At 35.6% G+C, this 72089-nt stretch overlaps 2 protein-coding genes across 10 annotated transcripts; one reads left to right on the plus strand and one right to left on the minus strand.

The window, feature by feature from the left end:
• Positions 1-8901: 8901 nt before the first annotated feature.
• Positions 8902-13023, plus strand: LOC141668247 (glucose-1-phosphate adenylyltransferase large subunit 1-like). 6 transcript variants are annotated; one of them, XR_012552976.1, is made up of 15 exons: positions 8902-9042; positions 9290-9553; positions 9733-9864; positions 10017-10187; positions 10487-10579; positions 10731-10814; positions 10898-10953; positions 11177-11270; positions 11423-11608; positions 11680-11760; positions 11879-11965; positions 12040-12144; positions 12255-12376; positions 12450-12510; positions 12624-12768. XR_012552976.1 is itself a non-coding variant. In XM_074475037.1 (15 exons), exons 2-15 carry the CDS (start codon positions 9320-9322, stop codon positions 12718-12720), a joined length of 1617 nt encoding a protein of 538 aa, XP_074331138.1. In that variant the 5' UTR covers positions 8902-9042; positions 9290-9319; the 3' UTR covers positions 12721-13023. The 6 variants fall into 6 exon arrangements, 5 of the variants coding, with proteins under 5 accessions (XP_074331138.1, XP_074331151.1, XP_074331160.1 ...); XM_074475037.1 differs by having other exon boundaries at positions 12255-12361; positions 12450-12539; positions 12624-13023; XM_074475050.1 differs by having other exon boundaries at positions 12255-12361; positions 12624-13023.
• Positions 13024-13403: 380 nt separating this feature from the next.
• Positions 13404-19579, minus strand: LOC141668270 (uncharacterized). Of its 4 annotated transcripts, XM_074475091.1 has the most exons (7): positions 17735-17799; positions 17332-17415; positions 17116-17149; positions 15440-16138; positions 14888-15352; positions 14637-14662; positions 13404-14415 (listed from the first exon to the last, which is right to left on the minus strand). In XM_074475091.1, exons 4-7 carry the CDS (start codon positions 16071-16073, stop codon positions 13717-13719), a joined length of 1824 nt encoding a protein of 607 aa, XP_074331192.1. In that variant the 5' UTR covers positions 16074-16138; positions 17116-17149; positions 17332-17415; positions 17735-17799; the 3' UTR covers positions 13404-13716. The 4 variants fall into 4 exon arrangements, with proteins under 4 accessions (XP_074331192.1, XP_074331200.1, XP_074331186.1 ...); XM_074475099.1 differs by lacking the exons at positions 17116-17149; positions 17735-17799 and adding an exon at positions 19461-19579; XM_074475085.1 differs by lacking the exon at positions 17116-17149.
• Positions 19580-72089: the final 52510 nt, after the last annotated feature.

Here is a 72089-nt window from a genome sequence, read left to right on the forward strand (position 1 = left end):
ACTTACTTCCCGAACGTTGGGTAAGTAATCAATTCATTTACCAAAACTGCAACCGTGTTGCGAATATAAAATACACCACAGAGCCGGATCCCTCAGGTTTTGAGCGAGTATTTAAATCCCCTTAAAAAGGAAGATCTTAAATATAAAAATGAGTTTTGGGATCCGCTCTAAGTTTTAAAAATCATTTTTGAAGACTCGAAAACACTTTAAAGAGTGTTTGGAGTAAAGCTGATTTAATGAAGTAAATCAGTCCCCAGAATATTTAGAAAATATCTGAATATTATTATTTAAATAATATTCCCATAAAGAATAATCTTTATCAAAATAATTGAAGTAGAAGTATTAAAACTTATACTTGAAACGAGTATTAAATAACCAAAGATATACTTATATGAAAGTACTATCTTTATTTGAATAATCGAAAATAAGTTTGATTATTAACACCTTATTCTTTAATAAAATAAAGAATATATCTCAGCAAATAATCGGAGTCATAGATCCTCAAATGAATATTCAAATAATATTCATTAAATAATATAAACTGAGTCATAAGCCCTCGAATGAATATTCAAATAATATTCAATAAATAATATAAAAGAGTTATACGCCCTCGAATGAATATTCAAAATAATATTCATTTAATATAAAGGAGTCATAAGCCTTCGAATAATATTCGAAATAATATTCAATAATAAAATAAAGTTAAAGTTATCGAATAAACCTTATTCGATTAATATATAACCATATATATATAAGAATATATATATTATCCTCGGGAACATCGACTCCCGGTTTAGAAATATGTTTTCACCTTTGGGTCCCTATACTAAGGGTATATGCAAATTACCGCTATCCTCTAGCATAGGTATTATCAACTGAATCAACAGATATATATGGAAAGAATACGAAACAGGCATGCATATATATACCATAGCAGCATGCTTCAATATATTACAACATTTGCTAATTAACCAACATGCATCTATCGCAAGATAATGCATATACATATATACATCACAACAACAGTTATAACGGGTAGAAAACTTGCCTGAGCGACTGGGGGTTACGAATGGCTCGGGACGAGTCTGGTAACCTATAAGCAACAAGTAAGTTGGAATTAAACCAAAGTCACTTGTAAATCTATACTCTAGCCAACTCAGACTCTAACGCTCGTTTTGCGCTTACTGATTCTCTTAAGTCACTCGAGTACCCTCGGCTCCACCATTTTTAATAATTTAACCTTTACAAGTTTTAAGGCGATTCCTTCGCGAGTGTCTTACCCACTGCCTAACACACTTACCATAAATGTTTCATACATTAATTAACCCTTTTTGGTCTTTAACCTATGTTTCAAAGTAAGGCGAGGGAAAACGTTTCGTTCGCGAAATGCCGTTACTTGAAACGGTCGTTTCTCCTAAACCGTGCATCGGAATCGAACGAACTACATATCAAAACGAAGCTCGTAACACGAGCTATCTAGACATGGCAATGGTCATAATCTAGCAGGGGGTTCTCGGGTCCTAATGTTATGCACAAAAACAGTCTAAAGAAAATCGGACGTTACGACGGCTATGTTTACGCGATTTCCCAATTTAAAACCATTCAAAACCAAACCAATTCAACCTCAAATCCAACATACAACCAACATCCATCCTTATCACATCATAACAACCCCAACCAATTTAATTTTAACATTCATACTTATGCCTAAACTTGAATTTAACTATACTACATTCTTTTAACCAAAACAACAAGATTTACCATTCCATTTCAATACCATTTCAATCCCAAACTCTAAATCACAAACATTAAGCTACAATATCACCCTACTAATCAAAATCATCTTATAATACATAGGAATCTAGGGTTTGGAGATGATATACCTTCCTTGAAGTGGTGGGAGGAGCTAGGAAGCCTTAAGAAGCTTTGAGAAGTCTTAGGAATGCTTGGATCTTCAAGGAAAACAAGAAAAAATTCAAGTTAAAAACTTGAAAACACTATTCATTGTCTTCTTCTTTGATTAAATGAAGAAGATTGAGAAGGAATTGATGGCTTAAACTCATGATATAGCCCTAACTAAGCATAAAGATGATTAGGGAATTAACTCACCAATTTAGGAGGCTTGGATCTTGAGTTTTGAATTTCTTGCCCTTTTATAATAGTAAAAGCCGAGAGCATGAAGAACAATGCCTTGGTTTCTTTTTGATTTTGATGAAAAATGATTTGCTTGGCTTGGTTGGTTTGATTTTTGTGTTTGTTTTAGTAAATTACCTAGTTGCCCTTGATTTTGTGTGGTTAAAAAGCCACCACATCTCCTTCCTTCCCATGTCATGCTTGTGTCATCCTCATGATGTCATCCTCCCCTCCTTGTCCTCTTCTCATTGGTTGGGTGACATCATCCTCTCTAATCCCTTTGATTAACTTCCTAATTGTTTGCCTAATGACCGCTGATCTGTTATACGATTCGCTTGACCTTCGTTTTCGTTTATCGTTTGAAGGATCATACCCGGGATCTTATTACTTAGGTTCCCTTAACCTTTCTCAATACATTATTTTCCTTTTTATGATCCTCTCTTATAATCCTTTAATTTAAATCCTTCGTATCCTGTTACCTTATACTCAATTCTCTCTGTATCTAGTGTATTTCCGGGAAAAATCAAAGTGTTCGGAATTGGATTCTGACGATCTTTACATACACTCATATATCATATAGAGTATTGATAAAATCTCAGAATATCCATAACAGAACCCCTACATAGTGTGGCATGAAAAGTTTCCTCATTCAGCTAAAACACTATTCACAAGGGTTACAAAAAGTTCAAAAAAAAAAATTGGGGTTATTACAGATGATATTACTATTAGGCTAAACGTAGATGTGTAAGTATTTAAAAAAATACTAAAATTAGTGTAAAATACCACAATATTAACATTTTTTATTAAGTAACATATCTTCCTTAAAAAATTAAGATTGTTAAATATACCTCTACATCAAATATTTGATACACACGTCCTAATGCTAACTCTAGTTGAAGTTTTCACTGCTCAACATATGTTAAAATTCTGAAAATTTGATACATTTTAAATTTTATTATAACGTTGATGATCACATCAATAATTCTGTATAGTTTTCTACAGGTGTACAAACTTGATATTAATGTATTCAAGGCTTTACAAAAAGAGCAGCATGACTCATGTTGAAGGTTGCTTAAATATTACACTATAGATCTTCACACAAATTATTCTCAGCATAACATAACAGAGTCAGAACTTCTTGATGAAATTTGTAGACGTGTGCGCTAATTTCTTCTGGCCGTTTTTCTTGGAGAAAGTGAGCAACACCTTCCATAATCACTAATTCCTGCATAAATGGTACATCTCTTCTCATGCCTCCTTTATGTATATATTCCTTAACACCTGCTGTATTATATATTATGTCCAGATTTCGTATTATAAGTTCTGTCCAGGTCTGCAAAAATGAACTTCATGGGCACCTTCACTTGCACACCAGTCCAAGTAACTGGATAATGCTAATAAGATTAAAGGGAACCACTCTTTTTATTAGGCCTGAGAATATAATAAGATTTTATTAAGATTTTATTAAGTCACACATACATCTTGACTTTTGCAAGTAACCGGATACATCTAAGTAAATTTGTATTGTTTTGCGTTTATTACCAAAATATACATCTACTTACAACAAAAATCATTAAGCAAATATACAACTAATGGGCTAGATGAATGATCACAAACTACCAGTCTGATCGAAAACATTGCAGCCTTAAATTTTTTTACACTTTTTGACTTGATAAATTCTGGAAAAAGAACTCCACCAACCTTTTGATCTCGTTTCTTCCGTCTATTCCCATATCTCTCCTAAATCCACTCATCTTATACCCTACATAAGAAGAATCTCAGTTGAAAGTAAAGTAGGTGATCACATCTGCTGCCAAACTATAATTTATGGTATTAGCTCTTCTAATCACCTCATAATGGTCCTGTAGCATTTTCACCAAGAGAAATATCTATGAATATTTAAAGGCTTAGCTATACTATACAGTAGAAGAAGAAAAAGAATAATCAAAGTTGAACTTCAGAACTGACATGACAGGATCAAATATTTCTTCCTTTGCGATTATCATATCATTCTAAGCAAACAAAAAAACAAAATCCCAACTTGCATAACCATGACCTGACAATATTTTTTCTGATTATCATATTTGAGTTGGATGCAACAAAAGAAAAGGAATGTACCTTAACATCAGTAAATACAGTTGAATGAATATAAAATCGCTTTTGACCAAATCGCTTCCCACCAGCTAACAAAGTGGCACCTTCCTTTTCGCCATGATCAATGTAAGAAAGTATTCTATTAAACTGTTTCTTCTCAACCTGCACCAACAGTAATATATAACATGGTTTCTGATAAACCGCACAACTAATTTTTAAATTCCAAATCAATGCTTTTGTTAGATACATATCATAGTTAAAAGACATTTATAATTCCATGAACATACTTGAGGTCCTTATCAATACTTTTGTTAGATACATATCATAGTTAAAAGATATTTATAATTCCATGGACATAATAATGGATATACTTGAGGTCCTTGTTGGGAATCTACACCAAATGGATTCAATTTCTTCATAAAATCATCATAAATATCTTTCTGGGGAAAGACACGGAAACCACCCACACAAATTTCTCCCTGGAATTACACAAACAATATATGTTCATACATGTCCTTCTGTATGAATTCGGTGATAAAATTGAGATGGGCAATATAAAAGAATCTACTTGCCTTACTATACAGACTTCTTAGAAGAGCTAGATCCACTACTTTATCAAGCTCTGCATCACCGAATATTATGACGGGAGACTTGTCCCTAGTTCAAGTGAGACTTATTTTAAATTGCTCATTGCTGCAGCCTGCATTACTAAACACCCTACCTCTGTCGATCCTGTGTAACGTGCCTATTGAACGTACCAAATTTTTTAGTCTAATGAAACATACAAATATATTTATAAGAATCGAGATATTTTTTTCTTAAGTAGAGCTTGCAAAAACCTTATCAATGTCCATACGAGAACTAATAGAAGTACCAGCTACGGGCACCAACAATGGAATGTCGACTTGTATAACAATTCTTTCTCTATAAATTCCTTGGCAAAATTCTAATAAATTTTTTATATTTATTTGTTACCTTCACAGCTGCAACTCCAATCACCGGGCCTTCCGCTCCGCTGAACGCATTATTGAACAATCCAGTCTGTAACAGTCCACTTTCCATAGGTAACAATCCAAAATCCGAGTGAAGTGCCGAAGTCTGGTAACATGAAGTCATGTTCTTAAAATAGGGAAAGAGATATTATAATTAGAATAATCTAAGTCTCTTTTATTAGAAAGAATCACAATAAAATTGGGAAAACAGACCTCTCATGGTATTAAAATAGAATTTAAACCCCTATTTTTAATACAATCTAAATGGCACAAAAAATGCATATATACTGCTATTAACACTCCACCTTATGTATGAGCTAAAAAATATATAACAAAAACTAATCACTAATAATATTCAGAAAAAAAAATTTCTAATATGCCCATACAAAATCACCTAGCTATATCACGATTCTCGTGGAATTCTGAATCTTTGACCCACAGGAGGTCTCTTGGGAAGATATTCATATCAGAGAGAGTAGCAGTTTCCATATCAATAATTTTGGTACCCTTGTGAAGTATCTGATTTTCCTTGACAATCTGCAAACATCAAGTTACAATGAAAAATATAGTAGAAGATATAATTAACTCATATTATCCACCGTTGATGTTTAGTATCCTCAATGGACAACATAATTAAAACTAAAATAGCCAACTCTGCAAGCACCAGCCTTAATCACAACATTTTGTTGTGTGCTCCTCACTTTATTGTGTGCTCCTCACTTAGTTGTGTGCTCCTCCAAGGCCCCAACAAAGTAGCTAACATGGTTACAAATTTCTGCAATGAGCTTTCCTGCCTGCATGTATTCACTTTGTTATCTGAGTTTCCAAGTAAACAATACTCACGCTTGAGAAAATTGAGAGCCCGTATGAAGCATAAATTGAAAAGTATTATAGATGCAAGCAATGCTGCAACTCCTATCCAATACCAGTAGGCATGTGAGAAGAACCCTCGTGATTTCAAGATCATGGCTCATAGTAGTTTTGTTGTGTTAGAAAGAATCTTTGACGAAAATATTACATCAATAACTTATTATCTGAATTGATGAAAACACAAACAGAAACACATGCACATGCTTAAGTCTTAAATACTCAATACGCCCATGATTTCACTGATGATCGGGAAATTCATTCTCTTCAATTGCATTCATCTGATACATCACAGGCGATATCCAGTAAGCCCATATCTACCAATGTTTTATAGTAAATATTGCGCCTAAGCATCCCTAAAAAAAGAATATTCTCATAACCATTATCAAGTTCTAAGAATACATGAAGTTTGATTAATCTAATCTACATACAAAAAATATACACAAACCATAGCAAAAAAAATCATATTTAACATACTAACCTCAACTGGATATGAAGTATATGTATTAGCTGTTGACAACATAAGTTTTAGTGTAATCTAAATAACCTTGAGATATTAGTGAACAACCCATCAGATTATAGAAATATACTAAAACTTTCAACTTAATTGCATCTTTTATATAAAATTATAGATAGATCATAGAGATCAACAAATTTTGTATAGAACGTTTATCAAACACGTGTTACCTGCATAATCAAAGTTGAATAAATTCAAAAATTAGTGTATAATAAATTATAAACATGTAAGATAATACAAAATACAATCTAACTCAAGGCCTACGGCGATATTATCCGGAGAATGTAATTCATTCAGATAAGTCACCTTTATTGACCTATTAAACCTCTGGAAACCCGTCATAAAAAAAACCTCTGAATATTATCCAATTTAAGCCTATAATACAAAATAGTATCAAATATTATCAATATTTGGTTTTGACATGTTGAATTTTTCGATCAATGATCTAAAATAAAGTCAAAAAGTTATGAATATATTAAGAGATTATCCCCTCTTCTCTGAGGGTTCAAGCCTTAACTAATGAATTTATCTAAGAGTGTCCTCTAAATAGTAAATGCATCAAAAGAGAAAAAACAAATAATATATTCTGACATATAAATATGTACCTTTATGTTGTCGTAACATTACTAAACAATCAATACGTAAAATAGAACACTCCAATGTCATTCCCAGATACAATTTATTTTTTCCCTGAAAAAGATAAAAAGCTCTTATTGTGTGTATACCTGATAATCAGATTCAAAATAATCCTAATATGAATAGATGAGCAATAGTATTTGGAATCGGGCTACACTCGATGAGCGATCATAACATTCGGGATAAAAAATATAGGGCATACCTTATTTTGAGAACAATTTGAAATCGTTGGCGCAATATACACAATATTTTTTGTAAGATCATCCTCATTTTTATATCCTATAAATTCAAACAATCAGACATTAATCACATCTATATATATAAACACTTAAATAAAAAGCGAAATTCAAAAGAGTAAGAATGGGTATAATGAATGATACAATAGAGAATGATTCAAGAATTAGGGTTATCAAAATTTTTAATTTAAACTCGTGTTAGACGTGATATAAGAATGAATATATTAGGGTTCATCGGAGAGAAGAGGTCAGAGGTCAGAGGAGGAGAGCAAATGAATGATTTTTTTATTTGAAATTTTGTTTGTTAGCTTCGGATGCAGATGATTGATCGGTATAACAAAGAAAGAAGAAGAAGATAATGATTATAAAGTAAAGTAATAATGATTTTTGAATTTGAATTACTATAAGCATGATTTGTGGATCTACAATTGATTTGATATAATAACAAATCTATTTTAATAATATGTTTGATCTTTTTAATATTGATAATTGATTTTTTAATAATTTTAAATACCATTTAAGATGTGGATAGTCCATGAATTTATATAAATTTGTATAGGAAATAGTATGTTTAAGAATATGGGTCGACCCACTGATCAGGTCAAATTTCAAAAATATGGGTTAAAATATTTACAAAAATGTCAGTCTTAGTACAAATTTTTGGGTCTTTTCACTAGTGCTCATTAAGATATAATAGATTACTACATCTTTCCCAAAATACATGTTCTTTTTACTTTTTTCACGTCATTTAAAATATAAAAAAATCATAATTCCGCATATTAATTTTTAATTTTTTTTTATTAAATTGAAGTTTAATATTTATATTTCATTCAAAAATAAATTAATTTTTCGTCAAACTATCATTTTTGTTCACATTAAAATACATGGAAAAAAATCTATATTTTGGGACCGCGTAGTATTAAACCTTTGGATTTCCCGCCTCCCGGTCCCGTTAAATGCTTAAAATATAAGGACAAAAAGAGCAGTAAATGAACTGGAACTCCAATTGCTCGAGTTCGTTCTCAATTAAATTCAATCCAGTCGTTCAATAATAAAAGATCATTAAATTCATTAGTTATTTTTCCTTCTCTACCAACTGATGAATTACTTGGACAAGACTAAGTACAAAATAAAAAAGAAATTATTGGGGACAGGTGTGCGGTTGCAGAAACAGTGTGAGATGAATTATTTAGGTTAGGCCAGATATCCAAATGCGGAATGACAAAACAAACAAACCAAATCTTAAATTATCTTGTCTCAACCTATGTCCTTAATCGGTCTAGTTCCTAATTAGTACCCTCTGTTACCTCTGCTTTTTATATATATTTTTTGACTTTTTTACGCACAATTCTAATTACTTTGACCATACCGATAAAATAATATTTTTCAATTATTTTTGTTAATTAAAATTTTAATTATATATTTTTATTCATAAAAAAAAAATTGAAAAATCCCCATTGCAATTTTGAAAGTGCTGTGATGTTTATATACACTGCAATCTAGTACACAAACACATTGTTACAAGTTGAAACATAAAAACCTAGCTTTCAACCACCTTCATCATCAGGTTTTCTTTGATCACATTTCATCTTAATTTAGCATTTTTCTATTTTACATTTTCTAGAACTATTAATTTGCAGTTCTTTTACTTAAAGTTTTCATCTTTTTAATCTGGGTACTTTAGATTATCATTAAATAGATATACATACAAGGTAAAGAATTTATAGAATAATGGTATCAAGTACATGTAATGTTGTCTTTGCTTTATGCTTCCTAATGGTAGTATTAGTAGTATCACCTTTCTGTGATTTCAGGTGTAATATATACTGTGCGTCTAGTCTACAATGGATTCTTGGTGTGTATCAATGAAGTCAAGTACCCAATTTTCTAAAGTAAGAAGTGGTTTTGTAAGTAATGGTGATGAGGGGTTTTGGGGGAAGAGGATCAAAGGAGGTGTTAACAACACTGATTTGAATTATCTTTTCTCCAAAAGATCGAAAATTGTGAGAAGGGTGAGAATGATCAAACCAGGGGCTGCTTTCTCTGTAGTGACATCAGGAAATGGCAAAGAGACACTTGTGAGTATTTTATTTACATTAGAATTGGAAGTTAGGATTAAGAAGCACTCTATTAGACCTGAATTTATTGTTTATTAATACCTGTTTAACCATTTTTGGTTTTATGTATGATTTCTTTGCTTAATAGAGCGTAGTTTCTTTTTTAAAGATGACTTGAAAGTGTTTGATTTGTATATTAGACAATGGAAGACTTGCAAGTTCCAAGAATTGAGAGAAAAAGTGCTAGCTCGAACAATGTTGCTGCTATCATAGTAGGTGGGGGTGCTGGGACTAAACTGTTTCCGCTTACACGTAGATCAGCTATACCTGCTGTAAGTATACAATTTTGATGGTACAAGCTCTTATGAAGTTTCTCTATTGTGTTGAGTTTGGACTTCGTTAATCTGATTCACTGGTAACTTTTGATCTTACAATCAACTAAACCAAATCTTATTTTTTTGAATTATTCTTCTACTATGTTTAGGTTCCCGTTGGAGGATGCTATAGGCTTATAGACATTCCTATGAGCAATTGCATTAACAGCAGAATAAACAAGCTTTTGGTCTTAACTCAGTTCAACTCTGCTTCTTTAAATCGTCACCTTGCTCGTACATATTTTGGAAATGGTGTCAACTTTGGGGATGGCTTTGTTGAGGTAATATCTTCAAGTCCTATTGTCAATAAAAGGCATAGGCACAAGTATACTCAAATCGATTTCAATAGGTCATCTTATTAGGTTTTAAATAGATAAAAGATATAGGGTACACTGTTTAGATATGTATATCTCAGTTAGTCAGTTACATTTTTTACCTAGAAAGTAGAATCTATGAGATAATTAGCTAGTTGAACACATAATTATAATAAGAACGTTTAATTGTACAAGGATAACAAGCATGGTATATTCTGTCATTATTTATCTCAGTTCTCCATCTATTTAATAAACTTGTGATCCAGGTGTTGGCTGCCACTCAAACACCAGGAGAAGCAGGCATGAATTGGTTTCAAGGAACTGCAGACGCAGTGAGGCAGTTTATGTGGGTATTTGAGGCAAGTGTCAACAAAGTATTATTAGATACTACTAAAGCAATTGCCTAAAAAAACAATTAATAACTAATGACTTTTCATATGATTTTATAACCATTTGCCATTTTCTACAGTCCTTATAATTATGGGTTACAAGTTTTGTTTTCATTTCTAGGATGCGAAGAACAAGGACATTGAAAATATTCTGATTCTATCAGGGGATCAACTTTACCGGATGGATTATATGGACCTTGTGCAGGTGTATACAATTTTCTTTTGACAACACAGAGGAAAGTGGCAAAAATTATTCAAAGGTGCTAATTTTTCTTTACAAATGAACAGAATCACATGGACAGAAATGCTGATGTCACAGTTTCCTGTGTACCTGTGGGAGGCAGGTTCGTAGTATCAACTTTCATACATTAACATCTGCCTTCTATCATGTTCTCTTCTAGTTCTTTTTTTCTCCTAGTCGGCATAATAGTAGTCATAGACTTCTTTAATCCACAGCTCTTTCTTTTATAATATAGGATAATGGACTAATAAACAAGTTTAAAGCCTTCCTGTCTTCAACATACACCCCTTCTGTTTCGTTCATCTTAATTAACTTGTATTTTACAGCCGGGTGTCAGAATATGGATTAATGAAGATCAACAAAAGAGGGCAAGTTATCGAATTTGCTGAAAAACCTAGTGGGGCTAATCTAAAATCAATGGTAAGCCATTACATGATTCCATGATGCTTGCTTTTAAAAAAACTTCAACTGATTATCCGACAGACTAAAGTTGAACGCGACATAACCCTTATACTGGTTTTGCTATCAATGTAACTATGTTATTACTTAAAATGTTTGTACTTTCATTCCAGCAAATAGATACTACTTTACTAGGAGTGTCTCCAGAAGAATCAACAAAGTCTCAATATATTGCTTCAATGGGTGTCTATGTCTTCAAGAAAGATGTTTTGTTAAATCTACTGCACTGCAGATATCCTAAATCCAATGACTTTGGATCCGAAATCATTCCATCAGCTGTTATGGATCACAATGTGCAAGTAAGTACACACAACCTTCTTCATGTCTTTACAGATCAATGCTGAATGATAACTTATATTTATCCTGGCAGGCATATTTGTTCAGAGACTATTGGGAGGACATTGGAACGATAAAATCTTTTTACGATGCTAACCTGGCCCTAACAGATGAGGTTCATTTATAAATACGGAATATGTTTATGTATAGCTTAAATTGATTCATTGAACAAAATCAGTACATCTTTAATACGGTTATTCCAACTCCATATTGCTATTCGATGACTGCTGCAGATACCAAAATTCGAATTTTATGATCCAGAGACACCATTCTTCACTTCCCCTCGGTTCTTACCACCAACAAAATTTGAAAGAAGTTTGGTAAGTTATAATTAGGAAGGATCCTGGTTTTAGGTTAAATATATTGATTCTTATTTCTAAGTTCCACTTTTCAGATCAAGGATGCAATCATATCGCATGGGTGTTTTCTGCAAGAATGTAGTGTTGTTCACTCAATTGTGGGTGAACGCTCACGTTTGGACTCTGGTGTTGAGCTGAAGGTGAGCTCTGTATACATTACAAACCAAGTCCCCTTGATAATTATGTATGGTTTCTTTACTTTGGACTTGAATTTAAGTATTCTGTTTTATTACATTGCACTTTCCAATAGGATACATTGATGATGGGGGCAGACTACTATCAGACAGAGTCCGAGATCGCGTCTCTGCTGGCGGAGGGGAAAGTTCCCATTGGGATTGGTCAAAACTCGAAAATCAGGTAATAAAACAGAAGGTATGTCGTTTTTTTTAGTTCACTTCGTATCAGAACATTACAGCTCGACATCATTCTTGTAATTTCTTTGAAGCAAATGTATTATTGACAAGAATGCAAAAATTGGGAAGGACGTCATTATTATGAATAAAAATGTAAGCTTCTCATGCCAAAAGAGACTCTGGTAAACTTTGCAATATTTTTTACTTGTGTGTGTATGTATATGTCCCTAAATGTATGCATCATTCTATTTTTTTTCCCTAACTAGGGTGTTCAAGAAGCAGACAGACCCGACGATGGATTTTACATTCGCTCAGGGATTACTATCGTCATGGAAAAGGCTACAATCAGTGATGGCACAGTAATATAAACGGACAAGTGAAACCTACAGGCTACAGCATAGCATAGTTTCGAGATACTTCTTTGAGTATCTTAAGATTTTTTTTTGGAAGAACTAGAAGGAAGAAGGCAGCTTATGCTCCCGTGTGAAACAAGAAGTTGCGGTACCAGGCAAGATGAGACTGTAAAAGTTCAATAATTAAACACGAAGCCCACTTTCTAATTTTCTTTTCAAGTAATCTCCCTATGTAAATTACAATAAAAACTGGGGATATGGCATGTACTGAACTTTTCAATGTAGTAAATATATGATCCCTTCACTTGTTGCATGTTCACTGATCAACATAAGTTCAAACCTCATGCTCCTGTGAATGACTGAAGATTAAACTGTGTGATAAAATAGCTGAAACTATAGTTTGTGAGGAGATGTTTACGTCACCAAAATGCTCGAGTTCAGTAGGAGACCATTACAAAATCACTTACAAATACCTAACCGACGTAAAGCAGCAAATACTATTCTTAACACAATTCCCTTCCTGCACAATATGAAGTCAGTACAGAAGAGATAAGACTTGGCTATGCACCATACAATTTAATTCACCACTCGTTAGAACTGGATTCACTACAGAAGAAATAAAAAATTATGTACTTGTGATCTAGAGAACTCAGAACTATCTTAGTTTCATGCCTCTTTTACCAATCTGGAACGCAGAAATATAGACAATATTATACAACCATAAAGTTAAAATTTCATGAAACATGACTACTAAAGCAACAACCCGGGGAACCCTATTTTACACATCATTTATTTATATACATGACTCTAGAAGTCAGTTCCGCAATGACAACAAGGAAAGCAAACACTCAAACTTACTAATGTACATAAAGGCCTAATGATTGAAAAATCAACCATTTGGCCATTTCTTCTCTAGTCGACTATCATGACCATCATAAGAACTCGGACACGCAAAACCATTCTTCCTAAGCATGTATATCTTCTTGGACGGGCTCTGCATATCCTATTACTTCCACACTGTATATGAACCCTTGTCCCAGTAATGACATTTTAAGTCAGTCCATCCCTTCCCTAAGAGGGCCATAGCAGCTATGCTCGAAAATGGCGGCTTCTCTAAGTCCTGTAGACTTCCCTTCGAGCATTGTGGGTCACAATTTCCAACTGGTTCAGACCTATTCTTTGGAGTTTCCGCTGGGGATTTTTGCCACCTCTTAATCCAAGTATATAACCACTTTTTGTCATCATTTCCATCCACATTATCATTTGAACTAGAAGCAACACCTCTTAGTGGAATTGTTTTCTGGTTAGGAATGATTAGTTTCTTACCAGTAGATACAGGCACTGGCTCTGATTTAGAACTTTCACCTCTTGTACCTCCGCTGACATATTGGTTCGCTTTTTTCTGAGTTGTGGCTTCATCCAACCTCCAGCTCTTTGTACCAACAGAATGTTGACATGGATCACTTATATTAAGACGCGCAAGCCATTTGCTATTTGAATCTGGCAACTGATTCAGGTCCAAACTTCGAGTTTGCGATGTGCTTGGCTCTGCGTTGTCCTCTACACTTGCTTCACCTGGCTCAGCATGTAGCGGTATGTTCATATCTGGTATCTCAGGGATGGGATGTTTCCGAGGTTGAATTTGTTCTCCAAGTGTTCCAATGGCACCATCAAGTTGTGGTAAATCTGTGTCTGCATTGATATTCTGCAAATTTGATATAATTATTATGTCTCCATATCTATAGGTTTACTAATTAGTGCTGCATATTTATACACTTTTGTAGTTAGCAAAACATTAATGTAATATTAACACAATTTTACTTTTACATTGAACGCCAGTATCCCCGATGTACAATTTAAAAGACACAAATATAAAAAAAATTAGCATAATGGACAAATTATTTACTAGGTCAAAAGTCAGGGTACCTTTTTTGAAGAGGAAGACTCTACACCTGCAACAATAAGAAAGGAGAAACAAATTAAATAAAGATCCCAAAAAGTTCCAGATTACTTGGCAAAACTATAAAGAACTTAACCTCACTATATCTGGTTACTAGAGAAGTACTGATACATATTATGACTAAGGAAGCACTTCAATTTATTATTGAAACCTAGATATCTATCCTGTAACAGGGGTGTATGTGTGTGGATAAGGAAGATTCGAAAATTTGTCGTACCAGGTACATGTTTCTTGTTATTTATGTTCATATCCATTGTGTGAGTTGCAGCTGATTTATTCTTTGAAACAACTTCAGTAGCACTCACATTATAAACCTCATCTTTTCCTTCACTATCTGATGACAACACCTGAATTTGTATTCCTTGCATACCATGACCAATCAGCTGCGGGACACAGTAACTTTTAATGGGCACGTTTTCTTGTGCTCGGGTTGGAACTCTTGAATTCCTCATATGCTTCTCTTCCTTCCGCAAATCTGTATCAATAGTTTTCATGACTGGAAAATTACGATTTACCGGACATCCAGGGAATCCACCTACATTCTCTGCAGAAGTATATATACCCGTAGTATTTGCCTGATGAGCACAAGCTGAAAACACATTGGTACTAGAGAAATTACTCATTTTCTTATATTGTTCTTCACGAAAAGCTGGTGGATAATTGTGTCTCATAGAGAGATTATCTGCAAGAAAAGATAAGTCGTTATCCAACGTCAAGTGGAATATTGAATAAATTTCAGATATTAAGCATTTATTTATATTATTGGTACCAGATAAAACTCCAGAACCATCACAGCACTTTTCATGCTCCAAAACTTTCATGATGTTAGTATCTGATGATTTTCTTTTGGATGACGCTATTGATGCTACATGATTGTTGTTTTCTTCTTCACTGCATAGGTAGGATGGTGCTGTAGGAATCCTTACATTTTCACATCTTCCTTCTTCAAGATCACTTATTTTGGGTGGAGCATAAGATGATTTGCAGTTAACCTTTTGAGACTTTACCAGCTCTCTAGCGCATTGTGAAACCCTTTTATGTAGAGTACTATAATCAATATATGAAGCTTCAGGCACTGGAGGAGCTAATGAAAGTGGCGAGGGTACATGTTCAACATTTGGAGCAAGTTGACTTTCTCTCTGACTTTTTGATCTCCTTCTCTTCTTACCCAATATTCCAAAATCTATGGCAGTAAGCTTCGTACGTTTTTTGACAGCTCCAGATATATGAGATGTGACATCCTTACCCTTTTGCAAATGCCATTGGTTTGTTCTGTGATCATTTCCGTGGTCTCCAAGAAGAGTAGATGACTGATTCTGCTTTTCAAGTGCTGACCAATGTGACACCAATTGAGTTTGACAAGGATGCAATGGCTGCTTGCCTTTATCAACACGGCTGGACATGATGATATTGATATAGGATTTATTGTATATGTGTAGATAGTCTGGTTTTAGATGCTTGAAGTTCACTGCATTAGAGAATAGAGTATCAACAATCCCTACTCCAACATAAATGCCATAACCAACAAGCCTTACGATTGGATAAATGATTGTTGCCTCTAATTCATCCTATGCGTATTAGTTATCCTAAGCTGGAATGCAGAGATTAACATAAGGCAACACTATTTATTCTCCTAAGCTGGAATGCAGAGATTAACATGATAACAACCTTACCAGCAGGAAATGTTAATTGAAGCCAATATATTTTAGGGAATTTATCTTATATAGATAAATTTCAGATATTCATAATATTTAGCAAAAAGAAGAACCTTAAACATCTATTACAAGGTATTGTCGATTTGTCGGGATCCAGAAAGCAAAATTTTAAGAGAAAAAGGTTAACTGCAACCTAAAAATTAATGACAACCAATATTAATGTATGTGTTATTAAATATTAATAACAAAAATTAATAAAAAAAATAGCAATGAGATAAATACATGGCAAATAGTATTTGTGATGGAGAAGAAAGGAAACAAATTTTCTACTTCTTCTCTATTTCTAAATCAATCTCAAATCAATCAGCTTTAATGGGCCACAGATAACTCAATAACTTTTTTCTTGAGATCAGTTGCCAGTTGTGTGAGCCTTGAAGATTTGCTTACAGAATAGTGTTCCTCTAAATTTGTTATACACACACTAGTGCGGGGTTCAAGGAATTCAAGCAACACCTACTTAAGGTATCTTAAAGAAACACAATCACTGGTTACACAAGAAACAAGAACTAGTTTCTAGTTGTGTTATAAGAAATCACTGGTTCAGGAACTAACGTCTATATTAACAAAACCAGTTTCCTCTAACACCTTAAGGTTTTAGATGAGCTGGTTACTTAACATGGTATAAAACTTAGGCTAGCGGGAGGATTATGGTTCGTTTTCTGAATAAAAACAAACAGATTATTATCATTCTAAGTCACAATTCATGTAAGCATAAAGGGAATAGTCCTACCTCAATCTGCTCATTAAATCTTTAGCCAAGCAACCTTAAAAGTCATGAAAACAACGAAATTAAATGAAAAAACTAATTGTTAGAGAAAACAACCTTGAAAAAATATTTTCACACTCTTCTATATTACTACCTTTTACAAACAACTCAAAGACTTTGGGTGAAAAAAGACTACATAACAGAATTATATGAAAATACTGAGAGATTAGTAATATATACCTTAAAAAGAGCCAGGGGGCGGGGGCGGACATAAGCTATGGCTTTGAGTCGCCTTGGTTCCTCTCACCCCAAAGATCTTGCTCTCTGCATATCATAGCTTAATTTTGAAACTCAATTGTTGTAAAACTAATAGTTTATTATACTTCAACTGTTTATACAAGTCCTGCACAGAGCCTAAACAGAAGAGTCAGTAATCATTCAAATGTAAAGGGATTTGCCTTGCCCAGAGCCAAGAAGTTAACCTACTAATATCAATCTTTAGCCCAACTAAGGCGATGTTTAAAAATGACCCTAAGAATCAAACAACTTTAACATATGCTCATATTGTTCAAGAGAAAACAACCATGGAATAGTACTAGCAAAGTAACTTAAATAATATGAGTATGATAGAACACAATATAACCTAGATGGCTTTTGCTTTGCTTCCTTTGGTTCGAGGCAGAGAAAATCAAAGAAAATATGTTTTCCTTGCTATCAAGTAAACTCACCATTCTAAGGATACAGATATATATAGAGAGGAAAGGAAATGGGATAAGGATCAAAGGAGGTGCAACATTTTTAAATATAACAGGTGTAACTCGGCTAGATTGCATGCAGGATAGGTGATTAAATATATTCTCTCCAACTTTTTAAAATTACAAAGGTCGTCCATGTGGGGTATAGGTTGTATCTAGAAATTAATATCATAATTAATTTTTTTATTTACTGTAGTTATTATCCACTTAACTGTAAAATTATTATCCAGGTTACTTTTCCAGTGTATTGAGAATTTTGAGAAATTATATGCCTAACAGGCCAAAACTCAACTCACGTGATTGACTGCACTCTGATTCTTCAAGTTTTTCCAAGTTATGGTGACAGACTGATATTTTGTCTCCAGTCTCAGTTATTTTTAGGTCTTAATCCACGTGAGTGCTTCTGTAAATTAGTAACTATTATAATCCAGATTTTTTTCAAGCCAGTCTCCGCTAAGAATTGATGTTTTGTCTCGTTGATATTAGGTCCTCAAAACACTACTGATAAATTGTTATTAAAATGTAATGATAGGTATAAGTATTAAATTTTAGACATTTTTTTGCTTTACTTTTACTGTAGTTATTATCCAGTTATGTTCCCGATGCACTACTAGTATTGATAAGCCCCAGAAGTTTTTTAAAAAATTATAAGGTCTAAAGGGGCGACCAAAAATTCACGTGACTGCACCTGAATTGTAGTATTATAATTCACAATTTTCCACTATCTCTCACTGTTCCTTTCTAGTTTCTATTACATGATAAAATAATTATATAATTGATAGTTATTAACCTCTAATTTTCTTTTTTAAAATTTTAACAAAAGAAAAATAACAAGAATAAAAAAATGTATTGTATTATAATTATTATTTTTTAGATTCTTTTATGTAGTCTAAAACATGTATAAAATTTTATGTAATACTTGTGATATTAATATTTTTCATAAAAATTATAATTTAGATTTTGAATCCCATCAAAAAAGATTGCGATTTTTTAAATTTTAAATTTAAAAGTTTGTGCATTTGGTGTATGTACATAAAAAATTACCAATATCTATCTATTCCTATATTTTGGATAAAAGGCCCTTTCTACAATCACAATAAAGTATATGATTTAAGGAAATAATATTGCAAGGAAAATGGTTTGCTTAAAATCTATCAAAACAAAAAAAAAAGAGAAGAAAATGATTTAGACAATAAAATCCACAAAAATATAATAAACTGTCAATCAACAAATCTCAGACCTCTCCAATTTCAGAAGGGAAATACTAATCGATCGGGTTTAGAAACCTAAGATTAAATCTTCATTACAAATTTAGAATCCAAGTAAGATGAACTAACACCAACATTATACAACTAAAGCATCATTTGCAAGAGCAAGCATTATACTATCAGGCAATGACGTACATCCTCGATAATGATAATAAGAAATGAAAATCATGGGATACATGTTTAGCCCTCCTAGTACTAAAGAAGTTCACATTGATCATTGTGAAGAAAACACACCAATGCATTGCAGTTCTCCATTCTAGTATATGTATGCACACAGTCACTATAAAAACAAAATGGAAGTAAACAGTAAATTAAGGAGTGATTAGAGAACCTGTTCGAGAATTACCTGGGATAATGAGCACACAAAAGAGCTTCATTAGTAGTTGACTAAGCCGATCTTTGTCCAAAATACAATTACAAATTATTTGGGCTACCGAGCTTTGAATAGTAATATTTAATTTGTTTGTGAAATTTGAAGTTTAGTGGGAGAGAGTAGTACAGTGGTAGTATACATTGGACAACCAGTTGCACACGTGGGTGAACTACATTCAAGAATTTGGACCCCATCAAAGCATGTAACAGTCATTGCTACTGTGACTCTCATTTTTTTTTTTTCATTTCTTTTTCTTTTTTTGATATTTTTTTTCTAACCTACATGTTAGTGTATTTTTTATTTTTTTTTTATTTTAAACTTGTGAAAGACGCTGCATAATCTTATCATAATATTGGAACACGTATTATTTAATTCTAAAAAATGAATTTTAATCTATATATTTATATAAATATAAAATTTTAATTTAAGTTTTAATTTATTGAAATTATCTTATTAATTTATTAGATCAAATTCAAAATTAAAAAACAAAATATATATACATATATATATAGATAATAGATTATACTATTTTTTAAAAATATAATGTGAAAAGTGGCTCTTTAAAAGAAATAAGAGTTTTCTAGTCACTCTTACTCGCTTATTCATTTTTGTCAGAGTAGTCCTCTCTTCTGTTATTTAATTAATTTTGATCGACTCATGAGTTCTATTTCTATTCTTAATAAGCAAAATTATTAATTTTTGGGTGACTGCTGAAATATTGCTTAATTTTGTTCAAAATAAAACTTTTTGGCATGTTACCTTTTGATTAAAAACTATGACTTGGAATTTTTATGATTAGTTTTTCGATCATTGTATACTTATTTATATCGAAAGGAAAATAGCGAAAAAATTTAGTATCAAAACGATTATAAATGGGTTCCGTAATTTGAAGAAACTTAGAGCTTTACTATAAAACTTTTACTAATTTTTTGTATTTATTTAATTGAATATTATACTCGGTAGATGAAAATTTTTGGACCTCTAATAAATATTTTCCGGCTTCGTTCATGAAAGGACAATTAATTTTGGTTTAATTCATTAATTACTAGGTCGTTCGGCGTTATTAACTCGTTTAAATCTCTCATAATTTTTTTATCCAGTAGCAACTGCATAATTAAATAATCTCCATTAAGCAATAGAAAAGTACTTGAATATATATTTTGAAGTTCAATTTTAAGAAGTCCACTTTTTTTATTGGAGTTTTTGGAATTCATATATAGTTTAGAAGTAAAATATAGCTTAAAATATTACAAAACGTATTATTTTTTTATTGATATTTTACAAACATCACAATTTTATAGTACTTAGTCAAAATAGGAAATGACTCTCAACAACTCTCTTGGTGCTAACAACGGGAAGAAAATTCAAAATGAGCAAGCTGAAGCTGTAGGATCAAAGGCGGCTAGGAAGGTGAATCTTGTGGAGGAAGCTAGGAAGAACAAGTGTGGTGATGGAGAGCAAATACTCAGAAATTTTGTGTGGGCTCACAAGGATTTGTTGGATAGGAAGACAAGTGAAAGTTTCTTCAAAGGTGATAAGCAAGCAATTACAGAGACACTTAACCAGATTCATCGGAAGAGTTTGAGGGCTAGGGGGATTAGAATGGAAAGAAAAAGAAAAAAGATTCACTACACAAGAAGAATTCATTGAGTTCGAAGACTTATGCACAAGTTTCGAAAATTGTGGCGGTAAGTAAGGAAGAAAATAGCAAGAACATCAAGGAAGAAGGGGAATGACAAGTTGTGCAGAGGAAGAAGAATAAGAGTCGGGATAGATCTAAGCAAGGTTTCACGATTTTCATATACGATATTTCAGAAAATAGTAAAGTTTAGGAGATCCGGAATTGCTTTAAGTATACTGGGAAATTGTTGGATATAATTCTACCTAGAAAGAGGGACAAAAAAGGCAAGAAATTTAGATTTATTAAAAAACATTTGAACTGGAGGTTGGAACAATCGTACTCAATGCGAAGGAAAAAAGGGATTTGGGTTATAAGATAAAAATAAGTCTCAATGAAAAGAAAGTATTCAGAGAACAGTTCATAGGTGAAAGTAAGATGATAAGTTTTAAAGGGGCAATGATCAAGCTGAAGGGTTTAAAAGAAGAGAAAGGTATTAAGAAAAATCAGGAAGTAGAGGTCTAGGTAAAAATCTAGAATGATAAAGTAAAAAAAAATAATTGGGAGTAGAGATGTTTGAGTACATTGAAGCTGTGGTAGATAAGGACATTGAAGAAGGTTTATTTGAAACTAAAGTTGCCTTCTCCAAAGCTGATGAATCAGCTAGATCATTGCAGGATAAACTACAGGCATAAGGTATTAAAGAGGTAAATGTAATTGGATTAACCTCTAGGAAGTTTTTGTTAGCTAATATGAGTGAGAAGCGTTGGGAGGATTATGGGTCCAAGTCTTTTCTTAAGTGGTTTAGTGGCCTAAGAAGTTTTGTTGAGAATGATTGAATTATACCAAGGACAGTCTGCGTAAAAACTTCGGGGATACCTATGAAAATGGATGGAAGAAAATTTAAAAGGGTTATACGAGATTGATGGGTGATTGGATTACTTGGTTTTATCAGGTAGATGGTGAGAGTGAGTTTTTTGATCCAATTATTTGTCTGTCTATTGACAGGAAATAGAAGATTGAAGAGAGCATGAATATATTAGTAAAAGGAAAGATCTTTCCAGTAATGTTTGTTGAAATATCAGATTTAGGAAAGTTAAGGATATAATTGAGCCAATGTGTGCTTCTTGTAGCGAATTGGCATTTCCATTCAGGGATGAGAAGGCTAGAAAATATATAAAGGTTAATGAATCAGATGTGTATTTGGTTTCTGAGGAAATTGAAGTAGTAGATGAGAAGAGTACAATTAGTAAATCTAGAATAAGTTTTAGAGAGGTAGAGGAGTCTAGTTCGGTGGTAGTAGATAATGAGGACAAAGGTAAAGTAGGTGCAAGTTCAGTGATGTTAAGTAAGAAAGGGTTATACTGTTAGGGCGAAAACACGCGCTAAAATTACATGCAAGTATACACGTTCGCAAGTAGTATAAGAGATAAATCAGATTCATACCCACAGAGACTTTTTTTAGTTAACTTAAGATTATGTACCTATGCAACAATGGTATGGCTATCGCTCAATGCTAAGACAATAACAAGTTGAGATGTTTATAACTACGATTAAACTAACATGCAATTAACTAAGAATAAAAGTGATTGAATTAACTATATGAGATAAACATGGGATTCTAACTTCATTAAATACTCTATTCAAAGTCATTGTTCTTAACCTTAGCATGCAATGGTGATGATAACTAATCAGATAACACGAAACTAGTAAACACCAACTTTCGTTGTACGAATACCCTACTACCAGACATCCACAAAAGAGATAGAAGCTAAATAAACCCAATAATGTTGAGACCCTATATGTCTATAGAATTTGACAACATAAAGGTTTAATGAAGAAGTTATCTATCGTGATTACATAGGGCAAGTAAGATGGTTAAAATTACCTATGAATCATGCATAACAAGTATACATGAACCTATGCTAGCATGACAAGTTCTAAATCTCTATATTCACTGTCGCTTCAATATAGATTAAAAAACTATCTTATATGTTCGCGATGCACATAAGACGAATACGTACAACCAATACTAGGATATCATACAATCACCACACACTTAGGTATCAAAACAATTAACTATAGAAATTCATAAGTAAATCCGTTAGAACCTCATGACAATGATTAGTTCATAACCGAACTCATCATCACCATGGGCTCCAATGAAAGCATGGTAAATAAACTAAGATAAACTAGATCTGAAATAACTGAATAATAATAACAAAGTATGTTAACAAGAGTATTAGGTTCAAACAACAAAGAAAACAAGCATCCAAGATTACAACTTAAGCAAAGAATCACAAGTAAAAATAAGATCTTCTTCTCCTTCATTGTATTGTGCTATTAGCTCTTCTTGTTGCTATCTCCTTGCTCTCATATATGAAAAACATCTTTTAAAAGTCTTTAAATACCAGTCCAACAGATCATGAGTTCATAAAATCAATCTTATAATAAAATCAGGATTCTGAAATCCCGACATAGCGCGGCCGCCCCGCATACCAACGCGGCCGCCCCGCATACCAGCGCGGCCGCCCCGAGCTTCTGGAAAATCTGACTTTTTTGCTTTCTTGACCTTCTTGTGCTGGTTTCATGTGCGCAATCGACCGAGGTTCCATCCTAACACTATTTTAAGCATAAAACATGCAATATCCAATCCTTCTTTCGAATATGCCCTGAAATGCAAAACACTACGAAAACACATCAAAAACAAAAACATCTTGAGTACAAATCACCAATTCGAGCCTTTATGAAGCGTTCTAAGTGGATATAAATTCCACTTATCACACCCCCAAACTTGAATCGATGCTTGTCCTCAAGCATAAACAGACTCAAAGAACAAAAAAAAAATGAATGAATGCAACTAACATGAATGCAATGATCCCCTCAGAATAACTAAACCAATCAATAAGCAACATCTCAATGAATGCAATTATTCGCACAAAGTTCAATCGAATCCCACAAATCGACTCACAAGCCAAAAACGTGCGTGTGTGTAATTGCTTGACATATATACTCTCAAAACTAGATCAATAATCATAACTCACCTATCGCCAAGACAATCACAAGGTTATAAACAGAATAAACTATAAACACAAAATGACTGACAACACTTCAATTTTATCAGAGTTATACAAGGGTTCATGGTTTAATTGATAACACATAAAAAACACAAACATGTTTATTTGATCGTGCAATGAGCGAGGTCCACAAAAGACTTATGCAATAATACCCATGTAGCGAGCATTAGGTTAGCGGATCCCAGACTATCATAGCCTTAGGTCACTAGGCACAGAGTCCCCTAAAACTTAATAACTCGGGTATTAAAGAGCCCATTCGTGATCAATTATGCATAACACATATTTTTTTCTTTTTTTTCTGAACGAGTGTGTTTCGCTCCATCTCGCTCAACCCTAGACTACTCATATAAATATGAGTCGGCTACTAGCCATTTGACGCCTAGCCACAACTAGCATTGATATCCAATGTTTTTCTCCAATTTTAAAAATCCATGTTATTTCGTCACTAAGAGAATAACATAAATTCTAGACATAAACAAGTGATTAAACCTCGACAAACAAACAAGTCATGATTATAGTCTAGCACTCAAATAACCTATAAGACTTAGTGAAAAATTTCTTGTTTCTAGCATGCAAATCAATTCGTTAGGGCTTAACATTCCTCTATACGACATCACTACACTCGAGTCAACATCACAAATTAATCGGAAAAGCTACCTAAGGGATCATGATATAATGTCAATGCAACTATATGCAACATACTAATATGATAACAAATACGCAAAACAAAAACAAAAACAAATAACTACATGATATATATGCAAACTATATGAACTAAACTATCATAAATATGCATCTATATGGACTCACACACAAATATTCCTTAACTATCACCCCCAAATTTAAAAATTTCACTGTCCTTAGTGAAGGTAATAGCAAGAAATCAAGACATGCCTAGTCATCAGGAGGATCACCCTCTTCGGGTGGAGGATCAGGTGGCCAATCAACCTCGATACCAGTGTCTCAAAAAACAGTACCGAGAGCGTGTGTCAAATCTTTAGCAAAACGTTGGTGGATGTCATGCATGGCCTCAATACTCTAATTCAACCTTCTATACTGCATCACCAATACCAAACCTATCAACTGTCTGTGGTGTACGAGAGGGACACTCTATAAGCACGGGAGGAACCGGCCGGTCACCCTTTAGATTATCATAGATATATTCCAACCCCTTATCATGGGGTGCACCTAAGAATGCATAACTCAAGTGATCTGGTAGTGGGTTGAGCTCAAGTGTGGGAGCTTCTTCAATAGATGGTTCGAGACGCTCCTGAGAAATTTTCAGTTTTGCTAACCCCAGAGAATCGAATGGCATATCCAACTTTCTCTTCCACGGAGGTGCATTCAAAACCTGCAATTGCTCTGCTTCTTCTTCATCTTTAATAACTGATTCCCTCATTAAGGATCTCTCTAAGGTATCTGACTTTGGCAATTGCTCAAGCTCCGAATTTATGACAAAGTCGACCCGCTCTACTTTAAAGCACTCCTCTTTATCTGTGGGTAACTTTATTCCCTTGAACACATTAAAAGTGACTTTCTGATCTTGAACCTTCATCGTAAGCTCTCCTTTTTGCACATCAATCATAGTTCGGCCTGTAGCCAAGAATGGTCTTCCCAAGATGATATGAATCTTCTTATCTTCCTCGAAATCTAGAATTACAAATTAGCAAGGAAGATGAGTTTGTACACCTTGACCAAGATATCCTCCACTATTGATAAGTAATTTTATATCTACTTGGAACGCTTCATTACAGGCTTAAGTTGGTGTTTTAGACTCAAGTTATTGGTATTTTTTTATGTGTTTTTGTGTTTTTGTATTACATGCATTAGCTGGATGAATAAATGAGCTTTTCAAGAAAATATGCTGGAAGGAGGTCAGAATCTAAAGCCAAGACCAAGGTTGCAGAAAGAAAGCTGTTGTCAACACTCCTCCTGAGGGTAATACAGGGGAAAAACAGGTCTATCCTCCACCTCCTTTTCCTAAAAGGTTGCAGAAGCAGAAGTTGGATAAGCAATTTTCCAAGTTATTGGAAGTTTTCAAGAAACTTCACATCAACATACCTTTCTCTGAAGCTCTTGAACAGATGCCTAACTATGCGAAGTTTATGAAAGGTATTCTCTCTCAGAAAGTGAAGCTCGATGATTTAGAGACCGTTGCTCTAACGGAAGAGTGCAGTGTTGTGCTGCAATAAAAACTTCCTCCTAAGCTTAAAGATCCTGGAAGCTTCACTATTCCTTGCACCATTGGCAATCTGTCATTCAACAAGTGTTTGTGTGACTTGGGAGCTAGCATCAATCTGATGCCCTTGTCCATTTTCAAGAAACTTGGACTACCTGATCCAAAACCTGTGAACATGTCTTTGTAGTTGGCTGATCGGACCATCACTTATCCGCGAGGAGTAGTGAATGATATCTTGGTTAAGGTGAATAAGCTCATCTTCCCTGCTGATTTTATCATTCTAGACTTTGAGGAAGATAAGAAGATTCTCATTATCTTTGGAAGACCATTCTTGGCTACAGGCCAAACAATGATCGATGTGCAAAAAGGCGAGCTTACGATGAAGGTTCAAGATCAGAAGGTCACTTTTAGTGTGTTCAAGGCAATAAAGTTACCCACAGATAAAGAGAAATTCTTTAAAGTAGAACGGGTTGATTTTGCTGTCGTGAATTTAGAGCTTGAGCAATTGCCAAGGTCAGATACCTTAGAGAGAGCCTTAATAGGGGAATCAGTTATGGAAGATGAAGAAGGAGCAGAGCAACTGCAGGTTTTGAATGCACCTTCGTGGAAGAGAAAGTTGGATATGCCATTCGATTCTCTTGGGTTAGTAGAGCTGAAAATTTCTCTAGAGAGTCTCGAGCCGTCTATTGAAGAAGCTTCCATACTTGAGCTCAAACCGCTGCCAGATCATTTGAGTTATGCATTTTTAGGTGAACTCCCGGACAAGGGGTTGAAATATATCTATGATAATCTAAAGGATGACCGACCGATTCCTCCCGTGCCTACAGAGGGTTCTTCTCATGCGTACCAGGAAGTTGATAGGTTTGGTCTTGGTGATGCGCAGTATAAAAGGTTGATTCGGCGTATTGAGGCCATGCATGACATCTACCGACGTTTTGCTGTAGATTTGACACATGCTCTTGGTATTGTTTTCCGAGACACTGGTGTCGAGGTTGATTGGCCACCTGATCCTCTGCCCGAAGAGGGTGATCCTCCCGCTGACTAGGTATGCTTGAAAACCTTATTATTACCTTCAATGAGGACATTGGAAATTTTAAGTTTGGGGGTGATAATGTAAGGATTAGTTTGTGTGTGTCCATATAGATACATATAGATTCATGTTGCATGTTTAGTTGTATTTCATTCATATTTTTGCATTTCATTCATATTTTTGCATGATTGATCATATAGGACATATTTGTTTGTGTTATTATGAGAGTTCATATAGTTCATTTGCATGCATATAACATGATCCCTTAGGTTAAGCTATTGCTATATGATAAGTTGATGTTAATTTGAGTGTGGTGATTACGAGTAGAGGGTTGTTTAAGTCTGATGAATTGATTTGCATGCCTAGTAGAAATTTTCACAAGTCTTATTGAATTGCGTTTGATGAATACCAAGACTTGAAATCACTTGTTTATATATAGAATTTTTGGTATTCTCTTAATGGCAAAAGAACACTAAATTTTTAAAATGGAGAAAAACTTGGAATTCATTTCTAGTTGTGAAGAAGGATAGGCGTCAAATGGCTAGTAGTCGGCTCATATTTTTATGAGTAGTCCAGGGTTGAATGAGATGGAGCGAAACACACTCATTCAAAAATTGTTAAAAAAAGATTAAAAAAAAGAAAGAGAAAAAAAGAAAAAGGAAAAAAGTATGTATTTATGCATAATTGATCAAGAGTGAGCTCTTTAATACTCGAGTTATTAAGTTCTAGGGGACTTTGTGCCTAGTGACTTAAGGCTTTGATAGTCTGGGATCCGCTAACTTAACGCTCGCTACATGGGTATTATTGCATAAGTCTTTTGGGACCTCATTCATTGCATGGTCAAATAAGCATGTTGTTATGTGTTCAATATTAGCATGAATCCTTGTATAACTCTAGTAGGAAGGAGGTGTTGTGATTCATTATGCGTTTAACGTCTAATCTATTTATAAACTTGTGATTGTTTTGATGATAAGATAAGTATTGTTATTGATCTAGTATCGAGAGTATATCTGTTAAGCGTTGCACACACGCGCATTTCTGGTTTGTGAGTTGGTTTGTGGGGTTTATTCGAACTCTGTTAAAAGTCATTGCATTCTTAGAGGAATTTGCTTGTTGGTTGGTTATGGTTATTCTGAGGGGATCGATTGTATTATCATTTAGTTGCATTCACGTAGTTGCTTTCATGCATTAGGTTTGTTTTATAGTTTTTGAGTCTGTTTATGCTTGAGGACAATCATCGATTCAAGTTTGGGGTTGTGATAAGTGGATTTTATATCTACTTGGAACGCTTCATTACAGACTTAAGTTGGTGTTTTGGACTCAATTTATTGGTATTTTTGATGTATTTTTATGTTTTTGCATTATAGGCATTAGTTGGATGAATAAATGAGTTTTTAAGGAAATATGATGGAAGGAGGTCAGAATATGAAGCCAAGACCATTCTCATAGTGTATAGCATCTCGATAGCTTCGCGTGGACTATTGGATCGTCAAATTCTGACAGACGAAACTCAAGATACAGAAGAAACAAGAAAAATTAGGAAATTCCAGAAGGTCTGGGCGGCCGCGCTGGTCTTGGGAGCGGCCGCACCCGTTAGACAGAATCTCAGGGCGGCCGCGCTGGTATGTGGGGCAGCCATGCCAGGTCATTTTTCCAGAATCCTATTATATTCTAATTCGAAGAATTGAAGTGTACAGATCATCCAGAAGCCTATATATATATAAAGACCTTTTTAACAACAAGAATAACATGGAGAGAAATAAAAAAACCTAGAAGAGCACGAGATGACTACAGAGAAGAAGACTTTTGTATTCTTCATTATAGTTGTACTTCAGATGCTTGTTTTCGATTTGTCTTTGAACTCTAGTACTCTTATATTATTTATTATCATGCTTTCATTGGAACCCATGGTGACGATGAGTTCGATTATGAACTAATCGTTATTGGATGTGCTTATTCGTCTTATGTGTGTAGCTAACATATAAGATAACGTGTTAATCTCTATTGAAGCGATAATAAATATAGAGGTTTAGAATTTGCCATGCAAGCATAGGTTCATGTATTAGTTATGCATGATTCGTAAGTAATTTTAACTGTCAGGAATATGTTGTGAACTTGATGATAAGTTGAACAAAATACCTTTGTAGATTTAACTTAGTATTTTTGTAGCTCTCGACGGATGTTCTAATATAGTCCCGACGGATGAACTTTATACTCCCGACGGATGACAATTTAACATCCATCGAGAGTGTAGCTTATGTAATAATAAGTTTTGTAACACATTTTTTGCAAACAACAATGTTTTAGTTGAGTAGATACTATAAGATTCTTTGAGTCATGTTGAATACTAGATTGATATGCAGAATAGGTTGGCTAATTGTAAATATAAGATGTCTTGTAATTCTTTATAAGTGAAATAGAATCAAGTGACAGAAAGACTCCCGATGGATGATCTATAAAGGCTCCCGACAGATAATCAACAAGGCTTCCGAAGGATGATCAACACAGTCCCGACGGATGATAATATTCAAAATAGCAGTTGACAGTGACAACACAGTCACATGCATCGGGTGTTTGCAAATGGAATGTGGCAGCCTAATTGCAGGATTTAGAGAACAAAGAAGCATTACCATTTCCATGCAATTATGAAGATATTCAAAGATGCTGGATAGAGTAATGTAGCAGCATGAAGTTAGACTAGATTCAGTTTGTCTTATTGTCTTGTCTTACTATCATGTAACTTGGTAATATATAAACCAAGTGAAGCAAGTAGAACAAATAACTGAGTAACCATTATTTTCAGAGAGATAGAAAAGGCTGTATCTGTTAAGAATCTCTTTATAATTCTGTAAGTTCTCTTGTAAGCAGCTTTGTGCTATTCAAGAATCACAGAGTTCTCAACTTTATATATATCTCGGGTGGATAAGTTCAAATCCACCAGAAAGTTTTAAAGCTTTGTGTTTTACTGCTTTTTGTTTTGATTTCTATTTTATTCTCATTCCGTACTTCTAGCAAAATCAAACACAGTTATATATTAAGTTAGAACATTCTTAAAATCAGAAAAAGAAGCCAAAATTACATTCAACCCCCCTTCTTTAATTCTTGTTGCATTGTTTGGGAATAACAATTGGTATCAGAGCAATCTCTTGAAGTACAAAGACTGTAAAGATCACCATAATCAGCAAGATGATCAGAAAGGATGTTGGAGTGAAAATTCCATTTTTGGACAAAGACAATTATCACCACTGGAAGGTGAAGATGCACCTACATCTTCTTTCTCAAGATGAAACTTATGTGGACTGCATTGAGAGAGGTCCTCATGTTCCCATGAGAGCTGCTACAATAAATGAGCCATCAGTTCCAAAGCCCATACATGAATGGTCTATTTTTGTTTCTTAGCTCTCTTAGTTATTTTTCTATTTGCTACTCTCTTGGTTTATATATTACAAGATTACAAAGTCAAAAGAACTGAATAAATATAAAATCTAACAGTCTTGATCTTTGCTGCTTTTCGTCCTCTATTACCCAGTTAATGGGCTTCCACAGTGTGTTTGTATCCATCTCGACGGCTGTGTGTCAGCTTTCACTGTTCAACTGATGTTTGAATCTTGATATTATCATCCGTCGACTTTCAGATCATCCGTCGATGACTTACTTGATCATCCGTCGACTGCTATTTTTAAACATCCGTTGAAAGTCATTTGATCATCCGTCGAAGCTTTGTTAAGCATCCGTTGATAGCTATTTTGGCACTTGACTTCATTTCACTTATACAGAATTACAAGACATTGCTTATGTACAGTTAATCAACCTATTCTGCATATCTAGTTAAAGTCAACATGCCTTATATACTACTACAGATTTTATACAAAGGTGTATACAACACTGTGCTACAAACTCATTATTACATAAGCTACTCACTCGATGGATAATAAGTTACTCATCCGTCGGGACTAAAATGAGTTATCCGTCGGGACTATAATTCTTATCCGCCGAGTGCTACATTATTTCACTAAGTAAAATCTACTTAGATGTTTTGTTTAGGTACTCATCAAGTGCACAACATATTCACAACAATCTCCCCCAATTTATGTCTACTGGAATTGTAGCCATAAATTAAGAGATACTTGATGATAACAAAACATCCTAAATATATATCTTTAAAGATAAGTAGATAAAACTGAAAGTGCTTCAATTTAAACAAGATATACAAGGTTTGGCTCACAGTCAGTTGAAGATGCTCCTCTAGCCTGAGCAGATTTTTCTAGTTTCTTGAAGGTCTGGATCTTCTTCCAAGCTTTCTGTTGTTTTCTTCAATTTGATTCTGGAGCTGTCTGTGGAATTCTAATTCATCAGATTCTGAGAGATCTAACATTTCTTTCATTTCCAAGAGAGTCTCATTGCTAGAGATACTCAATTGGTCTTCTAATATGAAGAATCTTCTCACACCCTTGTCATCCATGAATTCCATCAGCCAGTAAGGCCTTAGATGCACTCTTCTCCCTGTGTATGGGATGTTAAGAGTTTTGGGTAGTGCATCTTTAGCTCTAACACTCCTTAGCTCTTCAATCTTCTTCAATACTAATCTTCTTGCAATTATATTAAACCCAAAGTTTTTCTTGAAGGATGAATAGACTTTGATCAACACAGCTTGGCTTTCTTGAAGTATCCTGTGAAGAGGCCACTGAATCTCCCTTCCTCCTTTGTACTTGAATACCAACCTTTCAGGTAGGTTTCTGTATGCCTCAATTGCCCTTACCTCATCCAGCTCCTCCAGATAAAGGTTTAGGTCTGAGAATTCTTTGATGTCACACAAGTACAAGTAGTCTCCCTTGTTGATCTTGGGTTGAGCTTTGACTACTGCCTTGGATTTGAGAGGTGACAGCTTCACTTTCTTGACTGCCCTTGATTTTGTACTTCTTGGCTTGGTGAGAATTGGCAAGTTGAAGTCAGGAATTGGTAATTTATCCCACTCTATTGGCTCATCCTTTGGCACAATAGGCTCTCCATGTATGTTCCTGTAGGGGTCCACCACCCTTATGTCTTCAAATACCACAGAGGGCTTTGATGCTTGAGTTTCAGCTTTAGTGGATTCCATTGGAAATTGATCTTCCAATTCCTTGTTAACAATATCCAACTTTCTTTTTGTTCTTTTAGCCAGTTCTTTCTTTCTTGGAGATTTCTTCTGTTCTTCAATCTTCTTCTTTGATTCAGTAGCTTGAGAGAGAATTTGTTGAGAAGAGTTCACAGCCTGTAGCTTGGTCAAGATAGCAAACTGTTCTTTCTTTTGTTTAGACTTCTTTGCATCTAGAGCAGCTTGCCTCTTTTCCTGCTTCAATCTGGCTTTTTCTTCTTCCTTTGCATGAGCAAATTATGGATGTCCAGCTACCACACAAATTTCCTTCCCATTTCTGAATATTTTTGCAATTCTCTTTCTTGAGGCTGAATCAGCTGGATCTTTGTAGAGGAGAATAGATCTTGACATAAGCTTCTTTTCATCAGGCTTGGGTGTCTCATACACAGTATCCATAGGGTTCTTCTAAGATGACTTTGGATAGTTTGCCCTTGGTTTAAGAATTATCTCAGCCTTTGTAGTCTTGATGCAGGAAGATTGTCCTTTCTCCAGATAGTTCATGCTTATCTCATTCACATTGATTGGCTTGACATGAGAGTGATGGATGGCTGACTGATCTGGTTTCTTGACTAATTGAAATTTTTTCTGTATTTCCTCATCAATCTTTTTCCAGTTGATCAGAGTCAACTCTTCTTTATCAGCATCTTTCAAATTTGCTGCTGCTGCATTTATAAGATCTATACCATCTGCAACTGGTGGTTTGGAGATAGTAATTGAAGGTACAATTACTTTGCTGATTTGAACTACAATGTTCTCCCCCTCAGTTGGTCCTTTCTCCCCCTTACTTGATTCTCTCTCCCCCTTTTTGTTATCATCAAGTGGAGGAGTTAGGCCTTGTGCTTTAGCCAGTTGCATGAGAAGATTTGTCTGAGTCTGTTGATTTTGAAGAAGCAGAGCCACTGAATTCTCAATAACCTGGACTCGGGTCTCCAGCTTGGCTATCTTCTTGTCAGAATCTGATTCTCTTCTCAACCTTAGTAAAAGATCATGCATGGTACCATATGGCATTATTGAATCCAGCTTCTCAGAGTTGTATGTCTTTAAGTCAGCTATCTCCTTTTTTAATTCATCCACACTGATATTCTGTCTAGAGTGTTGGATCTTCATTAAGTGCAAAGGGTCTAGATGAGCTTTAAGAACAGCCTTGGTACCAGCATCTGAAGCTTCCTGAAGGGCTTGCTGAATAGCTGTTACTTGTTTTACCAAAGACACCTCAAATTGTCCTGGAGTAAAGTCCTTTGCCCATGCCCATTCAGGTAAACTTAAAGCAGAACTTGGGCCTTCAGCTCCCCCTAAGTTCATGCTTCCATGCAAAGAACTAGAGTCATCATCATCAGAATTTACTCCAAATTCTTCAGATGGCTCTCCAGCTTGAGGAGGCATCCTGTTTACAGCAGCTTTATCTCTTTGAAGAGATTCTGTGGTGTGCACTAAGTGCAAAGTCTGCTCTGCCTCCACATTGCCCTGAGCAGCCAACAGTTGATAGGCTGAAACAGGGTGAGTAAAAGTGTCAGCATCCAAGGAAATGTTATCAATTACAGCTTTGTAATGTTGCTGAAATTGTCTTTCCTTTTCAGCATCATCCACAATCATTGACTCACTAGCAATGGCTGGTTTCATCCTTATTTCTCCAGTACCTGCTTTTCTCTCATGTTCTCTCTTTTGTTGCATCAGGGTCTCACCCTGGCTCCCCACCCCCACACCCTCACCTTCACCTACTAAGGTGGGACTCCTCTCACTCACTTTTGCCAATCCTGAATGAATGGATTGCTGAGATTCACTCTTTTCCTCTCCTTTTGCCTGGGAGCAACCCAGCCTCTCACTCAATACACTCTCCTCTCTCAGTCCTAAGAGTGATTATATTACCACCAAATCTTCTGCACTTGAAATTATTGAAGTTTGAAGTTGTGCAGAGACACTCGACGGATAAGTGATATCCGTCGGGTGAGTGGTAAAGCTATCCGACGGATAACTGCTGTTAAGCTTATCCGTCGGGACACAATCACCACTCGACGGATGAGCAATATCCATCGAGAGAGTAGAAATGAATGAGGTGGGAAGAGAAACTATTGTTGACTCTGTGTTGATTGAAGTTATTTGAGGCACAGATGTCACAATAGAATCAGAAAGAATTGGCAAGTGAGCCAACAAATCATCTAAAAGATGATGCTCACTTGCACTGGATTTTGGCTTCCCCAACAGAGTTAAAGAAGGAGAATCAGGAATTGAAGTGTTTATCATGTCCACTTCCAGTGAGTTGGTTGGTGAGTATTGTGTTTCAGTGGCTTCTATAATGAGAGATTTTGGCTGTGACTCCACATTTATTGGAGCCACATCAATCTGAATTTGAGAAGGTGCAGGGACTGTGTCTTTAGCACCAGTTTGCACTAAGTGTGTGCCCTGTGCATCCCCAGTTGTTTTGGATTTCTTCTTTCTAGTGTAAGTTTGGTGTGAGCTTGTGTCCCTAACCCTCTTGGTCTGTGCTCTTGGATGAGAGTTTTGTTCAATAGCCACATCCTTTTGGGAGGATGCAGCTAGAAGTGAGCTTCTGTCCTTTTTAAGCACTGCAGTTTGTTGGGAAACTGCAGTGTGGCTAGGCTGGGATTCACTCATCTCTCCAACCTTATCCTTGGGATTTCTTTGATGTTCACCTCTTCCCTCACCTATCTTACCCTCCTTCACACTCCCCTCTTTGGCTTTGGTAGATTTTTCAACTGGTACCTTTTGAGAGATACCAGAGGGGGTTTTCTTTGATTTAGATTTAAGAATTGCAGTTGTTTTGGCAGCTTTGGTAGGCAACTGTTTGGTCATTGTCATAGTTGCCAGAGCTATGCCTGATGTAAAGAAATAGAAGGGATTGGAATAGTTGAGGGTGTAGATGAACTTACCTCGCTTACCTGAGGTGTCAGCATTACAGGAAAATAGAACATTGGCACATCCTTGTGATGGTTGGCTCTGTTCAAATCTGCAATGATTCTTCTCTCTTGAACCCAACAAGCTAATTTGTTGGTTGGGTTCTCAAGTACAATCTCTTCACAAAGATGGTTAGCCAAAAGCATAAAAAATCTAGCATAGTAAATATTCTTTCCTCTTTTGGCTAAGTCACCTAGTTTAAAACCTAACTCATACACAACCGAGTCACTAAAATTGTAATATTTGTCTGTAACTAGCATGTATAGCATGTTAAGCATGGAAATGTTCACAGAATCAAAATTACTGATTTTTCCAGAAAAGACCTTAGTTACTACATCACACAAGTAACTCCATTCCTTCCTAAGACCTAGTCTTCTAATTTCACTTACTTTTGCAGTAGGAAGTGCATAATGAATGGAATTTAGCATATTGACAATATCAGTGTCAGTGTGTGGTGCAGTAACATTATCATCAGGAATCTTGAAACATGCTTTTATTACATCACTATTGATACAGAAAACATTACCTTTGATGGTCAGAGTGATGGTTTTGTCAGTAGAGTTGTAGATTGCTGTTGTCCACATCTCCTCAACAACTTCACAATAGATTGTGGGTGATTCCAGCATAGCAAAACTTAACTTGCAGTTCTTCACGAAGTCCATTATCTTATGATAGTCTTCAGATTGCTGAATCCCCTTATTGACCAAGGCAGTGAAGTTGTTCTTCTCATAGATGAACCCAGTCTGTGACATGATCTTTACTATGGGTGCCATTGTTGGAGAAGAGATGCTTGAAGAGAAAGAGGATTTTTGCTTGAGAGAGAATGAAATAACACAGTTGAATTTGAGAATGATAAAAGAAAATGATTAGAATGAAATAAGCTTTAATACTCTACTCAAAATCAACGGATAAAAATAATAAAGAGAAGTAAATTACCCAATAGAAATTGCCTAAAATAACCGTTTTAAAATAAACTTTACCCATTATCCGTCGTGTAATGCTTACAAACTGTAAGTATACTCGATGGATAATGTTCAGGGAATTAACGGTTAAGATTTAGACACTTCGACGGATGAGGATAAGATGTTATCCGTCGAGCTTTAAAATATTCCAGAAAAGTAATTGATTTTTATTTACAATTTGTATATCGACGGATGACTCAACCCGATGGATAATGGTCATCCGTCGAGATACAAATTTTGACTTAGCCAAAATTTCATCCAAGACCAAAAATCAACTAAATTTCTGGCTTCTTTTCAACTTGCAAGAATAATTCAGATAAATTCATGAGTAATTAAGCATACCTAACTCACTTACCAACCTAGAAAAGGTGGATTCATCCAGTGGCTTGGTAAAAATATCTGCAAGTTGCTTATCACTTGGAACAAAATGTAACTCTACAGTACCATTCATTATATGTTCCCTTATGAAATGGTACTTGATGTCTATATGCTTTGTCCTTGAATGTTGCACTGGATTTTCAGTGATGGTAATTGCACCTGTGTTGTCACAGAAAATAGGAATCCTTTCAACTTGCAAACCATAGTCTAGCAATTGATTTTTCATCCATAAAATCTGTGCACAGCAACTGCCAGCAGCAATATATTCAGCTTCAGCTGTAGAAGTAGAAACTGAATTTTGCTTTTTACTGAACCAGGACACAAGCTTGTCTCCTAAAAATTGATAGGTTCCTGTTGTGCTTTTTCTATCAATTCTGCAACCTGCATAATCTGCATCTGAATAACCAGTTAGATCAAAACCAGAATCTCTAGGATACCAAAAGCCAAGGTTTGGTGTTCCTTTGAGATATCTGAAAATTCTTTTAATAGCTATCAAATGAGACTCTCTCGGATCAGCCTGAAATCTAGCACACAAACATGTAGCAAACATTATATCTGGCCTACTGGCTGTTAAGTACAGAAGTGAGCCAACCATGTCTCTATAACTTGAAATATCCACAGTCTTTTCAGTAGTGTTTAGTTCAAGCTTAGTTGCAGTGGCCATGGGAGTTTTTGCAGATGTGCAATCCATTAGATCAAACTTCTTTAAAAGATCAAAAATATAATTAGTTTGACTAATGAATATTCCATCACTAACTTGCTTAACTTGTAAACCAAGAAAGTAAGTTAGTTCTCCCATCATACTCATTTCATACTTGCTTTGCATCAGTTTGGCAAACTTTTTACAAAGTTTCTCATCTGTAGAGCCAAAAATAATATCATCTACATAAATTTGAACAAGTATGCTAGAGCCATTCATATTTCTGAAAAATAAAGTTTTATTTACAATACCTCTTGTGAAGTGATTTTCCAAAAGGAACTTTGATAAAGTGTCATACCAGGCTCTAGGTGCTTGCTTCAGTCCATAAAGTGCTTTCAGTAGATAATAGACATACTCTGGGAAATTTGGATCTTCAAAGCCAGGAGGTTGACTTACATACACTTCTTCCTCCAAATCTCCATTCAGAAAGGCACTTTTGACATCCATTTGATAGACCTTGAAATTGGCATGGGCTGCATAGGCTAAGAAGATTCTGATGGCTTCAAGTCTTGCAACAGGAGCAAATGTTTCATTAAAATCTATCCCTTCTTGCTGACAATAGCCTTTAGCAACCAATCTTGTTTTGTTCCTTACTACTATGCCATTTTCATCCATCTTGTTTCTGAATACCCATTTGGTGTCTATTAGATTCTTTCCTTTAGGCTTGGGTACCAGCTTCCATACTTTATTCCTTTTAAATTGGTTTAGCTCCTCTTGCATAGCTAAAATCCAATCAGGGTCTGATAAGGCTTCTTCTACCTTCTTTGGTTCTTCCTTAGACAGGAAGCTGCTGTATAGATATTCTTCTCGAGTTGCTCTCCTGGTTTGAACTCTGGAAGAAATATCACCAATAATCAGTTCAAAGGGGTGATCTTTTATCCATTTTCTTGGTTGAGGTAGATTAGCCCTAGATGAAGAGACCTCAATGTTGTCTTGATGTGTGATTGAGTTTTGATTGCTAGAAACTCCCCCTGAGTTTGTGGATCTTTGATTTGAGATTGGGGTGCTTTCTATGGGTGATCTGCCTTGACTTCCTGCTCCTTTTGATAACCCGACGGATGGTGAATTTTGAGTACCGACGGATGAGGCAGGTTGTCTTTCGACGGATAATACAGATTGCCTTCCGACGGATGAAGCATTATGTAACTCGACAGATGTTGAGTTTTGTGCTTCATTTATAGTAAATTTGTCTGCATTATCCTTAGACACTGTTTCTTGATCACTCTCATCATCACTTTCATCACTGACCATCTCAACATTATCGAATTTGAGGCTCTCATGGTAATCTCCATCTTTTAGTCCTTCAATCTTTTTATCATCAAACACAACATGTATAGATTCAACAACAATGTTGGTTCTTAGATTGTATACTCTATATGCTTTACCAACAGCATATCCAACAAAAATTCCTTCATCTGCTTTAGCATCAAACTTCCCATTTTGATCAGTTTGATTTCTCAGAATATAGCATTTACAGCCAAAGACATGAAGAAAGTTCAGAGTTGGCTTCTTGTTCTTGAACAATTGATAAGGTGTCTTGCATTTTGCTTGATTAATCAGAGAGATGTTCTGAGTGTAGCATGCAGTGTTGACAGCTTCAGCCCAGAAATATGTTGGTAATTTTGATTCTTCAAGCATTGTCCTTGCAGCTTCAATAAGAGATCTATTCTTTCTTTCCACTACTCCATTCTGTTGTGGAGTCCTTGCTGCTGAAAACTCATGCAGGATCCCATTTTCCTCACAGAATGCTCTCATGACATAGTTCTTGAACTCAGTTCCATTGTCACTCCTGATTCTTCTCACTTTGAAATCAGGATGATTGTTAACTTGCCTTATGTGATTGATGATGATTTCACTAGCTTCATCTTTGGACTTTAGGAAATAGGTCCAAGAAAACTTTGAGAAATCATCTACAATTACTAGGCAAAATCTTTTCTTTGAGATTGACAATACATTGACTGGTCCAAACAAATCCATGTGAAGCAGTTGCAGAGGTTCTTCAATTGCTGAATCAAGTTTCTTCTAAACTCCACCAGAGGAATGCCTCTAACCAGCTCTTTCTTTACCAGCTCATTCATGGTCTTGAAGTTCAAATGGGATAGCTTCTTGTGCCATAGCCAACTTTCATCTTGACTTGCTTTACTGAGAAGACAAGTTACAGATTCTGCTTTAGTTGAGTTGAAATCAGCTAGATACACATTTCCTCTTCTCACACCAGTGAGAACCACTTTGTTGTTTTGATTATTAATCACAACAAAGGTTTCTTTGTTGAAGGTTACTGAGTTGCCTTTATCACAAAGCTGGCTGATACTCAACAGATTGTGTTTGAGACCATCCACTAAGGCAACTTCTTCAATGATGACATTGTCCTTTGAAATCAAGCCATATCCCACAGTATAACCTTTGCTGTCATCTCCAAAAGTGATACTTGGGCCAGCTCTCTCTTCAAACTCTGTGAGCAGGGTAGAATCACCAGTCATGTGTCTTGAACAACCACTATCCAAGTACCAATGATTCCTTCTGTTTCCCTGCACACATCAAAATCAAATCAAGTTGATTTTGGTACCCAAGTTTCCTTGGGTCCTGCTTTGTTAGCTTTCTTCTTCTGTTTCTTAGGTCTTAACTCATTTGACTTAGGAATTTCAGATTCTTCCTTAGTCATTTGGGTTGGGCCTTTGAAACCACTAGATGTAACAGAATTATTATGCATGTTATGGCTAACAGGAAATGGCATGCTTGGTGCAAACATGTTATTCCAGTAAGGCATGCTAAATGGCATTTGAGGCATATTGTATGCAGCATAATATGGATTAGGTGCAAATGGCATATTAGCAAACTGTGCATTCATGTTCTGTGTAGGCATAGCATTAACAGGCATAGGAGGCATGGCATTCATGTTAGAGAATTGAGGCTGAACAGACATGGGAGTAGGCATGGCAGATTTGTAATTAACAGACAAATGATTTACACTACCACATTTGACACAGATTTTTCTAGGAGCATATTTGTCAGGTGTGTAGTTATTATGTTTGTTAATCCCTACTTTACCATTCCTATTGTTTTTCCTTTTAGTCTCTGTTTTTACCTCTATCTTCTCAAGTCTATCACTCAACTGTTTGACGGTCATGTGACCAACATTAGCCTTCTTCCCTTTCTTGGCTTGACTTGACTCCCCTGAAACAAAGTTCTTGGAAACAGACCCATACTTTTCATTTAGCTTGGTTAATTTGGCTTTGCTAATGGGTTTGCTCACAGCCGATGGATGAGGATTTTTATCATTCGACGGATAACACATTTTGTTATCCGACGGATAGTCCTCATCATCCATCGAGTCTACATCTGTCAGCAATCCATCTACCAAAATAGGTTCTAGTTTCTCCTTATTCTTTTTCCAGGCTTCATCACAAAAGGACTCTCAATTCCTTAAACCTTGGTGATTTGAGCATGAACATCTCTGGATGTTTTCCATGCTTTAATCACCTCCTGTTCACGATCGAGCTGCTTCTTTAAAATTTCTTCCTTTTTCAAGGACTCAGTTAATTCCTCCTTAGCAATTCTACACTCAATTTTTAGTTTCTCAAACTCAACAAACTGAGACTCAAGCACATTATTCCTCTCACTCAAAAACAAGTTGTTTTCTTTGATTTTAGCATTTTCTTTAGTGAGGGACTTAAGTGTAACACGCAAATGATACAATTCTGTAGACATGTCATTTATTGCATCATTACACTCAGCTTTAGATAAATGTGCGAGGTTTGTAGTAATTACCTGATTGCTTGAGGAACTTGTCTCTATTTCATCCGACTTGGCCATAAGGGCTAGATTGACATAGCTGACATCCTCATCTTCATCCAAACCATCAGCTGCCCAGTCATTCTCTTGTGTAATAAAAGCCCTTTCCTTCTGTTTGAGTAAATCAAAATATTTTTGCTTATAATCCACAGACTCAAATCTTTTCTTACTGGAATCTGACTTTCTACACTCATTTGCAAAATGCCCTGCCAAGCCACATTTGAAACACTTGAATTTTGATTTATCCACCATGTTTTTATTTGTCTTGGCAGCTCCAAAGTTCTTCTTGAACTTGAGCTTGGCAAATCTTCTTGAAAGGAATGCTAGGTGCTCATCAATGTCCTCCATGTCATCTTGACTCAAAGAATCTTCACTTTCTGCAGCTAGCCCTTTACCCTTGCTTTCACAGGCCTTTGAAGTTGATTCCACAGCTTCCATCTTCACTTCCTTCTCCTTTTCCAGTTCAGCCACTAGTGCAATGGATCCTCCTTTCTTCTTTCCTCTCTCCATTCTTTCATCCTGCTCTATTTCAAGCTCATAGGTCTTCAGAATGCCATACAGTCTCTCCAAAGTAAACTCCTTATAATCTTGTGAGTTTCTCAATGAGACTGTCATTGGTTTCCATTCCTTTGGAAGAGATCTGAGAAATTTCAGATTGGAGTCTTTAGTCTGATAGAGTCTTTCATGCAATTTAAGAGCATTTAGTAGCTTTTGGAATCTACTAAAAATGTCAGTGAGTGACTCACTTTCTTCATTGTGAAAATGCTCATATTGCTGAATCAGGAGCTGCATTTTATTTTCTCTTACTTGCTCAGTACCATCACAGATTATCTGTATTGTGTCCCAAACTTCCTTGGCAGTCTTGCAGTTGATGATGTTATCAAACATATCTGCATCAACACCATTGAACAGAATGTTCATAGCCTTTTTATCTTTCCCGACTTGTTCAAGATCAGGATCAGACCATTCATGCCTTGGCTTTGGAACTGATGGTTCATTTCCTGTTGCAGCTCTCATGGGAACATGAGGGCCTCTTTCTATGCAGTCCACATAGGCCTCATCTTGAGAAAGCATATGAAGATGCATCTTTACCTTCCAATGATGGTAATTATCTTTATCAAGAAAAGGAATCTTGACTCCAACATCTTTCTTGTTCATCTTGCTGAATTGTTTTGATCTTTAAACTCTTTGTAGATTAAGAGCTTGCTCTGATACCAATTGTTAGTCCCTTAACAATATAGCAAGAATTACAGAAGGGGGGTTGAATGGAATTCTTGAACTTTTTCTTTAAGATAAAAATGTTCAACTCGATTATAGATATATTTGTTTTGATTAGCACAATGTGGAATATAAACTTTAATGAATCAAAACAAGAGTAATTAAAAACAAGAGTCTTTAAAACTTTCTGGTGGATTTAAACAATTCCACCAGAGATATATTTAATATATCGAGAGAACTCTGTGTGCAGAAATGCTCACAGCTGCTTATACAAAATAAAACTACTAAGAACACAGGAAATGCTAAAGATAGTGCTTACAAAGATTTCTCTGTTTTTGTTTCTTAGCTCTCTTAGTTATTTTTCTATTTGCTACTCTCTTGGTTTATATATTACCAAGATTACAAAGTCAAAAGAACTGAATAAATATAAAATCTAACAGTCTTGATCTTTGCTGCTTTTCGTCCTCTATTACCCAGTTAATGGGCTTCCACAGTGTGTTTGTATCCATCTCGATGGCTGTGTGTCAGCTTTCACTGTTCAACTGATGTTTGAATCTTGATATTATCATCCGTCGATGACTTACTTGATCATCCGTCGACTGCTATTTTTAAACATCCGTTGAAAGTCATTTGATCATCCGTCGAAGCTTTGTTAAGCATCCGTTGATAGCTATTTTGGCACTTGACTTCATTTCACTTATACAGAATTACAAGACATTGCTTATGTACAGTTAATCAACCTATTCTGTATATCTAGTTAAAGTCAACATGACTTATATACTACTACAGATTCTATACAAAGGTGTATACAACACTGTGCTACAAACTCATTATTACATAAGCTACTCACTCGATGGATAATAAGTTACTCATCCGTCGGGACTAAAATGAGTTATCCGTCGGGACTATAATTCTTATCCGTCGAGTGCTACATTATTTCACTAAGTAAAATCTACTTAGATGTTTTGTTTAGGTACTCATCAAGTGCACAACATATTCACAACACACTGAATGCTCTCAAGTTGCATGGAAGGGTCTATCAAACAAAAGACTCAAATCTTAAATTCCTTATATCTCTACCAAAGTAATAGAAGCCCATGACAGTCTCTTTAAGAAACTCTCAAGATTACAAGGAATTCACCTTGGAAAGACTGTATGGAATTCTAAAAACCTATGAGCTTGAAATAGAGCAAGATGAAAAGATGGAGAAAGGAAGGAAGAAAGGAGGATCCATTGCACTGGTTGCTGAGCAAGAAAAGGAAAAGGAGATGAAGGTTGAAGCTGTTGAATGTACATCAAACTCAAGGGTCTGTGAAAGCAAGGGTAAAGGGATGGTAGCTGAGAATGAAGAACAGTTGAGCCAAGATGACATGGATGACATAAATGAGCATCTTGCTTTTCTATCCAGGAGATTTGCCAAGCTCAAATTCAAGAAGAATTTTGGAGCAGCTAAGTCAAACAGAAACATGGCTGATAAGTCTAAATTCAAATGTTTCAAGTGTGGCTTGATATATCATTTTTCAAGTGAGTGCAGGAAGCCTGATTCTGGTAAAAGGAAGTTTGAGCCTGTTGATTACAAGCAAAAATACTTTGAGTTGCTCAAGCAAAGGGAAATAGCTTTTATTACACAAGAAAATGACTGGGCTGCAGATGGATTGGATGAAGAGGAAGAAACAAACTATGTTAACCTAGCCCTAATGGACAAATCAGATGAAACCGATGTTAGTTCATCCAGTAATCAGGTAATCACCACTAACCTAGCACATTTAACTAATTCTGAATGCAATGATGCCATCAATGACATGTCTACTGAGCTGTATAATTTGCGTGTAACTCTTAAGTTTCTCACTAAGGAAAATGCTAAAATTAAAGAAAATAATGTGTTTTTAAGTGAGAGGAATAATGTGCTAAAGTCTCAATTCATTGAGTTTGAAAAATTGAGAATTGAATATAAAACTGCCAAGGATGAATTAACTGAATCTTTATAGAAAGAAGAGATTTTAAGAAAGCAACTTGAACGAGAACAAAAAGTAATTAAGGCATGGAAATCATCTAGAGATATCCATGCTCAAATTACTAAGGTTCAAGGTATAGAATCTTTTTGTGATGCATCCTGGAAAAAGAATAAGGAGACGCTTGATTACAATTTAGTTGAAGGACTTTCAACAGCTGTGGATTCGACGGATGATAAAAATTATCCGTCGAATAATCAAAAGGATTATATGTCGAAAGAAAATGAGCCACATCCGTCGAATGTTAGTAAGCCAGTTAGCAAAGCTAAGCTAGCTAAGTTGAATGATAAATATGGATCAGTTTCTAAAAACTTTATTCCAGGAGAATCAAGTCAAGTGAGAAAATAAAAGAGAGTGAATGTTGGTCATCTGTCTATCAAGCAATTGAATGACATATTAGAAAAAATTGAGGTTAAAGCAGAATCAAAAAGGAAAAACAACAGAAATGGGAAAGTAGGAATTAACAAACATAACAACTACACACCTGATAAATATGCTCCAAGAAAAATATGTGTTAAGTATGGTAGTGTTAATCATTTTTCTGTTAATTGCATACTTGTTATGCCTACTCCTATGTCTACACCTCCTTCATTTCCCAGCATGCCTACAATGCCTGTAATGTTATGCCTGCACAAAATTTGAATGCACAGTATGCTAACATGCCATTTGCACCTAATTTTTATTATGCTACATTTAGTATGCCTCAAATGCCATTTAGTATGCCTTACTGGAATAACATCTTTGCACAAAGCATGCCTTTCATGTTAATCAAAATGTGCATGATAATTCTGCTTCAATGACTGGTTTCAAAGGTCCAACTCAAATGACAAAGGATGAATCTGATATACCCAAGTCAAATGAGATCAAACCTAAGAAACCAAAGAAAAAGGCTAACAAGGCAGGACCCAAGGAAACTTGGGTACCAAAATCAACTTAATTTGATTTTGATGTGTATAAGGAAACATAAAGAATCTTTGGTATTTGGATAGTGGGTGTTCAAGGCACATGACTGGAGATTCTACCCTGCTCACTGAGTTCAAGGAAAGAGCTAGCCCAAGTATCACTTTTGGAGATGACAGCAAGGGTTATACTGTGGGATATGGCTTGATTTCAAAGGATAATGTCATCATTGAAGAGGTTACCCTGGTGGATGGACTCAAGCATAATCTGTTGAGTATCAGCCAGCTCTGTGATAAGGGCAACTCAGTCACTTTCAATTCAGAAGCTTGTGTTGTGACTAACAAGAAGAGCAACAAAGTGGTTCTCACTGGAGTGAGAAAAGGCAATGTGTATCTAGCTGACTTCAACTCAACAAATGTAGAATCTGTAATTTGTCTTCTCAGTAAAGCAAGTCAAGATGAAAGTTGGCTATGGCACAAGAAGCTGTCCCATCTAAACTTCAAGACCATGAATGAGCTAGTCAAGAAAGAATTGGTTAGAGGTATTTCTCAAGTGGAGTTTACAAAGGATGGATTATTTGATGGCTGCCAGAAAGGAAAGCAGATTAAAGCATCATTCAAAAAGAAGCTTGATTCAATAATTGAAGAACCTTTGTAATTGTTATACATGGATTTATTTGGACCAGTCAATGTATTGTCCATCTCTAGGAAAAGATATTGCCTAATAATTGTAGATGATTTCTCAAAGTTCTCTTGGACATATTTTCTAAGATCCAAGGATGAAGCTAGTGAAATCATCATCAATCATATAAGGCAAGTCAATAATCTTCCTAACTTCAAAGTAAGAAGAATCAGGAGTGACAATGGAATTGAGTCCAAGAATTCTGTGATGAGACTATTTTGTGAAGAGAATGGGATTATGCATGAGTTTTCTGCAGCTAGAACTCTACAACAAAATGGAGTAGTGGAAAGGAAAAACAAATCTCTTATTGAAGCTGCAAGAACAATGCTAGAAGAATCAAAGTTACCAACATATTTTTGGGCTGAAGCTGTGAATACTGTATGCTACACTTAGAATATTTCTTTGGTCAATCAAGCAAAATGCATGACACCCTACCAATTGTTCAAGAACAGGAAGCCAACTCTAAACTTTCTACATGTCTTTGGCTGTAAATGCTATATCTTAAGGAATCAAACTGATCAATATGGAAAGTTTGATGCCAAAGCAGATGAAGGAATTTTTATTGGATATGCTGTTGGAAAAGCATATAGAGTCTACAATCTAAGAACCAACATTGTTATGGAATCTGTACATGTTAGTCCCTTAACAATATATCAAGAATTACAGAAGGGGGGTTGAATGAAATTCTTGAACCTTTTTCTCGAAATAAAAATGTTCAACTCGAATATAGATATAATGTTTTGATTAGCACAATGCAGAATAGAAACTTAATTGAATCAAAACATAAGTAATTAAAAACAAGAGTCTTTAAAAACTTTCTGGTGGATTTAAACAATTCCACCAGAGATATATATAATATATCGAGAGGACTCTATGTGTAGGAATGCTCACAGCTGCTTACAAATTGAACTACTGAGAATATAGGAAATGCTAATGATTCTGCTTACAAAGATTTCTCTATTTTTGTGTTTCTCAGCTATCTCAGTTATTTTTCTATTTGCTACTCTCATGGTTTATATAATACCAAGATTACAAAGTCAAAAAGACTGAACAAATATAAAAACTATCAGTCTTAAGCTTTGCTGCTTTTCGTCCTCTATTACCCAGTTAATGGGCTTCCACAGTGTGTTTGTATACATCTCGACGGCTGTGTGTCAACTTTCACTGTTCAACTGCTGTTTGAATTCTTCATATGATCATCCGTCGACTTCCAGAACATCCGTTGATGGTTTAATTGATCATCCGTCGACTGCTATATTAAACATCCGTTGATAGTCATTTGATCATCCCTCGATGGCTTTGTTAATCATCCATCGGTAGCTATTGGCACTTGACTCTATTTCACTTATGCAGAATTACAAGACATCATTTATGTACAATTAATCAACCTATTCTGCATATCTAATTAAAGTCAACATGACTTATATGCTACTACAGATTCTATACAAAGGTGCATACATAACTGTGCTACAAACTTATTATTACATAAGCTACTCACTCGATGGATAATAAGTTAATCATCCGTCGGGACTATAATGAGTTATCCGTCGGGACTATAATTCTTATCCGTCGAGTGCTACATAATTTCACTAAGTAAATTCTACTTAGATGTTTTGTTTATGTAATCATCAAGTACACAACATATGCACAACAATCTCCCCCAATTTATGTCTACTGGAATTGTAGCCATAAATTAAGAGATACTTGATGATAACAAAACATCCTGAACATACATCTTTAAAGATAAGTAGATAAACTGAAAGTGCTTCAATTAAACAAAATGTACAAGGTTTGGCTCACAGTCAATTCAAGATGCTCCTCTAGCATGAGCAGATTTTTCTAGCTCCTTGAAGGTCTGGATCTTCTTCCAAGCTTTCTGTTATTTTTCTCAATTTGATTCTGGAGCTGCCTGTGGAATTCCAGTTCATCAGATTTTGAGAGATCTAGCTTTTCTTGCATTTCTAAGAGAGTCTCATTGCTAGAGATACTTAGTTGGTCTTCTAATCTGAAGAATCTTCTCACACCCTTGTCATCCATGAACTCCATCAGCCAGTAGGGCCTTAGATGCACTCTTCTCCCTGTATATGGGATGATTAGTGTCTTTGGGAGTGCATCCTTAGCTCTAACACTCCTTAGCTCTTCAATCTTCTTCAATACTAGTCTTCTTGCAGTTACATTGAACCCAAAGTTTTTCCTGAAGGATGAATAGACTTTAATCAGTACAGCTTGGCTTTCTTGAAGAATCCTGTGAAGTGGCCACTGAATCTCCCTTCCTCCTTTGTACTTGAATACCAACCTTTCAGGTAGGTTTCTGTACGCATCAATTGCCCTTACTTCATCCAGTTCATCCAGATAAAGATTTAGATCTGAAAATTCTTTGATGTCACACAAGTACAAGTAGTCTACCCTTTTGACCTTGGGTTGAGCTTTAACTACTGACTTGGATTTGAGAGGTGACAACTTCACTTTCTTGACTGCCCTTGACTTTGTCCTTTTTGGCTTGCTAAGGATTGGTAAGTTGAAGTCAGGAATTGATATGTTATCCCACTCTATTGGCTCATCCTTTGGCACAATAGGTTCACCATGTATGTTCCTGTAGGGATCCACCACCCTTATGTCTTCAAATACCACATAGGGCTTTGATGCTTGAGTTGTAGCTGGTGTGGATTCCTTAGGAAATTGATCTTCCAATTTCTTGTCAACAACATCCAGTTTCCTTTTTGTTCTTCTAACCAATTCTTTCTTCCTTGGGGATTTCTTCTGTTCTTCAATTTTCTTCTTTGATTCAGCAGCTTCAGATGGTTGAGAGGGAATTTGTTGAGAAGAGTTTACAGCCTGTAGCTTGGCCAAGATAGCAATCTGTTCTTTCTTTTGTTTAGACTTCTTTGCATCTAGAGCAGCTTGCCTCTTTTCCTGCTTTAATCTGGCTTTTTCTTCTTTCTTTGCTAGAGCAAATTGTGGATGTCCAGCTACCACACAAATTTCCTTTCCATTTCTGAATATCTTAGCAATTCTCCTTTTTGAAGCTGAATCATCTGGATCTTTATAGAAGACAATAGATCTTGACAGAAGCTTCTTTTCATCAGGATTGGGTGTCTCATACACAGTATCCATAGGGTTCTTCCAAGATGATTTTGGATAATTTTCCCTTGGTTTAAGAATTGTTTCAGCCTTTGGAGACTTGATGCAGGAAGATTGTCCTTTTTCCAGATAATTCATGCTCATCTCATTCACACTAATTGGCTTGACATGAGAGTGATGGATGGTTGACTTAACTGGCTCCTTGACTAGTTCAAACTTTTTCTGTATCTCCTCATCAATCTTATTCCAGTTGATCAAACTCAACTTTCCTTTTTCAACAACTTTCAAATTTGCTGCTGCTACTTTAATTAGATCTATACCATCTGCAACTGTTGGCTTGGAGACAGTAATTGAAGGTACAATTACTTTGCTGATTTGTATTTTAAGTTTCTCCCCCTCAGTTGGTCCTCTCTCCCCCTTACTTGATTCTCTCTCTCCCCCTTTTTGTTATCATCAAGTTGAGGAGTTAGGCCTTGTGCTTTAGCCAGTTGCATGAGAAGATTTGTCTGAGTCTGTTGCTTTTGAAGAAGGATTGCCACTGAATTCTCAATAACTTGAACTCTGTCTTCCAGCTTAGCTAGCTTCTTTTCAGAATCTGATTCTCTCCTTAGTCTCAGTAATAGATCTTGCATAGTACCATATGGCATTACTGAATCCAGCTTCTCAGAATTATAAGTTTTCAAGTCAGCTATATCTCTTTTTAGTTCATCCACACTCAGATTCTGTCTTAAGTGCTGGATCTTCATAAGATGTAGAGAGTCTAGGTGAGCTTGAAGAATAGCCTTGGTACCAGCATCTGAAGTTTCCTAAAGGGCCTTTTGAATAGCCATCACTTGCTTGACCAAAGATACACCAAATTGTCCTGGTGTAGATTCCTTTGTCCATGCCCATCCAGGTAAATTTAAAACAGAATTTGGGCCTTCATCTCCCCCTAAGTTCATGCTTCCATCCAGAGAAACAGAGTCACCATCATTAGAATTTACTCCAAATTCTTCAGATGGCTCACCAGCTTGAGAAGGCATCCTATTGACAGCAGCTTTATCTCTTTGAAGAGATTCCGAGGTGTGTACTAAATTCAAAGTCCGTTCTGCCTCCACATTGCCCTGAGTAGCCAACAATTGATAGGCTGACACAGGATGAGTAAAAGTGTCAGCATCCAAGGAAATGTTATCAATTTCAGCTTTGTAATGTTGCTGAAATTGTCTTTCCTTTTCAGCATCATCCACAATCATTGACTCACTAGCAATGGCTGGATCCACCCTTATTTCTCCTGTACCTGCCTTTCTCTCATAATCTCTCTTTTGTTGCATCAGGGTCTCACCCTGGCTCCCCACCCTCACACCCTCACCTTCACCTACTAAGGTGGGACTCCTCTCACTCACTTTTGCCAATCCTGAATAAATGGATTGCTGAGATTCACTCTTTTCCTCTCCTTTTGCCTGGGAGCAACCCAGCCTCTCATTCAATGCACTCTCCTCTCTCAGTCCTAAGAGTGACTGTATTACCACTAAATCTTCTGCACTAGAAATAATTGAAGTTTGAAGTTGTGCAGAGACACTCGACGGATAAGTGATATCCATCGGGTGAGTGGTAAAGCTATCTAACGGATAACTGCTGTAATAACCTCAATTTTTGGAAAATTTTTGAAACCCTTATGAATAGTGTTTTTGCTGAATGAGAAAACTTTTCATGCCACACTAGGTAGGGGTTCTTTTATGGATATTCTGAGATTTTATTGGCACTCTATATGGTATATAAGTGTATGTAAAGATCGTCAGAATCCAAATTCCGAACACTTTGATTTTCCCGGAAATCCACTAGATACGGAAAGAATTGAGTATAAGGTAACAGGATAAAAAGGATTTAAATTAAAGGATTATAAGAGAGGATCATAAAAGGAATATAATATATTGAGAAAGGTTAAGGGAACCTAAGTAATAAGATCCCGGGTATGATCCCTCAAACGATAAACGAAAACGAAAGTTAAGCGAACCGTATAACAGATCAGCGGTCATTAGGCAAACAATTAGGAAGTTAATCAAGGGGATTAGAGAGGATGATGTCACCCAACCAATAAGAAGAGGACAAAGAGGGAAAGATGACATCATAGCATGACATAAGCATGACATGGGAAGGAAGGAGGTGTGGTTGAATTAGAACCACACAAAGTCCAAGGTTAAATAGGTAATTAACTAACACAAAAACAAAACCAAATCAACCAAGCCAAACAAATCATTTTTCACCAAAACAAAATTCTATTTTCTCATCACCAAGAACATTGCTCTCGGCTTTTTACTATTTCAAAGGGAAAATTTTTCAAAATCCAAGATCCAAGCTTCCTAAATTGGTAAGATAATTCCCTAGTGTTCCTTATGCATAGTTATGGTTATATTATAAGTTTAAGCCACCAATTCATTCTCTATCTTCTCCAATAAATCAATGAAGAAGACAATGAATAGTGATTTCAAGGTTTTAACTTTATTTTTCTTGATTTTCCTTTAAGATCCAAGCTTTCCTAAGACTCCTCAAGGCTTCTTAAGGCTTCCTAGCTACTCACACCACTTCAAGGAAGGTATATCATCTCCAAACCCTGGCTTTAATTTGTATACTATGTTGATTTTGGTGATTAGGGTAAAGAGTAGCTTGAAGCATGTTTGTTTAAGAGTTTGGGTTGGAATGGTGGTGATTGAATTGTTGAAATCTTAAGATTGGTTAAAGAATGTAGTATAGTTTAAATTCAAGTTTTAGGAGTAAGTAAATGGATTATAATGAGTTGGTTGGGGGCTGTTGTAATGTATTTTGGATGGAGTTTGGATTGGATTATGAATTGGGGTTGAATTGTGGTTGTTTTGAGTTGGTTTAAATTTGGGAAATCGCGTAAACATAGCCGTCGTAATGTCCGATTTACTTTAGACTCCTTTTGTTCATAACATTAGGACCCGAGAAACCCTGCTAGATGTTGACCATTGCTATGTTTAGATAGCTCAAGTTACGAGCTTCGTTTTGATATGTAGTTCGTTTGATTCCGATGTACGGTTTAAGAGAAACGACCGTTTTAAGTAACGGCGTTTTGCGAACGAAACTTTTCCACTCGCCTTACTTTGAAACATAGGTTAAAGACCAAAAAGGGTTAATTAATGTATGAAACAATTATGGTAAGAGTGTTAGGCAGTTGGTAAGACACTCGCGAAGGAATCACCATAAAACTCATAATGGTTAAATTATTAAAAATGGTGGAGCCGAGGGTACTCGAGTGACTTAAGAGAATCAGTAAGCGCAAAACGAGCGTCAGAGTCTGAGTTGGTTAGAGTATAGATTTACAAGTGATTTTGGTTTAATTCCAACTTACTTGTTTGTTAGGTCCCAATGTGTTTGTAGAAGGGGGGGTTGAATACAAACAGTACCGAATAATCGAATTAAATGCGGAATAAAAAATGTGAAACAAAATTCAAGTTAAATAAAAATATTATTAAACTTGAAAGGTGTTACAACAACTGTATCGATTACAAGGAATTAATCTCAAATTAATTATCACAAATTTAGAATAAATTCGACATGAACTTTTTCTATTTTTGCAATAATTAGAATCAAATGCTAAACGCGATTTGAGATTAAGTTCTAGGGATTTTGATCCGCTAGATTGTTACACAAGAACAAGAGAATGATTTCTAGTTGATTGGATTTAACTTTACAAACTAGAAATTTAATCTTGAAGTAAGCAGATGAAAAATGAAATATTTGCTGCGGGTGCTGTGTTCTTGTTTTTGACTTGTGTATTTTGGATGGATAATTGATCTGCTGCTTGTCTGCTTCTTTTAATCAACATAATAGAATTGAACTGGCAAGACAATCCCTGAGCTTGGCAAGACAATCCCTGAGCTGAGCAAGACAATCGATAGGACTATCCTTAGAGCTTAGCAAGACAATTAGAATGAACTAGCAAGACTTTCGGTATGACAATCAATTGTCATACCGATTGTCATAGTAGTTCAAACAGATTGTTTTTGCTGAATTAATAAGTGATTTTATTCTAATAATAATTCTGGTAAGACAATCAACTGAATTAGCATGACTTTCGGTATGACTATTGATTGTCATACCGATTGTCATACTAATACAATCAGTTGTCTTTTTGGAATTAAAACAGATTTTAACCAATTAAAAATTCTGAAAAACCTTAATATTAATTCTAAATTAATTAATCAATTAATTTAATTAATCAAATAAATTAATCTTTGCAGATATAATTTATTTTCTTAGTTAAATTATATGACTTAATTAATTAATAGAGAATTAATACTAACCCTGAGCAGCAACCAATCTTCTGAATATCTTCTGAAAATCACTGAAAATTATGAATCAATTCCGCCACTTCAACGTTGACACTCGATGTACTGTCTGGTTCATGAGTGACTAACTTCCGTGACGTTTCTTCATGTCTTGACTTTGACGCTTTGATTTTCTTCAGATTAAATCCTTGTAATTAATTGATACCCTGACGAGATCTCTGTCACTTGATTAAATCCACGATCTTGATTTATATCACTGAGGCATGATCAACTTCTTGAACTTCTTCCAGTGAATTAACTCCTCAAGTCTGTAGATGAACCTTGTTTCTGAATCCTTTGACAGATATTACTTTGCGAGATCTCTCTGACGGTAGATCCACTATTTACTTATTACATTCTTATTTGAGTTGAGTTGACTCCTCGAATATACAAATAGGCTATGACATATGACTTACAATCTCCCCCTATTTGTTTGTTAGACAATAACACACAAATACCTAGAGGATAACTCAACTAACAAATAAGAAAAAGATATAAACATACATGCAAAGTAAATAGCAGAAAAGTTCTGGATGAGATTTAACATTTTCCAGATTCCAAGTAGATGTTCCTCTAGACTGAACATATCTTCAAGTAGTTCCATCTTCATTTGTACAACCACATTTCCTGTTGAGAAGCCCATATCTCTTGCTTCTCCCCCTATGAGAATCAACTGATTAAAGAAGATCACCTTCGTTTTACCACCTCTCCCGTACAATAGGATCCGCAGATAAAAACCAATGGTACTCCCCTAACAGCTTCTTCCCTTACTAGGAAATCACCTTGTGTTTACCACCTCTCCCGTACAATAGGATTCGTAGTTACAAACAACAATGGTGTGGTGTAGTGTACATATAGGATCTTTTTCTTCCTCCCTGCTATTTCTCCCCCTTAGTTGAGGAATCCTCCAAACTATTACTTAAGCTTTTATCTCCCCCTTAAAGAAGGAATGTATGCCATCGTCTGAAGGAGTTCTCATATTTCACTTGGTTGGAAAAGAAATAACAAGTAGTTTCTCTTTCTACCTCACTGTGAGTGTGTGATTCTGTTTAGTTTACCTCACATGTGTTTCACTCTTCTCTCCACTCGTGTTTACACTCATTCTCACAAGTGTATCACTCTTCTCTCATAGCTCCATAATCCAGCTGTACCTGCAAGGAAAATCACCTTAGCCATCCTTAAAGGAGGTCACAGGTGGTGCAATGGGAGTTCACAAATCCCCATCCTTGTTAAACTCGTCAGATAAATCTGAGTCATAATCTACAAGTTGCTAGTTTCCCTTTTAGGGTTCCAGATTTGAATTCTGGGAAGGTAAACAATGATCCAACGAATTTAGCATAAAGATCAAAGTTCCCTTCTAATGCCTGTGAAGACATTTCCTTGTGACTTATCAGGTAATATCTGAATCATTGTCAACAAGTTGCCGATCTGCACCTATGTCAGATCCACTATCCGCAGATGCATCCAGGGGATTTAAGCCTGGGGAGGTAGACACTGACCACTGACATATGGCTTTTGGATCAGTATCCTCTCCTAACACCTGTAAAGGCAATTGGTCCACTAACGAACCTTGAACAATCAAATCTGACCTTAAAATGGTCGAAACTCTTGTTTCCGTCAACTCATCCTTTGTGTGTGTAACCTCTCCTTGTGCATCAAGAATTGTTTATGTTTAAAGTGGTGACACTACATCGGATACCTTGGCCGACAGGCAAAATTCAATAGACGCACCCTGTTGAGAGAGTGAATCTAGTAACTGTTTTTGTGCCTTTTTAGCCATTACATCTTTTTGAGAAGATGTATGGGGGCTAGCAGTTGTCTCGGTTTTAAATACTACTCATCTTTGTAGGAGACAGAGCTACTGGGTTGACTACAGAACCTTCCTTATGTGGTGCACTAAGGCACTATCTCCCTCACGCTCATTCATACTACATTTAGTGGTAAGAGAGTGTTGGTTGGTTCTGTTTCTGTGTTTGTCTTTACAGTCTGGGATAGACGTTATGGGTTTTCAACCTCATGACTGTCAATGAAAGAAAGTCATTGGAGACTGAACCTGTAACACAGAACATATGGTAATAGAGAGAAAATGATTTACAATAGTGATTTCAAAAGATGTTACATGAAATAAGAAATCACTAATGTAGAAAGAAGTTTGATTTTATTTTCAATATGAATGAGTTTTTGATAAAACATTGATCACTTAGGGTAAAGTCTAAGTAATTCTCATTCATGTCAAAAGCTTACAAATATCTGCAACATAATGTTAACAAGATATCATTGACCGATACTTGTCAAGTACTTTATATACTAATTGTTATATTGCATAAACAATATATCACTGCACATATAAAACAATATGATTGTGCCTAGTGATAAGAGAGTTATAAATATGACGACTCTACTAGTTCATATAAAATTATAACTTCTGTTAGAGTGCCATACCATGTCCTTGACGATTGCTTGAGCAGTATACTAGTTCATACCAACCTGAAGTGAGATTGTGAAGAAGAGATTGCATAGTCCAATAGATCTGCAACTGCAAAGTCCATGAACTGTGGTGCACTGACTTCCTCTTTTGACTCACCAACCAGGAGTACACTTGTACACATCTTACTAGAGTTCAATTCCAAGTGTAATGTGCAGCAGGTGTCTGATATGTCATAATATTCTCAAGTCTCGTCACTGGTGCTATATGTTAGATACTGCTTCCTGATAATAACCTAGCACAATATACAAAATTACAATGATAACATTCCCAGCTTGCAAACAGCCATATCCCTCAGATAAACCTTTGCTGTTATCTCCAAAGGTAACCAGGGGGCCAGCTTCCTCAACCACATTTGATAGCAGGGCTCTATCTCCGGTCATATGTCTTGATGATCCACTTGTCAAGAATCCACACTACCGGTTACACCTGTATACTGCCCTGCACTTCAAATGGATTAGACCTTCTTCGGAACCCGAACTTGGTTGGGCCCGGCATACTTGTAGAACTGTCCTTTGTCAGACAAAACAACATTTTTAATTTTAATTGTCTCAACTTTCTCAATGACTGAACATTTGACCTTGTAAACAGCGTTAACAAATTTCTGTTTAAGCTTAGGCACAAATGTCTCCTTTCTAGCCTTAGAAGGACTAGCAGTCTTAGACCTATCATGCTTCTTGTTATTCACATGCTGACGAGGAGTAGTCTTATCATTAGACACATGCTTACCATTAAAATAAGCATACATCATATTAAAAGCACAAGACATACAATTAGCAACACCACATGCTTTATGAGAGTGATTAACAACAGGCAATTTATGCATGGTAGACATGGCATTATTGTTATCCAACTCATGTGTGTCTGAGTTAGTCTCAGTTGCTTTCACAACTTTGACTGGAACTTTCGACTCACTTGACTTGGAAACAATCTTCTCATTAGCATGATCCTCAGCACGTATTTCTTCTTGAATAACAGAAGAGGTCGCATCAAATGGTTCAGCAATTGATGCTTTATAGAGGGGTTCATCAACACCCTTAAGCACATGTGGTACTTCCCTCCCTTTAGCACAGACATGAGGAGGGGAGTTTATGCCTAATTCTCCAATAGCAGCATTGTAATCATAACCTATTCCAGATGTTTGATTAACAGCTTGCTTACTGTAGAACTCTTTAGCCTTCAAACAAGAATTGAAGTAGGCTCTAACCTTAGTCTCAAGACCGGTGATCTTGTCTTTGAGAATAGTTTCGAGTTTTCTATAACAGTCAACTCTATTCTCTAGAAAAGATACCTGTTCTTTTAATTTGTCTTGATTAATATGCACAAGTCTTAATTCATTGACCTCTTTCTCAAGGTCTGTGATCTTTAAACTTAACAGTTCATTATCACGACGTGCACAATCTAAGTTACCTCTTAGATGATAAACCATTTCAGCATCAGAAAGTTTTACCTCTATTCTTGACGATGAAGCTTTTCCATCAATAGCCATAAGAGCAAGATTTCCTTCATCTTCATCTTCACTGTCAGTATCATCCCAGCTTCTTCCCTTTGCCAGATAAGCCCTTTCAGAGTTCTTTCTTACTTGCTTTGGCTTCCTACATTCTGTGGCAAAGTGTCCCAACTCATTGCAGTTATAGCATCTAATGGTGCTCCGATCAACCATTCCTGTTTTGTACCCACCACTGCTGGTGTTAGAGGATGAAGATCCACCTTTCTGGAATTTGTTGTAGTTGGACTTGTACTTAAGCTTGGGATTCCTCCTGAATCTGACATGGGAGAATCTCTTGACAATTTGGGCCATTGATTCATCTTCCAATTGCTCCAGCTCTTCCAAGTAATAAAAATCATCACTTGATTGATTTGTAGTAGGAGGATCATATTCTGCTACTAACTCATTTTCCTCACCCTTGGAAAACTGTACCATTCTTTCTAACTGTTGAGATTGTTGTTGTTGTTGTTGTCCTTCAGTTACAAGTGCATTAGATGTGCTGACCATTCTATCCTTCCCGTAGACTTCCTTCTGTTGAATCTGCTCCAACTCATAGGTTTTTAACACTCCATAGAGCCTGTCCAAAGAAATCTCACTCAGATCTCTAGCTTCTCTAATGGCAGTGATTCTAAGTTCAAGATGAGTTGGCAGTGTTAAAAGGAACTTTTTGTTGACCTCCCTGATTGAATAATACTTTCCATTGATGTTCAGGTTGTTGATCAACGCATTGTACCTCTCAAACACTTCAGTAATTCCTTCTCCTGGATTTGATTTGAAATGTTCATATTCAGAGGTTAGGATTTCCAACTTGTTCTCCCTAACTTCCTCTGTGCCTTCATTAATCACCTCAATAGTTTCCCACATGTGTTTGGAATTTTTACAGTTCATCACATGTCTGTTCATCAAGGGATCAAGGGAATCAATTAATATTAATTGAAGGCTGGCATCCAAGGAGGCTTCTTCCTTCTCAGCAAGAGTAAAATCTTCAGGCTCTTTTGGATAGGTTCTAGCTTCAGTAGTCACCACACCATCTATTATTACCTCCGGTTCAATAACCATCGGAGTTTTTATACCCTTCTTTAACAAGTTTGGATATTTGGGATTTGCAACTTGTAAAAATAATAGCATCTTCTTCTTCCACATGATATAATTCTCTTTATCAAATTGTGGAATTTTAACGGTTCCAACTTTATGTGAGGTCATTATGAATTTTTGAATAAATAAAAATTCAAGGAGTTGAAAAATCACAAAAGTCTAGGATCTTGATTTGTTCGTTAATCAGAAGGCTCTGATACCAATTGTTAGGTCCCAATGTGTTTGTAGAAGGGGGGGTTGAATACAAACAGTGCCGAATAATCGAATTAAATGCGGAATAAAAAATGTGAAACAAAATTCAAGTTAAATAAAAATATTATTAAACTTGAAAGGTGTTACAACAACTGTATCGATTACAAGGAATTAATCTCAAATTAATTATCACAAATTTAGAATAAATTCGACATGAACTTTTTCTATTTTTGCAATAATTAGAATCAAATGCTAAACGCGATTTGAGATTAAGTTCTAGGGATTTTGATCCGCTAGATTGTTACACAAGAACAAGAGAATGATTTCTAGTTGATTGGATTTAACTTTACAAACTAGAAATTTAATCTTGAAGTAAGCAGATGAAAAATGAAATATTTGCTGCGGGTGCTGTGTTCTTGTTTTTGACTTGTGTATTTTGGATGGATAATTGATCTGCTGCTTGTCTGCTTCTTTTAATCAACATAATAGAATTGAACTGGCAAGACAATCCCTGAGCTCAGCAAGACAATCGGTAGGACTATCCTTAGAGCTTAGCAAGACAATCAACTGAATTAGCATGACTTTCGGTATGACTATTGATTGTCATACCGATTGTCATACTAATACAATCAGTTGTCTTTTTGGAATTAAAACAGATTTTAACCAATTAAAAATTCTGAAAAACCTTAATATTAATTCTAAATTAATTAATCAATTAATTTAATTAATCAAATAAATTAATCTTTGCAGATATAATTTATTTTCTTAATTAAATTATATGACTTAATTAATTAATAGAGAATTAATACTAACCCTGAGCAGCAACCAATCTTCTGAATATCTTCTGAAAATCACTGAAAATTATGAATCAATTCCGCCACTTCAACGTTGACACTCGATGTACTGTCTGGTTCATGAGTGACTAACTTCCGTGACGTTTCTTCATGTCTTGACTTTGACGCTTTGATTTTCTTCAGATTAAATCCTTGTAATTAATTGATACCCTGACGAGATCTCTGTCACTTGATTAAATCCACGATCTTGATTTATATCACTGAGGCATGATCAACTTCTTGAACTTCTTCCAGTGAATTAACTCCTCAAGTCTGTAGATGAACCTTGTTTCTGAATCCTTTGACAGATATTACTTTGCGAGATCTCTCTGACGGTAGATCCACTATTTACTTATTACATTCTTATTTGAGTTGAGTTGACTCCTCGAATATACAAATAGGCTATGACATATGACTTACATTGTTGCTTATAGGTTACCAGACTCGTCCCGAGCCATTCGTAACCCCCAGTCGCTCAGGCAAGTTTTCTACCCGTTATACTGTTGTTGTGATGTATATATGTATATGCATTATCTTGTGATAGATGCATGTTGGTTAATTAGCAAATGTTGCGATATATTGAAGCATGCTGATATGGTATATATATGCATGCCTATTTCGTATTCTTGCCATATATATCTGTTGGTTCAGTTGATAATACCTATACTAGAGAATAGCAGTAATTTACATATACCCTTAGTATAGGGACCCAAAGGTGAAAACGTTTTCTAAAACCGGGAGTCGAGGATCCCCAGTAGATTTTATATATATATTTATATATATATGGTTATAGTTTTCCAAACTATTAATCGAATAAGGTTTATTCGATAACTTTATTTTATTTAATTAATATTATTTGAATATTCATTCGAGGACTTATGACTCCTTATTTTATTATTGAATATTATTTCGAGTATTCATCCGAGGACTTATGACTCCTTTATTTTATTATTGAATATTATTTTGAATATTCATTCGAGGGCTTATGACTCAGTTTATATTATTTAATGATTGTTAATTGGATAGTCATTTGAGGATGTATTGACTCCTTTATTTTATTTAATGAATATTATTTATAATATTCATTCGAGGTATTATGACTCCGCTTATTATTTAATAATATTCTTTATTTTATTAAAGAATAATGTTTCGATAATCAAACTTATTTTCGATTATTCAAATAAAGATAGTACTTTCATATAAGTATATCTTTGGTTATTTAATATCCATTTCAAGTATAAGTTTTAAAACTTCTACTTCGATTATTTTTATAAGATTATTCTCTATGGGAATATTATTTAAATAATAATATTAAGATATTTTCTAAATATATTGGGACTGATTTACTTCATTAAATCAGCATTACTCCAAACACTCTTTAAAGTGTTTTCGAGTCTTCAAAATGATTTTTAAAAGTTAGAGCGGATCCCAAAACTCATTTTTATATTTAAGATCTTCCTTTCAAAGGGGATTTAAATACTCGCTCAAAACCTGGGGGATCCAGCTCTGTGGTGCATTTTACATTCGCAACGTGGTTGCTATTTTGAGAAAACAAATGAATTGATTACTTACCCAACGTTCGGGAATTAAGCCCATCTAATTGAGTCGGCATAAGCGACAGGCCGGGGTACGGTCTATCAAAGTGTAAGTGGCTGGGTGGCAGTCCATCAACGCGTAAGAGGCCGGGTGGCGGTCCAGCACAAGGTCCTTATGTGGCCAGGGTGATGACCGGTGGGATACTCATCCATCTACTAGTAGAAAAGGTTACTTATTGGTATCTTTGCCTGATCAGCAAGATATCAGGTTTATTGCAAAAAAATTTCTTTTCTTTCCAAATTCATTGGATATTGCAACTCTGTTCATACTTTACATGACAGAGGTTTTCAGGAAATGTATGAGAGATATATAGGTATATATATATCGGGACTTAATGAAGTATCTCGTAACTTCATTTCATTCAATAATATTTCAAAGATTGAATCTATTCAAGTATTATCTTGTAGTCTCATCTATGGGATGAACTTTTGAAACTAATTATAACTTGAACGGTGGTAGTTCAAGTAGTATTTGGAAAAGATATAAGTATATTGGAGTATCTTGTAACTTCATCTTTTAAACTTATATCTAGTAAATGATTATCTTATGCATGTCAAAGATTTTCAGAAAAATGTTGAGACAAGGTTAGATATATGAAATCACCTTGCAACGATATTTTTATACAGTTATACACTGGAACTCTGTGTGTATTATGCATGGAAGAGGACTTCCAATATTTTGAAAAGTATATATGTATATATATATACTGAATATTTTGCGACTTCATCGCATTAAGATATCAACTTGGTTCATTTCTTCTTAACCAAGACTTTCTTGAGTACTATGAGAATGCTCATATATTGCAAATTATTATACATATTATTTCGGTGGGCTTGTTGCTCACCCTTGCTTTCTTCTTTCATCACAACATCAGATAGATAAGATGAACAGGACCAAGCTCCCAATTCGCAAGCGGATAGGAAACGTTCCGCAGCTTTCGGGAAGCGTTGAGGCCGCTGTAGTTGAGGTAGAAATTACCAATAGGCTAGGCTTTCAACTTTTGATGTACCAGATTATGTATATTTATGAATTGTAATAATGGTAAAGAAATGTAAATTTATTCAGAAACCTTTTTAAGGTGTATTGACATATAATTGTGGAATAAAACGACTTGTGATTATTTTTGGATATTCATCTCTGAGACTATAACTTGTGGTGTGTGTGTTTATTGTGGGGTCACAGTTTAGAGTAGTTGATTGTGTATTAAGATTGGGTGTTATTAAGGGAAATGGAACTCGTGACAACCCGGATCCCCGACCCCGGATTTGGGGGTGTTACAGAAATGGGCGTTATAAACCTCAGAGATGATGTGATGTTAAGATAATAAGTTCACTAAGATAATAAGAACTCTTGCCAAGTTCATAGTCGGGCTACCTAACGTAGTACTGACAATTAAAACCCTTACGGGAACCCTTATAAATATCGTGATAGTAACATAGTTCGTTCTCGTATAGGGCAGCGGGGCACCGAACCCTGAGGTTCCGGAGCATCAGCATGAGGATGTTTTATTACAAGTTGGAGACCAAATTGTGAATCCGATGGAGTACCCTAATGAGGGACCGGATGAGATTCATATTGAAAATGTTGCGGTTGAGGATGTTATTCCGGAAAGGATTGTGGCTGAGGAGGATCTCATGGAGGATCCTGATGAGAATGAAGAGAGAACCGCTGAGGAATTGATGACCGTAGTCAGGGCGACTACCAGAGCAAGAATGGCCGCGAGGTTGGCACTAGAGGATGAAGAGTTACCAAGGGCACAAAGGTTAATGAGGGCAGAAGGAGTGGGGCCTTCCACGACACCAATTATACCAGTATCAGACCCTCTTCCAGAGGTTCCTGTAGACATCCATGAGGTTCCACCAATTCCTGTTCCATCCCCGGTACAGAGCCCAACACCTACTGAGGAAATGCCACCTTTATCTCCTGCACCATTGTCCCCTGATACCGTGCTTGGTTATCCATTTGGATCTTCTGGGTCTGCGCCACCTGCACCCCATGGACTGCTAGATGCTACCACTCAGGCTTCTCTTATCGCTGATTATCAGATGACCCTGGGTGACCTGTCCGAGGCCCGTAATGTTAGGAGTGATCTGTTGGATCGACTTACTGCACCAAGGATTGAGGGCGGGGTACTTCCGGCGGGATTAGCTCATAGCATGGAAAGGATTGAGGCTACCACCCGTGTTACAGCTAGAGGCCATCTTGAGGGTCAGATTGATCCAGCTCTACTTGCAACTATCCTAGAGCTCATCACCGCTTTAATGGAGCAGGTTAGGGATGTCGTGCGTGCCCGCATTTCTTGATCCATAATAGTGTGCAGAGTCTGAACAATCTGACAAGAATTTCATGTAGCACCGCTTTTGGAAGGATTAGCCTAAGTTATGAATGATTAGTTTTAATGATTAGATGATTATCTATGGTAATACTTTTGGGATAGAAACGATCAGATCAAATGATGTAATTCTCTTTAATATGTTCAGTTGTTGTACCCTCGAACCAATGGTTATGTATATATTCGTTAATTTCAGTTCAGATCAGTTGTTTGTGATAAGATCACATTGTTAATTGCTCTATTAACACTTAAGAGAGTGCCATGAAGTTTATAGAACTTAAGAATTCATAATTTGCAATCGTGCAAGGACTGAACGAGGGAAAGACTTAAGCAAAGTAAGTAAGACAAATATCCAGAGATTCTCAAAATTTTTCCAAGTAATATGCCCCCACAAGGAATAAGATTAGGGGCAAACCTTGAATGTGATAATCAGGGAGGTCGCAATTAAGATATAAGGAACCCAGAATATAATGAAGTGGAAAATGAAGATTTTAAATTAAAAAGATGACCCCAATTATGGGGAATAGGGAGAAATATTTAGACTAAGAAAACAGAAGTCGAGCAAGATAGGAAGAACCGGAATGGTACTCCTATTGGTCAATCCATGGACCTGCCTAAAACAAAACTTATACTTTTACCCCTAACCACCACCTTGAGGAAACAATGTGGTGTGAAATTCTTTCAGGACCTTTAAGTCGCTAAGCTTTCAGAGTTCCAAGGAACAAGCTGACCCAGTCGAGGCAAGAGCCTGGCTAAAGGAAATATAGGAATCATTTGAGATTCTAAATGATTGACGAATCACAAAAGACTGTTTTTGTCACTTACCCTCCTAAGAGGGAGGCCACCCGCTGGTGAAAGGCCAAGGAAGGCACGGAGCAAGAGATTATAATAAACTGATTTAAGTTCAGTCAATTGTTTTCAGGAAAGTACTTCCCAAGGTTATGGAGATAGTGTAAAAGCTTTAGAGCCAGAACAAAGGCAGACGAGTATGATGAATTATGAATCTAAGTTGTAAAAGTTATCAAGATTCGTTCTGAGGACACGAATCCAGAATGACGGGATGTTTGAAATCAATGCTTATGTTGTGTTGGTTCATGAAATAATGACAAGAGAAAGGAAAATAAAAAGAAACTGAAGTGGAAAGGAATATAAAGGCAATAGAGTTTGAGGTATGATAAGGGAGTTGGGTATGAGGAAACCCTAAAGACTCGTAGAAATAGAAATAGAAAAGTATGCATTCGTCAGGATGAGGGTGATTCACCATGAGTTAAAATTGATGGTTGAAGGCATAAGAGATACATATATTTTATCCCCTGTAAGTTGGGAGGATTCGAGGAAACCTTGAGATAGTTCGAAGGATAAATAATGAGACGCGGATAGACTGAGGAGACAAGGAAGTAAGAAAATTAGGAGAATTGGAGGAAGGAAGTGACCTTCAAGAATGTGAAGTGTAAGACGGGGGCTTGATACCCAGAAAGGGAGACGCTAGGTATGAAAGATATCCCAACATTGAGATGACTGTTGAGATAAACAACAAAAGTAAATAAGGAATTATTAAGAAGAAGTTCACGTTGAACACGACCAATATCTCACAGAACATCCTTGTTATCGTTACCAAATTAGGCAAGAAAAGCGGATAACCGTTGTTATCTTTTGGAGGCCATATTGATTGTCCTCATTTTGTATACAGATGTTATTAAGAAATTAGGCATATACTATCGAGGTGGGAATGATTGAATAAGACACCCTTATCAGGGATATATGACTTGATTTATCCATGGAAGGATGCAGGTACCTTTTAAAGGTGGAGTTAAGGATAGAACATCGGTAACTTAAAATGAATCCTAGGGGAATGTATAAAGGTTGGCATTTCACCCTTAATAAGGGATAGTATGAGTTTTGACAGTATGATTTGGAAAGGGTTAAGGTAACAACAACCTTTAAGAATCCGTGGAGAAATTTTTCAGAAGTATATAGACAATGGTTCTAGTATTAGTAAATGGTATTTTGATATGCCCTGTATCTAGGGAATACAGGAGGAACGATTCAAGGATAACCTTAGAGGTTTTACAAGGAGAAAGGTAAAATTCAAAATTTTCAAGAATAGAAATGTTGATAAAGGAATTATGACGTAATTATATTGATGCCAAGTGAGGCACGTGTTAAACCACGAGAAGGTATGGATCGAACCAGTAATGGTCGAAATTGTTCAGGGCAATTAGGACTTAAGATAAAAGATGTTCTAATTATGATTGAGAGTCAGTCATGACAGTGATTAACCTCTAAAGACTGAGGGGATAACTTTTGGAAAAATGGTAATTTTTTTTTTACTCATCAGATTTTAAGGAAAACATCTTCACATAAGCTGTGATTGAAATAAGGTAGAAAATTTATTTGGAGGTGGTTAAAATGACATTGACTGTAAGGAAATTTTAATATCAGGAAAGGCCAAAGAGGTGGCCGACACTTTAAAGGTAAGAGGATAAGTATAGGCGCTTGTGCCAAAGGAATACAGTGATGATGGTTAAATCTATGCAGGTTGTATTATGGTTTGGAAGATTGACATTCCTTCTGATGACTGTGCAATACCCAACCGTAATAGTGGTTGGTAAAGATTTAATTCGTGTAATCTCCATGAGCGGGCTATCTATCTCAGAAGGTACTATCTTGAGAATAATCCAGGACCATATTTCAAAAAAGGACTAAACGAACCTTTGAGTTAAGTCTTCTATCAAAGGCATATGATAAAGAATGGTATTAACCTGCTATCGTTGCTTTGACTGAGACTCTTCTGCAATTTTATCTGCTTCATGTCATGTATGTATGTCAGGATCAGGAGTATTCTTCATGAATCATGAATGGTGATTATGTTACCTCCTTAGAAGAATTTTATACGATATATATGGACTCCGTATGGTTAGATATAAAGATTTCATGGAAAATGAATGACGACAGTAAGTCAGTGGTGGACCATAGTAGTGCAGCAATGATTCTGCGAGTAATGAGCCGATTACAACCGTGAGAGTTGTAGTGTAATGGATGTTGAGATTGGGTACCCCTAATCGGGTTGTGGTGATGTATAAGTTATCATTGATAGACTAATTAAGTAGAGTATCTACCTATTGAATATTTATTCTTTCTTATCAATAGAGAGTCGTATTATTATACGAGGAAGGTTACGGTGCAAGCATAGAATTCAAGTAACGATGATGTCTAGAATGAGATCCCAGGTTCGATTTTCGATATCGAAGGAGTTTCAAAGGTGATTGTGTATAAGCTCGAGGAAGAGCATGGGTCCATAGAATGATGGACGGAATAGCAAAAATATTTAGGCATGTGAAATATGATGCTATAATACTTGATGTTGATATATATATACACATACGTTTTGTTCTCCTATGACAAACCTCTATAGTTCAGAGGTAGATTCCAAGCCAGATATTTTATGGCAATATTTTTTTCATATATACAATTCTCTTCAGTTCGTTCTTTTTTCTTCTTTTCAATTCATATAAACTGAGAAGAACAACCCTTCCAGAAGGGGAGGTTTTGCCGAATGACTATCTATCTGTGTGATAGAAGCCGAGTAGGATACCATCTATTATTTAATTGCTTGTCAAGTACTAAAGGCTGGCCACCTTCTGTACTAACTATGCGATATAACAAGTGTTCATGATCATAGTGATCTCTCAATAAATTCTTTTACTTCTATATGAAGGATTAAGCTTTCGAAGATAGAAGCAGCTGAAAAAGGAGTAGTAAAGTTGTGGTGGTATTCGGAATGGAAACACATTCGTGATACTAAGGTTGACGAGGTTATTAAAAGGTTATAGAACGCTATCGAGCAAAAGTATAACAAGTATAATATTAGGAACGGAAGGTTGTAGCGATTACGAACTGGAAAAGAATGGGTATTGAGAAGCAAAAGCTCTAATGCTAAAAGTTATAATGAGAGTCTGTGCAATAGATTTGAAAGAAATTGGAATGATCACTTAACACGGATTGAGTTTCTTACGACAATAGATCATATGTCAGTATTGAGATATCGCCTTATGAGATCCTTGAGGGAAGACAATGTCGATCTCCCTTATGTTAGGATGAAGTTGTAGAGCGCAAGATGCTCGGACCAGCAGTGGTCCAAAGGACCAAGGATATGATAGATCTAATCAGAGGACGGCTGGTAGTAGCCCAAGATGAACATGATAAGTATGTTGATTTGACACGAAAGGACAAAGAGTATGAAATAGGGGACCTAGTAATGTTATAGGTATCCCTTGGAAAGGATTGATGAGGTTCGGAAAGAAAGGAAAGCTAAGTCTACAATTTGTTGGACCCTTGGATATATTAAGACGTTTGGGAAGTTAGCATATGAGCTAGCCCTACCCCCGAACATGTAGCAAATCATAACGTGTTTCACGTATCAATGTTAAGGAAGTGTAATTCGGATGCCAGATAAATAGGGGCATATGAGCGCATAGGCATGCGACCAGACATAACCTATAGGGAGCAACCAGAAAGGGTTATAGATCAAAAAGGAACAAGTGCTTAGGAGAAGGGTTATCAAACTAGTTAGAGTTTGATGGAAGAACCACAATGTGGGAAAATTTACTCGAGAGTTAGAAAGTGCAATGTTAAGAAAGTATCCCTATTCATTTTCTATCTGATTCCGGGACGGAATCCTTTTAGGGAGGGGAGACTGTAATAACCCCAATTTTTGGAAAATTTTTGAAACCCTTATGAATAGTGTTTTTGCTGAATGAGAAAACTTTTCATGCCACACTAGGTAGGGGTTCTTTTATGGATATTCTGAGATTTTATTGGCACTCTATATGGTATATAAGTGTATGTAAAGATCGTCAGAATCCAAATTCCGAACACTTTAATTTTCCCGGAAATCCACTAGATACGGAAAGAATTGAGTATAAGGTAACAGCATAAAAAGGATTTAAATTAAAGGATTATAAGAGAGGATCATAAAAGGAATATAATATATTGAGAAAGGTTAAGGGAACCTAAGTAATAAGATCCCGGGTATGATCCCTCAAACGATAAACGAAAACGAAAGTTAAGCGAACCGTATAACAGATCAGCGGCCATTAGGCAAACAATTAGGAAGTTAATCAAGGGGATTAGAGAGGATGATGTCACCCAACCAATGAGAAGAGGACAAAGAGGGAAAGATGACATCATAGCATGACATAAGCATGACATGGGAAGGAAGGAGGTGTGGTTGAATTAGAACCACACAAAGTCCAAGGTTAAATAGGTAATTAACTAACACAAAAACAAAACCAAATCAACCAAGCCAAAAAAATCATTTTTCACCAAAACAAAATTCTATTTTCTCATCACCAAGAACATTGCTCTCGGCTATTTACTATTTCAAAGGGAAATTTTTTCAAAATCCAAGATCCAAGCTTCCTAAATTGGTAAGATAATTCCCTAGTGTTCCTTATGCATAGTTATGGTTATATTATGAGTTTAAGCCACCAATTCATTCTCTATCTTCTCCAATAAATCAATGAAGAAGACAATGAATAGTGATTTCAAGGTTTTAACTTTATTTTTCTTGATTTTCCTTTAAGATCCAAGCTTTCCTAAGACTCCTCAAGGCTTCTTAAGGCTTCCTAGCTACTCACGCCACTTCAAGGAAGGTATATCATCTCCAAACCCTAACTTTAATTTGTATACTAGGTTGATTTTGGTTGTTAGGGTAAAGAGTAGCTTGAAGCATGTTTGTTTAAGAGTTTGGGTTAGAATGGTGGTGATTGAATTATTGAAATCTTAAGATTGGTTAAAGAATGTAGTATAGTTTAAATTCAAGTTTTAGGAGTAAGTAAATGGATTATAATGAGTTGGTTTGGGGCTGTTGTAATATATTTTGGATGGAGTTTGGATTGGATTGTGAATTGGGGTTGAATTGTGGTTGTTTTGAGTTGGTTTAAATTTGGGAAATCGCGTAAATATAGTCGTCGTAATGTCCGATTTACTTTAGACTGCTTTTATTCATAACATTAGGACCCGAGAACCCCCTGCTAGATGTTGACCATTTCCATGTTTAGATAGCTCATGTTACGAGCTTCGTTTTGATATGTAGTTCGTTTGATTCCGATGTACGGTTTAGGAGAAACGACTGTTTTAAGTAACGGCGTTTCGCGAACGAAACTTTTCCCCTCGCCTTACTTTGAAACATAGGTTAAAGACCAAAAAGGGCTTATTAATGTATGAAACAATTATGGTAAGAGTGTTAGGCAGTTGGTAAGACACTCGCGAAGGAATCACCTTAAAACTCGTAATGGTTAAATTATTAAAAATGGTGGAGCCGAGGGTACTCGAGTGACTTAAGAGAATCAGTAAGCGCAAAATGATCGTCAGAGTCTGAGTTGGTTAGAGTATAGATTTACAAGTGATTTTAGTTTAATTCCAACTTACTTGTTGCTTATAGGTTACCAGACTCGTCCCGAGCCATTCGTAACCCCCAGTCGCTCAGGCAAGTTTTCTACCCGTTATACTGTTGTTGTGATGTATATATGTATATGCATTATCTTGTGATAGATGCATGTTGGTTAATTAGCAAATGTTGCGATATATTGAAGCATGCTGATATGGTATATATATGCATGCCTATTTCGTATTCTTGCCATATATATCTGTTGGTTCAGTTGATAATACCTATGCTAGAGAATAGCAGTAATTTGCATATACCCTTAGTATAGGGACCCAAAGGTGAAAACGTTTTCTAAAACCGGGAGTCGAGGATCCCGAGTAGATTTTATATATATATATTTATATATATATGGTTATAGTTTTCCAAACTATTAATCGAATAAGGTTTATTTGATAACTTTATTTTATTTAATGAATATTATTTGAATATTCATTCGACGACTTATGACTCCTTATTTTATTATTGAATATTATTTCGAGTATTCATCCGAGGACTTATGACTCCTTTATTTTATTATTAAATATTATTTCGAATATTCATTCGAGGGCTTATGACTCAGTTTATATTATTTAATGATTGTTAATTGGATAGTCATTTGAGGATGTATTGACTCCTTTATTTTATTTAATAAATATTATTTATAATATTCATTCGAGGTATTATGACTCCGCTTATTATTTAATAATATTCTTTATTTCATTAAATAATAATGTTTCGATAATCAAACTTATTTTCGATTATTCAAATAAAGATAGTACTTTCATATAAGTATATCTTTGGTTATTTAATATCCATTTCAAGTATAAGTTTTAAAACTTTTACTTCGATTATTTTTATAAGATTATTCTCTATGGAAATATTATTTAAATAATAATATTTAGATATTTTCTAAATATATTGGGACTGATTTACTTCATTAAATCAGCATTACTCCAAACACTCTTTAAAGTATTTTCGAGTCTTCAAAATGATTTTTAAAAGTTAGAGCGGATCCCAAAACTCATTTTTATATTTAAGATCTTCCTTTCAAAGGGGATTTAAATATTCGCTCAAAACCTGGGGGATCCAGCTCTGTGGTGCATTTTACATTCGTAACGTGGTTGCTGTTTTGAGAAAATAAATGAATTGATTACTTACCCAACGTTCGGGAAGTAAGCCCATCTAATTGAGTCGGCATAAGCGACAGGCCGGGGTACGGTCTATCAAAGTATAAGTGGCTGGGTGGCAGTCCATCAACGCGTAAGAGGCCGGGTGGCGGTCCAGCACAAGGTCCTTATGTGGCCAGGGTGATGACCGGTGGGAGATTCATCCATCTACTAGTAGAAAAGGTTACTTATTGGTATCTTTGCCTGATCAGCAAGATATCAGGTTTATGCCAAAAAAAATTCTTTTCTTTCCAAATTCATTGGATATTGCAACTCTGTTCATACTTTACATGACAGAGGTTTTCAGGAAATGTATGAGAGATATATATAGGTATATATATATATCGGGACTTAATGAAGTATCTCGTAACTTCATTTCATTCAATAATATTTCAAAGATTGAATCTATTCAAGTATTATCTTGTAGTCTCATCTATGGGATGAACTTTTGAAACTAATTATAACTTGAACGGTGGTAGTTCAAGTAGTATTTGGAAAAGATATAAGTATATTGGAGTATCTTGTAACTTCATCTTTTAAACTTATATCTAGTAAATGATTATCTTATGCATGTCAAAGATTTTCAGAAAAACGTTGAGACAAGGTTAGATATATGAAATCACCTTGCAACGATATTTTATACAGTTATACACTGGAACTCTGTGTGTATTATGCATGGAAGAGGACTTCCAATATTTTGAAAAGTATATATGTATATATATATACTGAATATTTCACGACTTCATCGCATTAAGATATCAACTTGGTTCATTTCTTCTTAACCAAGACTTTCTTGAGTACTATGAGAATGCTCATATATTGCAAATTATTATACATATTATTTCGGTGGGCTTGTTGCTCACCCTTGCTTTCTTCTTTCATCACAACATCAGATAGATAAGATGAACAGGACCAAGCTCCCAATTCGCAAGCGGATAGGAAACGTTCCGCAGCTTTCGGGAAGCGTTGAGGCCGCTGTAGCTG

This window comes from Apium graveolens, chromosome 1 (assembly GCF_009905375.1).
Source record: "Apium graveolens cultivar Ventura chromosome 1, ASM990537v1, whole genome shotgun sequence".
In the NCBI taxonomy this organism is placed as follows: Eukaryota; Viridiplantae; Streptophyta; class Magnoliopsida; order Apiales; family Apiaceae; genus Apium; species Apium graveolens.

Excerpts from the sequence above, each read along its gene's own strand:
- LOC141668247 (XM_074475037.1), top strand. The coding sequence starts at position 9,320 with ATGGATTCTTGGTGTGTATCAATGAAGTCAAGTACCCAATTTTCTAAA. Across the intron at positions 10,815-10,897 it reads ATTATATGGACCTTGTGCAG|AATCACATGGACAGAAATGC; the intron begins GTGTATACAATT and ends ACAAATGAACAG. Across the intron at positions 12,362-12,449 it reads GGTCAAAACTCGAAAATCAG|CAAATGTATTATTGACAAGA; the intron begins GTAATAAAACAG and ends ATTTCTTTGAAG.
- LOC141668270 (XM_074475099.1), bottom strand. The coding sequence starts at position 16,073 with ATGTCCAGCCGTGTTGATAAAGGCAAGCAGCCATTGCATCCTTGTCAA. Across the intron at positions 15,353-15,439 it reads TGGTTCTGGAGTTTTATCTG|ATAATCTCTCTATGAGACAC; the intron begins GTACCAATAATA and ends CTTTTCTTGCAG. Across the intron at positions 14,663-14,887 it reads TAACAAGAAACATGTACCTG|GTGTAGAGTCTTCCTCTTCA; the intron begins GTACGACAAATT and ends TTATTGTTGCAG.